We start from the raw sequence: 72,089 nt of genomic DNA, 5'->3' as shown, positions 1-72,089 counted from the left end.
GAATACGAATACGAGTACGATTACGAGTATGGGAATGCATCTGAACATGACACGGGCAACCCAAATAGCCACAGTCACAATTGAAATCTCAAACTCATGGCAATGACACACTAAAGTGACAACAACAATGCAAACAACAATAACAATAGAACCGCAATCGAATTGTATCGACATAAGCGCCACACAAAACAAACTTAATCTCGTCGAAAAAATCCAGTAAATAAACCATAAATTACAACGATTTTTCTATGCACTTTTTGTGCCACATATTTGTATTTATTAATCTTAAAACCAACCATTAATAATTCTTTCAATTAAAATAGTTTATTATAATATTGAAAAGATGAAATCTATGAATCATTCAATTTTTTAGTAGCTGAATACCATATGAGAACTTTCTCTGTTTTTTTTTATTTTTAGTATTTATTCAAATTCAGATGATTGAATCATTGCTTACATTTATTGTCATAGTTTACATTAATTAAATATTAATAATTATAAACAGGTTTCGTATGGAGACATCTATCCATAAACAGAATTGTAAGAACTACATTTTTAATTATTCAACAGATCTCATGTGGTACGATCTTAGAGAGATCTATTTCGCTGACATTTAAAAGTATAATAATAAATGAAGCTTTAATAATTAAGCGATTAAATTAAATATTACGCTACAAAAATTCAATATATGATATTTTCTTTCATTTTTGAACTTTAAGAGGTTTTTATTATCAGATTTGATTTTATATTTTGTATACCAAAAAAAAAGGATTTATTTTAAATATTCTTGACTTTTTTTTTAATATTAAGAAACAGCTCTTTACCTTGAAACTAAAGAAACTACCAAAACGATTGATAATTGTCTGCTCAAGAGTATCTCAAAGTGACTGCCCATTGAGTTTGCTACAGTTACCCAAAGCCCACATAAAACTCATACACACATAGAGTGAGCGAGAGAGAGAGAGAGAGAACGGGGGAAAAGTGAACAGAAAAGCACACCTACATATATGTACATCGTACTGGGCGCCCATAAGCAATAACTGCTCGACTATGAGACTGTGAGATAGCAGTTACAGATAGAGATACACGTACTCAGATACTCGTACTCGTACTCATGCACGGTGTACAGTGTACACACATGCCACAACAGCCGGGGCACATTTGCACTTTGTCCATAAATGGCAATGCCAATCGACGACGCCAACGCCAAAAACGCTTACTACGAAGCTGAAGCTTTCATTCATAAAATCGCAAAAGGAAGCAGCGACGCGACGCGACGCTGACAGCGACTGAGGCAGTGACTGTGACTGTGACTGCGGCAGCGACAGCGACATCGACTGCGACACATGCCCAAATTTGCGGCATCCGCTGAATGCCGACGATTCGTGAGCGGGCGATTAGACAGCGACAGCGACAGCGACAGCGACAGCGGCTGTGTGTCGACCTCATTCCCCGTCAAACACACACTCACACTCACACACACAGATACAGATACAAATGCTAATTAATATTTTGGTTTTGTTTGTTGCCGCTGTCTGTTTTGTGAATGAGACCAGACCGGCCCCGGGTCCATTCATCATCATCGCCAGCGTCGCGTCGAACCATTCACGAATTCGTTGACAGGTCCGGAGTCCGGAACTGGGCTCTTTGCTGCGGTTTACAGTGACTAGCGATGCGATCAGAGATCCGCTCCAAGCGGATTACATCAAAAGCAAAGGTCAGTATTCCATTGTTAGCCTCAGTTAACCAGATGTGACCTGCAGTTCTCAGCTCTCACTTAACTGCATACACAATAAAAGTGCAATGTCATTCGGATATAATCATCAATAATGTATTCATCATACCCTATAGTTCAGTTCAGTTAAGTTTGTATAATAATTACATGTTTTTAATGACATTTTAAGCGTTTTTTCAGTTCAAAGCCGTAGGCAAATTAGAGATTGCTTTAAATGAGCAAATTCTTGTCAAATTCCCTCTCGGTAACTGATCAACCAATTTGGATTATTTCGGTTATATATGCTCGCGAAAACCATTTGACTCATTAATGGGCTCGGGGACAGAGCGTTTACGAGTTTCCCCAAAGAGATTAATGGCCTGACTGTGAATGGCTTTTACATGGTTATCTCTCGCCGCAAATTGACGATCGATGGTCGTTTAGAGACACGTGTAATGAAATGACCCATTAAAAGTGAAATGACCAGAAATGACCAGGTAAAAGCTATTGATGTTACGACATGTTTGTACCTCTCTAGAGCTTGCTGATCAAATGATTATAATGATATATTATGGTATACGAATAGGGTAGACACTGCCTCATTTTTGTACAAATTTGAAAAAGTGTGGGAAATAGTATGCGATCGACTAAAAGACATTTCAACTTATAAGAATTACCCACAGCTGTAACTCTAATGATCTCGTGTTACTATAATAGTATTCGCATTACTCCAAATATGTATCCAAGAAACTGTCGATGTTCTAAAGTCAAGATTTTGGTCTCAAATCTAAGAGATTTGGTCTAACAGAGGCGTCGAGAACATAAAATTCTTAAATTATTTTAATATTTCAAATAAGATTAAAAAAAACTAGATGGACGGAACTACAGTCGAGCATTCTCGCCTGTCGGAGACCCCGTATTTACTATGGAAAAAGCTATGACTGCTAAGCATTTAAAAATATTCTGCTCACTTGACGCCCTTGCAGAGCGCTGTATCACTGCGGACGGCAGTTCGCGTTAGTGACGAAAGCGACGGAACTACAGTCGACCATTCTCTGCTGTCGGAGCTAAGTTGGAAAATTTGCTACGACTGTCCGATCAGATCAAGTTATATATTGATCGAAAGATTTAGTCCTAACTTACAAAATGGCATACTAAAACTTTTTCTAATTCACCTGGGTCACGGGGGTGTAAGTGGGAGGGGAAAAATTTGTATGATCGCAGCTTGTGGAGCCGTTGGGGCTTTTTGGTAAAACTATTTATTTTTTTTAAATTCTTATCAAAAATACGCGTCGATTGATACCTCGATGACCCAAATCCGTTAACTGGTTCAAAAGATAAATAAATTTGAAATTTTTAGTGGACTTCTCAAAATGAAATGAAAAGTTAGTCTCTTTGTTTGTCTGATTGTCTGTTTGTATCAAAGCGCTAAAAAAGCTAAGATGTAATGATGGGGATTTATTCCTCTTTGAAAATCTAGAAATGTTTGTTTTACGACTTTTTCAATTTCCCGCTAGTTTAGCGGGAAAACGCTAAGTCCCGCTAAAATAGGCATTCGGCACTTCGCAAAAAATTATTTTTATGTACAAAGAAGCTCACCCTTTTTGCTCACAGTGCACAATTTTCGCTTTTTTTATATTTATTTATATTTTTATTTGTAATTTTTAGATTAAACTGAATTTTGTTCGTCACAAAATTGGATATCAGAAATTTTGGGGCAAGAAATTGCTTTCGTCACTAGACTTTTACCTCGTGTAGAGGCTTTTTTTGTGGGATTACATATTCTACTACTTGTTTCAATGGCAGCTATATGATATAGTAAACAGATTTAAACTGGTAAGGATGTATAAAACTAACTTAAAAGCAAATTCTATCAGTTTGTTTACGATATCTCATTAAACAAATAAGTTTTTCATACTAAGACTTGATTTTCGCCCGATTGGTTCTGTGACAGCTATATGATATTTTTTCCGATTTGAACCAACTTCAGTAAGGATGTACAAGACTAACCTAAATTTTCTATAAGTTTGGTTATTATATCTCATAAAACAAAAAAGTTTTTCATAGTAAAACTTGATTTTCGATCGATTGTTCCTTCGGGCGCTATATGATATAGGGGTCCGATCAAAAAAAGAAACATGCTTTATCTGCCTGCAATATAGAGAAATCTACATACCAAGTTTGGTGTCACTAGCTCTTATAGTCTCTGAGATCTAGGTGTTCATACAGACGGACGGACAGACAGACAGACAGACAGACGACTGTCTATTGATGCTGATCAAGAATATATATATACTTTGTAGGGTCTGCCACGCCTCCTTCTGCCTGTTACGCACATATTCCTTAAAACAAACTTAATAGACCCCTGTACTTTTTTTAAGAACGGGGTCTAAAAATAATATAAAAATTAGGAAGATTTTTAAGTTTTTAATTGTTTTATTGTTGTTTATTTTTATATTTTGGTGTGGCTTGATAATTTTATAAATATTCCTTTGTGGGACTCAAGCCCGCGCTTTATTTCAACTGATGTGGCGACTCTAACCAGATCGTCGCGGGTCCAATATTAGCTTTTGAATAAAAAATGACATAATTATACTTTTCTAACAATTTAAGATTTTGATTCTTATATTAAGAACTAAGATTAATTTCGAATTAGTTATTTGGCCTTAAAATGGTCTCATGTTCAGAACGAAATATTTTAGATAATTGTTCTTGGTATTATAAGTTGGTTTTTCTTCGCAGTCTTCTTATATTATCTGGATTCTCTGTGTATGGTAAATTGCTTTGTATTCGCTATATCTCGCCACATTCCTTAAATTTTTTTACTTGGCATACGTGCTACGAAGTTTCGCATTTCTCATATATGCATATTATTAACAATTCTTAAACATTATTTAAATTTATTTTTAGACACACCCACACCAAAAATTTTGAAGCCGCAAATTCCGCGGCAACACTTTCAGTTGCCTTCCGACATGGAAAAGGTGCTGGCTGGCTTAAAAGAAAAGAAAAGAGGAGTTAAAAAATGGGTGTACGGCTATGGCAATAGAAAAAATTGAAAAAAAGCAAAAATTCTTGAAATTTTTACGCATCGACAAATAAGAAAAGAAATTTAATATAAAAATGTTGTAACGCGTTGTGTTTGGAGTAAGTATCTATAGGAAAATATGTGTAAATATGTACTATACAAGTTACTGTGGGTATTTTGTTTGTTTGCCTACGAGCAACAACAACAACAACAAATACAAACTTAAGAAAACTTGTTGCTGCCGGTGGTTGGCGGTTTGTTGTCGTCTTCATCGTCGCAAACCAAAACCGGCGCAAAGCAGAACGCGCCGGAAAATCCACTCAACTCTGGCCACAGTCTGAGTAGGAGATGAAGGAGACTGAGGGGCAGTCACTGGGCGGTGGTGTGTTGGCATCACCTTCATCTGCCAACTCCCGGCACACCATCTTCACAACTCCTCTCTCTCCTTGGTAGCTTGTTTGCATTGCTCATGCAATGTAATGGAATGAGATGCGATGCGATGCGGCGACAGCGACAATACTGGCAATATCAATTGGTTCTCTTTATATTTTGCGGCTCAGTTTTGGTTTTGCCAGTGGAACCGGTCCGCATTCGCATTTGCGTCCATTTCCCATTCCCTCTCCCTCTCCATGCGTCCGCATGCGACATTTGTATGCCATTCACATTCCACAACCGCTGACTCACGAGTGCCGGCGTCGGTGGCTGCCACTGTCTGACTTCGTCTCCGTCTCCGTCTCTGACTCCTCTACTCAACTCTGTCTCTCTTTCTCTCTCTCTTTATATCTCTCTCAGTCGGCAGTGCATCCAATTTGACGTCCGCCGGCCATATGCATATCCGCCACTCATTGCAGGTGGAGTCCGTTGTCCGCCTACCAACACCAGGCAAACGCTTGCCGCACACTGTCCAGAAATGCTCAAATTTTTCATTAATCAGAATATATATCGCGAATTGGTTTATATACTCCCTGAACCCAAGGTTTGGGTTTCATAAAAAAAAATATTTTTGTTGTTGTTATACATTTTTCTCTACATTTTGAAATAATTAAATTTTTTTTAAAAGAAATCAAATTTTGATGCTGATTTAAATTTATTTGATGACTTATTTTAATCCGAAGCCTCAAATAATTGCGTAATATTAGAAAACCATAAAACTTATGTAATTATTTTTTTTTCGAACCAAACCTTTTATTTTAGAGCGCGGTTCGGGTTAGGTTCGGGTTCGCAAAATAAATAATTTCAAGGGTTCGGCTCATGAACCAGTTCAGGCTGCTTAAGAACTCGAACCGAACCGGTTCCACGAGGCTCGGTTCAGAACCGGTTTGCAGCCTTGACTTTTATTATAATTGAATAACCTATAATATGACTTGAACTTCAACAATAATAAAACTAGATCGATTCTTCAGAAGGCTGTCCCTCACTTTTACTTAAGTTTCAATAGAACATTTTAGGGTTGGGATTTTATTGTAAATAAATAAATAGTGTTTCATATAAATAATGTTGCATCAAATATTATATCAAATATAATACTAAGCTATAGTTATTTTGTAACTATCGACTTAATTTGCACATAATATAAGCTATGTAATTTCCGTAGGGTTTTTATCATCTCAATTTCCCTCTTTTTACTATTTTATTTTTTTGAGATAGTTGAAATTTTTTATTTTTTTTTTAATTTGGTCAGCTCAAGTATTTTTTTTCGATTCATACATTTAATTAAATTCAGGGAATAATATCGGAGCCAGTTCCGGATCCGTTAACCAAAACTAACAGTTTCATTTTGAGTACTGGAACCGGAACCGTTAACGAATTAAATTATTTTTTAAGAACCGAGAACTGAAACGATTGTACTGGTACGCTTTCGGTACACTTTTTCAATATTTTTTTATTGCTTTCTGTATATACATCATTTTGCTTTCTATTAAAAAATAACTTAAATTTTAAGTTGGGACTATCTTGACGTAATACGCATCTACGTAAAATACGTTCTTCTGATGCTTATATCGGACCCGAGAGGTGAAAACCAAAATAAAACCTTTTAACGAAATAGGTGATTCGGGAAGTAAAGGAACATTAACCGGATCCGATATTTGTTTCGGTTTCGGTTGATTTACTGATCAAATCATTATTTATTTTATATTTGTGTTCCATGAAATGAGCTGTGAACCACTGTGCGGCGTTCGCTCGTTCGTTGTTCATTCGTTGCATTTTATTTGTTCCGTTTTCCGTGTCGCTGTTGCTGGTGTTTCTGTTGCTGGTGTTGTTGTTGTTGCTTTAGCTGTTGCTGGTTTGTTGTTGTCAATGTTGTTATTCTGCTCTCAACCGGATGTTGTGGGAATTTTTGCATTCAGTCGAGTTGCTAGTAGTAGAGTTGCTGTTGTCGTTTTCGTTGTTGTTATAGTTGTTTTTATTGTCTTGGCTGTTGCTGCTGCTGTTGTTGCTTGTGTTGCTGTTGCTGCTGTTTGCATTATTAACTGTCATACGCGTTCGCTTAAATGCTTATTTTGTAATAATAAAATGTCATGTGTGACAGCAGCGAGCGCCGCCCCCAGACAAACAGAAGTACAGAGAGAGCGGGATAGAGAAAGGGGGATAGAGTGAGACAACAACAGACAACTAACTTAGTTATCAGCTTTGTTGTTGGCATTTCCTCTCCTCCAAAGTGGTGGTTGTTGTTGTCGTTGTCGGCGCGAAATTTAATGACAGGCGTACGCCTTTTTTTTCGCACATGCCACAATTTCTATATGCAGGCAGTCGACCCTCTGCCAGTTGTTGTTGTTGTTGTTGTAACCGCTTGCTGCAACCGCTAAATGTTGTTGTTGTTGCTGTTGCCGCTTTTAGCATATGCCATAAGTAAAAAGTTGAACGCTATGCGTGCCCAAAGTCAATTTGCAAGATATTTTCCTGCCTCAAAAGCCTCAAAAACAAAGCAGCGAGAACGCAATGTAAACGCTACGTATACTTAATAATTTTTGGGGCTGGTTTGCTTTTCGCTTTGTTTACTCTTTCGCGTGTGTCCCTCGACGGTCTGTTTGCTTGTCCAAAGTCAAGGAGGGACAACTGAAGAAGGGATCCTTGTGTAGGACGGGTTCTGTTTGTTTTTCGTTCCGCTCGCTTGCCTGCCACAAAGTGGTCTCATTTTCAGTTGCATTTTCCTTATTTTGTAAAATATAATTTCTAGCACAAAAAGCGGTTCAAATTTTTGATCTGGCAAGGGGTAGGGGGAGGGAATTTATTTAAATTAACAGCTCGCTTGAGAGAGACGAGGGTGGCAAACCAGTGTCACTTTAAGGTGACTCAGTTGAGTGGAGAAATTACATTTTCAAAAGGTAGACTAAAATGCTAAAAACGTAATTGATCAAAAAATGAAATGAGGAAGTGAACTGTAGGAACAAATCAGCAAAATTACTTGAAAAGTTAACAAATGACAATCTGATTTCAGTTTAAGCAAATTTGACTCATAAAAATAAAGTACTATACTCAGAGTATAATCAAGCTACGATTAGTAAGGAATTAGTTATATAAAAAAGCTTAAAAACTTTACTGCTGTTCAAAAAATGTTAACACACCTTAAGCCAAATAAATATGTTACAGCAGCAAAAACAGCTACAAAAACTCATAAATTTATAGGAAACTATCTTAAATGAATGCTATGCAATTAGTGATATCATAACTCCATAATTTTCAAATTGGATGGCAATGTCAAGTTCAATTTTTCTGTTTCTGTATTTGTTATTGGATGCTGAACTTTGGCACAAGAAACAGAGAAAAACAACGACAAAAAACTGTCGAGAGTTGGCAATTGACTGAATATAAGATGTCCTGTAGGAAGTTGGACTTGGAGTAATTTGTTAGGATGATTGCTGAGGGATTTTTTAGAATATTTTAAGATTGTTTTGAAGCCAATAACCTATAATAGCTCTTTCTCTAATATCATAAGTAAAGGATATCTTGAGAACAATAGTAAAAGCTGTAGTTTTGAGCGATCGTCGGACTAAAAAAAAGTTGTTAATACCCCATTTCTATTACTGTATAAACAGAGGGTATCTGGAGAGCGCCTGTTGCCAAAGTTCTTATTGTCGGCGATAAAATGCCACAATTATAATTCATGGAACTAATAATTTCTGAAAACAAGCTATAAGACAGCATAAGGCATTTTAGGGACAGTGCAGGGGGGCGTGGCGAGGTGGAGATATCAACGCTGCTGCTCTGATAAGCAGCGAATTGAGAGGGAGAGGGAGAGGTAGAGGGAGAGAGAGAAGGAAAGGGAGAACAGCAAGAATAAAAACAATTCAGATCAACTCATTGTTTAAGGGTGAGCAACTGGGAGGGTTGCAGCTACAATATTTCGACAGTTTGCGAAAAAATTCCCCCAGCGCAAATGATTTGGTCACGCGAATAATTTATTATGCGACCTGTGCCGCCATCTCGTGACGACAACGACAACGACAACGACGATGTCGGCGGATGCGGCCAAGTGGATAGATACAGCGTAGACGGAGAGACACCCACAGCACACTCACACTCACACCCATAGTCATAGTCCCACTCACACCCATAAGCATACCCACAACCATACCCACAGCCTTACCCACTTTCCCAGTCCCAGTCATCCCCCGCCCAGCTGCTGTGTCATCCTCAACTTGTTGTCGTCGTTTTCATTCATACTATACGAGCTGCGTACTATGAGCTACAACTGGCGCAGGCAGCGCAGCGTACTATGAGATACAAGCACTATGGGATACAAATGCGACGCGTCGTGCAACTCTCCGTGCTGTGTGCATTCATTATCTGAACAGAGAGAGAGAGAGAGAGAGAGAGAGGGAATCGTGAGGTGGGGTCTCCGTGGGGGAGGCGATGTACCCTCCCACATTTTCTTAATGAATGAATTGAAGATAATTAATTCGCTGCCGCAGTCGACAGTCGACAGTCGACGACGACTGCACTTTGTGATAGCTGTGGATCATAAGGCATGAGGTGGGGCACTTATTGGCGGTGGTGCGGGGCGTGCAATCGTGTGCAGTTGGCGTGACCACTGTGAGCCACTGGATAACAAACGGATAGACAGGGACAGCGATAGAGTGGAAGTGGGAGTGGGAGTGGGAGTCCATTAGGGGTTGGGGTAGTTAAGCCATTGTGGTCATGCAATCATCGCCTTTCGCCTTTCGCTTTTTTCGCATTTCATGCAACAACTAACATACAAAAATTTGCTTACATTTTTCTATAAATTCCACATTTTTACGAGTTGCTCGTGTTGCCAATTAAGAAAGCCAAATGAATTCCACATTGATCATATGCTCAAGTGCTTAAGTGCTCAACTATTCTATGTAGTTTCTAGTACCCAGTATCTTTGTATCTTTGTACATATCGTTTGTATCTACACTGATAAAAAAAATGTTCTAAAATCAAGATATTAGTCTCAAAACTAAGAATAAGAAATAGGACCATGTTCTTATTTTAAGAATAAATGTTCTTAAATTAAATTTATAATTATTTTTTTTAATTTTTTTGCTTTATATACATTTTGTTCTGACTTGGTAATTTTCTATATGTTATTTTAATTTGTTACGAGTGGGATTCGAGCCGGTTTCTCTACTAAATAGTACATGCTTATACTTTCCTAACAATTTATGACTTTTATTCTTGTATTAAGAACTTTGATTTTAATATTCTTAGTATTAGTAATATGGATCTAAAATGTTCTTGTTTTAAGAACAAAATATTTAAGATAAATATTCTTGATTTTAGAAGTTGGTCTTTTTTTCAGTGTATGTATCTGTGTATCTACTGTTTGCATGATTCACTCGACGCGACAATTAATCTCTTTGGCTATTAAAATGTTATTACTCAAAGTCTTGTGCCAATGAGAATGAGTGTTCCAAATATTAAGCTAATAATATTTCCGTCACATTTTTGTTTGTTATTCATGTATTTCTTATCGAAACCTAATTTAATTGTCGCAAATTTGGCTTACAAATATTGACGCTCTCAGCTGGAGTTCCTATGAATAAGTGTACTTTAATCAGCTGCCGTCGTGTTTGGCACGTGTTTGCCTATGACTAACAATTAATACTGATGAGGGTTTCCCTTAACTGGCATTACCTAAGCAGGCCCTTTAAATGAACCTCTTAAAATAATCGACTCTGCGATACAGAAATTCAATTAGTCACAACATTCAATTCGCTGGAACTTTGTTGAAACTTGTCCGTAACGGGTAAAGCATACGCTCTTTTAATCATTCTTATAAAAATGAACCTTAATGATCAGAATTTATTATTTATTGATATGTGTTAGAAAAATTTTAATTAAATTTCTTTTAATAATAAGTAAAATAATATTTTTCTGCTTTAATTTTTTTAAAACCTTTGTATGCTTATGAGTTTAAAAAATATTAAAATTTAAAATAATAGTAATAATGTGATTTCTATTTAAAAATTAAAAACACATAATGTTCAAATTAAAAAAAAAAACTGTAACATTTATTATTCTTAAATATAAGTACAAGTTTGATTATAATTTTATAATTTCTGTATTGCGCCTAAAACAATTCTTATTTATGGTCAATTATAATTTAGTATAATTAATAATTATTAAATAAAACTGATATTTAAAACGTACATAACTACATACAAGAAACTTAGAATTTCTGTATTTAGCTTAAAATAATTCTGTTTTATGGTCAATCCTGATTTCTAATTAAATTAGATAAATTAATGTATTGGTAAAAATCAACTATATTTAGAATTAATAAATTTGGTGTGTCTGTCAACTTAAAGTTCAGGCGAAAAACAATATCCGGCTAAGAAAAATAGATTAGAGGAATTTACATAGGGCAGAAATTGGCAATGTGTTTATCGGCAGATTGCATAGTTTTGTTTTAAAGCGCTGACGCCAATTGCAATCTACTGTGTTGTGCTATAAATTAGAAATATTTGTGTAGAAATTGTGAGCGAATGAAGTCACCGACAAGTAAAGGTCAACAAATGTTGCAGCACAGATGATGACTCGACTCTCGGCTACAGAAATGGAATTGAAATTGAAATTGGAATGGAAATCGTAAAAGGAATAGGAATCAACAATAGTGTGCTAATGACGTCACGAGCATACGCATCATCGACATTAAAAATAGCTGTTGATAAAATGCGACAATTGCATTAAGTTTTGCCATGCAATTTCAATTTCAATCCCATATCGACATTTGTAATCCCTCTGGGAGGGTAATTAACTGACGGAATCAAGCGACATTCACATACGTAAGCACATCTCTGACGGGAGATGACCAATCTGGATGACGAATGTCCAAATGGGGTAATTAAATGAAACCCGCATACAAATACGGCAAATACTTTCTCGGAATCGAACGGTGGTGCGGGTTTGAAACCTATTACGTCAAGTCCTGTTCTTGAAATCTGCATAGCTTATCCATTTGATAGGGGGAGTAACCGGGGAAAGGGAGAAAGAGAGAGGGTTCTCTCGGAGGCCTCGACTGTGACGGCAATTGGAGTCTGGTCGCGATGTCTCCGTTTGTTTGTCGCAAATTCACAAATTGTTCTTTCATTCTTTGTCATTAAATAGTGAGTGAGACCCAGAGAATGACCGCATCTGTCCAGCTGGGAATTTATGGGTGTCGCTCTCTATCTACAAGCATATATTGTACAATGTACATACATCTCATTCTTTCTCAGCTTTGTCGCTTGCCGTTTATTTCTCCAGCGTTTTTATCTGCGCAAATATTTACGCTGAACTTTCGTGTCAATTGATGTCACATTCCTGCCCAAGATGTCTCCTTCCTTCTCACTCTACGTGTGTGTGTGTGTGTGAGTGTGTGTGAAATTGTAAAGAAAAGTATAGAATTTGTGTGCCAACTGACCCGACACTAAATCAGCTGATAATTCGACTGCCTTCCAACATGCGAGACACTTGTGGCGATAGAGAAAGAGAAAGAAAGTGAGAGAGAGAAAGAGAGACGGAGAGACAGAGAGAGGGAAAGACTGTGACGGAGTCTGTTACGGCAACAGCGTCATCATCTTCACCATCATCATGTGGGCGCCGTCGATTTGTGCTGAATGCTAAGTAAGATTCTATGAGCATGGCTTTTAGCTGCGTGTGTGTGTGTGTGTGTGTGTGTTTGTGTGTGGGTTGGGTCACTATCTGTGTCTTGTTTGAACTTGGCATCAAATTGGCTAAAACATATTGTGCATTTATATTTAGCCAATGTCATTACCAAGATTGCCCTACGACACGATTGAAATTGCGACAGCTGGAACTTTGAAAGAGTTTCAGACAAAGAGTTTGTTAAAGCATAAGAAATAGAAACATAGAAGATGAAATAATAGTACTAAAACTGGAGCACAAACAAAATGACCAGACATATATTGGAAATAGATTCTGTGGTGTACAAGATAAAGTAACTGGAAGTATGGAAAGAATCAAAGTATCCATCAGATATTCTGTTTATTATAAAATAACTATCATATTTTAATTTAAACGTAAAATAAATAATTGAAACCTAGTATCAAAAGAGTGTCAATTTTTCACCAAGAACTTAATTTTTAAGGTTAAACAAATAAATTCCAAAAGACAACTCTTCACGAGTTAAAAGTCTAGTGACAAACAATATTAAATTTATTATACAAATTAAATAAAAATTATAAATTATAAATAAAAATAGTTCGGCAATCGGCACTGCGCAAAAAAGATATTTTTGGGTAAAAAGAGTGTCGACTTTTTTGAGCAATGTGCCGTATGCCGAAATATTTTTAGTTCTAATTAATAATTTTCGATCGGTATATAACTCGATCTGATCGGACAGTCGTATTAAATTGTCCTTATTAGCTGTGTATATTGCTAGTCGCCTTTCGTGCTGCTTTCGTCACTAGCGCGAACTGTCGTATTTAGTGATAGAAGATACAGGTATAAAATAAGAAGAGCTGGAGTTAATATTCCACATAGAAATGTATTTAGTTCTGATAAGTCTTTATTACTTTTTCAAAATTACGATTTTGTATGTTACATTACTTTTATAGATTAAGTGTTATATTTATTTATTATATTATTTTTTATAATAAAATTTAAACATGAATGCATATATTAATTGAAATGCTCAACAATTAAATTTGATACAAAATATCAGATAACTTAATTGCTTTCACCAGCATTATTTTTATGAATATGACCGAAGTGTTGACAGGCGACAGCAGCAGTCATCATCATCACCATCTTTAACATCATTATGAGAGACAAACCCATCATGATAAAGTCCATTTAAACAATTATTAGTTAAATTTACCGTTAATTTCAATAACCGGGCTATAATACAAACAACCTCGCGTTGAAAGCGTCTGCGGGTCCTGTTTGGAAAGGGAAGATTGGAAAGGGAAGATTGGAAGGGGGATTGGAAAGATGGGAATTGCCTGTCGACTGGATAGATGGATGACTGTGAGGCGAAAGTCAAACGCTTTATTAATGCGATTATTGTACAATGCCAAAATGGAATTCTATTCAACGAGGCGTCACTGAAAATATGCCAGAAAAGCCGGGCAGGAAACTTCTCTTTCCCTCTCTCCATCTTCCTGAATTAATATTATAACCATATCCCGCATAAAACGACGATTGTGGTTGCATTTGGAACAAGAGGCGTGGTCGTTATCATCGCCATCATCATCACTATCAACATGGGGCAATGGGCATCGGAATCGATGTATAAAGTATTTTTGGTGTTTCCGAGGCAAATTGCAATGGAATACTAATTTACAGATACAAATTGACGGAGCTGTCGCGTCGTCCAACACAGCGGGCATTCTGGCCCATGGATCAGGGCAGTTTGTGGAGTTTAGACAGGGGTGAGGGAGGGTTTTATCTGGGGCTGGTGCTAGTGAAATTTCGGATGTCTGTGTGTGTGTGTTGAAAATTCGAAAATTACGTGACTGCATTCGCAAAGAAAGGCGCAAGAATTGTTGGAATGTAGAAATTGGGCTGCGACTGAGTTGAATTTTAAATGACGAACGATCCGAAGTGTGGAAAGGGGCAGTCAACTAACTCTTACAGAGGGAGGGAAGAGGGCATGCGGCTCTAATTCAGTCCGAGTGCCCAAAGGGGTGCTGGCACACGCAGCCCTTGACCAGCTCAGTCTCTGTCAGGGTCTGGCTCTGGCTCTGGCACGGAGTTCCTTAACGGATCCAAAGTCCTGCGTGTCTGACTGGCAGGGGAAGCGGGCCAAAAGGCCGACCGGAAGGCTCAAACAGTCCGGCAAACACACGAAAATAAATCAACAAAACCATTTGGGCAATAATGTTGTTAATTTTTTAAGTTTATAAGGTCAAAGGGTGTCAGCAGCAACAAAGCACTGAGAGAAATAGTAATAAATAAATTGTATTCATATTTTTTCCATTTATATTAAATAATTTATTAAACTACTAAATAATTCAATTAAAAACAAAAATGAATGAATAATGATACTTATTACTATTATTAATATTATTTTTAAGTAAATTTAACATTTATAATTTTTGTGAATTGGCATTATTTTAATTATTATTTAAAATTTGTATTTTTATTTATTTTGATTTTGACAAAATATTAAAAAGTTTATCAATTGCTCTTTCACACAATAGTATTTTTTTTGCAGTGTACGCTGCAATCAACTCAAGTAGAGTGCTTCTTTTTTGGATGCGCTGCTCGACAGGCCTTCAGTCTTTCTACGCCTTTTCACGTTTTCCCTTTGTATTTCCATTTCCATTTCCATTTCCATTTCTATTTCCATCTCCATTTCCATATCTATTCCCATTACTATTTTCTTTTCTAATGCTCTATAATGCTCGTCATTTGCGTACAAATTGTTGACACTTTCGTGGACAGTTGTTGGTAAGTTCAAACGTTCTCGTGCGTGCATTTGAAATGGGCCATGGTACTCGTATTTCTATTTTGCATTAGGGGCAGGGGATTGGAGGTGTGGAGCCTCCGTAGAGCAGGCAAATAAACTGGACAGCGACAGGCCAGCGAGCTTAATGGAGTTGTAATGAGTGTGAAAATTAATGTCGTCACATTACTCACGCACCCAACGCGACTCTCGACTCTCGACACTCGACAGCAGGACGAATAATAAATGGTGAGGGCTAAACGAATTTTCCTCCGTCATGAGTCGCGACAAGTCGTAGGGTTACTTCCGGGTTGGAGGTTGGAGGTTGGTAGTTGGGTTGACCTGTGTTAATATTTGCCCTCAACTGGAATTCAAGCACCCGTAATCAATTGGGAGCTCGTCAGCAGGGTGGCCCCAGTATTTACATAGTATTCCGTTTAATCATCTGACTCATAGAGTCGCAGTTACAGATTAGATAGAGTTTAGTAAACAATTATTATTATAGATTACGCTCGAGTATTATGTTTAGTCATAGTTAATGTTTATATTGCGCTTTACTTTGCAAAATAACTAGAATTTTATGATAAACTGTGGGATTTACAAATCGCTTGTTATTCGTTCGATCTTATTTTAAACAATATTAACATTGACGGAATCCCAAAGCGATAAAAATTAGATGAGAAGTAAACATGACATGTTGTACTTAACTTTTATATTCAATTAGAATACATGGGATTCCCAAAATGCATTTTATATTTCAAAGGTTGATAGTTTTTTGGAATAACGATTTGTGTGGATCACCGTATTTACAAAGAAAGTAAAAATAATCTAAACATCTGGAAGAACCCGTTTATTATTTTAAAATTCTAAACAGACTATAGACTTTATCAATAATTTCTATTTCTACATTTCTCATCGACGGAATCCACACAGGATAAAACTAAATCAGACATAAACATGATTTATATTAAATATTTAAATTTATTGTTTTTTAAAACAAATTATTGAAATTAGCAAAAAAAAAATCGGACAATATGGAATTCTCAAATTGCATTTTATTTTTCTAAGGTTGATAGTCTTCTAAAATGGAATTTTGTGAAGATCACCGTACTTGAAAAAGGAAACAAGTAAAAAATAGACTCAATATCTGGGATACCCCAACGAGATTATTAATTTGAAATTCGATACTATCGATAATTTGTATTTTCACATTTCACATCAATGAAATCCCCACTCTAAAAAACTAAATGGGAATAAATATGATTTATGTTATTTTTATTTATTTTTCTAAAAACAGAATATTGAAATTATTAAATAAAATTGGAATTTATGGGATTCCCAAATGGAGTTTTGTGTACATAACAGTTTATACAAAACAAGTAAGAAATTTACTTAACATCTGGAATGACCCAACGAGTTTATTACTTTGAAATTCCTTACAAACTATAGATAATATCGATAATTTGTATTTCAACTCGAGTACCTTAATGCTTTGCCCTGTTTTGGACTGTGGGAATGATTCTATTGCGATTCTGGTATCAGTCATGTGGGCAGATTTACGTCAGCTTCTAGTTGGCCCCGAAAAAAGAGTTTTGATTTATGTGGATGCGCAATTGCTGAACAGTTGAGAAGACAGCCGGCGCGACAGTAAAGATACATAAATATTTGTATATACACGTATGTATATACTTTTATTTTTTGGTGACTGTAAATCATCGGGGGCAGGCAGCTGTGCTGCGAGTGGTAGCCGGAGACAGTAGGAGATGCAGATGAAGATATGGATACGGCGATGGGAAGATGAGTTGGAGCGTTAACCTGCAGCACGTAAAGTATTCCGAGTTTGAGAACGAGTATCTGTGAGATACGTGATGGGACATGTTGCGGCTAGGCGCAGTTCACATTGTAATTGCTGGGGCAATCTCATCAACAACAACAACCACAACAACAGCAATGTTAACAACAACAATTCATTTTTGGTGTATAAATAATGAAACGATTTTCAAATATTTACTAAAGTCGCCAACGAGGGGCGACTGATTCATAATATTTTCTGCGAACTTCAAGGTGTTCGGTTGATTGTTTTGTTTTTGTCGGCGTCGTTGTTATTGTTATTGTTGTTTGCCTGTGGTAATTTTTCATGATTATTTGTCAGTCATTATTGTTGTTGCTGTTGTTTTGATACTTATAATGGAAGTGGAAACGAGCCGCGAACCACTTTATAAATAAACTGCATGCCGTGATAAAAATAGAATTGCTAGTGCGATTTTCAAAACGCAACATTAACAACAACAACAGCAACAGCAACAATAACAACAGAAGCAGCCGCAAAACTATGCCATTTGTTATTGTAGTTTTTATTGTTGTTGTATTTTTTTATTTTGCTATTTTTCGCCGTTTCGAGTAATGAGAATTTTGAAAATTTTCAACCCACACGCGACTCACTCAAAAGTCAACGACGTCAACAAAATCATCATGCCGATCATTATCGTCAACTTCAACATTAACATCTTCATTATCATCTTCATGATCATTATGATGAAACGTTTTTTTGAACCTGTACAGTGTACACGCTCGAGACGCTCTTAACTATTTTTATAACCGACCAACTGAATTGCCATTTTCGTAATTTGTTGTTGTTGTCATTGTTGTTTCTGTCATTGTCGTTGTTGTTGTTGCATTTTGTGTTCTGCATTCGAAAATAGCATCAAGTTCGAGGTATGGCTAAAAATAGTTAACACATTAAAAGTATAAGTATGTATATAATGAACGAACGTAATTGCACAACACCAAAATTAACTTTTGTATTAATGAATCAAGTTTTTGGTTCAGAGATGTCAGTATATTGAACATGGCTGGAGTTCTTTTAACAATTAGTTAAAGTCAACGAACATTTGAATTTCTAATTGACTGAACATGCATCTCATGAATTTTTTTAAGTGAACTTTATTTAAGTAACACTCGAGTCAATATTCAAGTCATTAAGTGAATCGCTTAAGAGCTTTATTTGATTTTAAAACTTTTTTATTTCCAAATAGTTGCAAAAGTTCGTTATAGTTTTTACTTTACTTTGGATTTATTTAATTAGTTTTGAGAAACCACTTTCAATTATAGTCATCTCAGAGCGATTAAAAACTTATTATAGTTTGTAGTCATAAAATAAAATCGTCTGTATTTTCTTTATTTGTTATACTCGTAATCAATAAATATTTGAATTCAGGAGGTTAAAGCAAGCGTATCAGACAGAAAACATATACATAATATCTGGATATATCTGAAAACTATCGGATCGTGGCGCTATTATCTATCAGTATTTGCTTATTTTGCCATAATTCATATATTCTTTTTGGCTTTGATCATTCAAATGATTTGCATTTTGAGAATTAATGGAGAAATGAAATCTCAACGCACAGCTAGTTTGTTTATTGCGTATTTGTACAATTTGTTATCGACAAACAGACGGACAGCTATACAAAACTACTTATATTCATATTTGTGAATGTGTTTGTATAGATACATCTATCTATCTACCTATCTGTTATTTAATTTTGGTGATGATGCGAAAACAACAAAACAAATTTGTTAAAACTAAAAATACATTTATTAAAAATAAATAGATACATAGCCTGCAGCTATACAAAGATACACAGATACACACGCACACATACACATGAGCGAGTAGTTCGAGATACATTTAAAGATAGATAATTTTGCCTATACCAATTGTTGCATAAACAACTTTTGGCTTCAAGTTTTACTCTGTCTTACCTTGAGTGTGTGAAAGAGACAAAGTGACAGAGAGCGAGAGAGAGAGAGAATAGCCAAAATGTAAACAAATGTTGACAAACCAAATATTGAACGGGACTACGGCAAATCATGACCAGAATCCGCAGAAACCCCTCCCTCTTCATCCCCCTTCATCACCTATTTATCCACCCCCATTATGGGGCACTTGTATATTTGCAACGCATATCTTTCCGGCACTTAGTTTCGCTTACCAAAATGACCAAAAGCCGCAGCAGGAGGAGTCACAAAATATCGGCAGCAATTCGAGCCCAAAACCCAAAACGGAAGTGCCTCTAATTTCAATATGGCCGCCTCCCTCCTGGCGCTTAACACAATTGCTGACACAATTTCCGAGATTTATTGCCAACACGCACACACACACACACACACACACAGACAGAACACAACACAACCACAGTGCGACACCCACATAACACACAACACGGTGGCATTTGGTGGTTGTCAAAGGAATTGGATACCGCACAGTTCCCGGAAAGCAAAGAAAAAAGGCCAATGGACCTCGCAAAATAAATCAAATCAAATCGATGATTTTCCCTTTACCGTTATATTATGTCATGTTCTTCCGTCCGTTCCGGCCAGCATGAGTTGTGTCAACAAGGGTTACCTCCATTTGTGGCAAATAGAATGGCATTCGGTTTCGATAGGATTGCGGCGCGATTCAATTGGATTGGCTTTAGTTTAGTTTTATTTCTTATTTCTACACATAAGTCTGCGGTCTTGCCACTTGTAAACTTCTTGATATCAGCTCGGCCCTAGGCCAAATGAAAAGCTGAAAAGCTCATCTGCATTTTGACTCAGTTGCAGAACTTCATAAATGATGCGGAAGTGAAACCGAAAATAAGAAAATCGCAAAACGAAAACGAAAACGAAAACAAACTTGGAGGTGGCGGAAGAAAAAACAAGCAAAGCTCACAAAGCGAATTTGCACAAAATGTTGCCTTGGATTCAGAGTGGCTGACACGCCCCTCCCCCCTCCCCCCTTCCCACGACATCCCACAAACGTAGTTGGAAATTTTCATTTGCCTGTCACAAAATGACAAATGAATTTTGAAATAAGCGTTCGTATCCGCTTGATTGTTTGTTTTCGGGTTTCAGTCGCAGTCGCAGTCACAGTTGAAGTCGCAGTCGCAGTCACTAATCCCCCCTTCCGCCACCCTCTGCTCTCCTCTCTGACAACTTTAATAGACGGAACTGCTGTTGCAGCTGTGGGTTCCTCTAAAGTGTGTGTGTGTGTGTTGGTGTGTGTGTTGGTGTGTGTGTGGGTTGGTTGACGGTGTCAATGATTGACATTGAGCAGAAAGTTAAATTGATTTCAATGCAGCGCAATTGAAATTGAAAAACGCAGCGTTTTATGAATGCGTCTGACATTTGCATATCGAACGGCACTTTACCGTTCCACTAGACAGCCGCAAAGCAACGGAGTTTTGAATAGATATGGCAACACTCGCACTATGGCCAGATAAGTCATATATTTGGGATAATTTTTTTACAAGTCTCAGCTCTATTTCATATTATATTATTTAAACCAAGGCTGCAAGCCGGTTCTGAACCGAACCTTACAGAACCGGTTAAGTCCGGGTTATTAAGCAGCCTGAGCCGTATAATGAACCGATCCCTGAAAATTTATATTACAACAATTGTTTCTTTTCTAATAATACTCAAATATTAAAGCTATCAAATAAATTTAGATTATTATACAAATTTGAACTTTTCTACTTCAAAAATTAAATTGATTTAATTGAGTCAAGAAAAATAAAATTTTTTTATTAAATTTAATCAAGGTTCGAACCCAAACCTTGCTTAGGGGTTAAAATTATTATTATTGATTTAGCATGTGTGTTTCTTAGAATAGAATCGATTTAAATGCCAAATTACGACTGAAAAATCTCTTCACTTGGAAATCGGTTCAGTTTTTTCACAGTTATGATATTAGAAAATCTTATCGAAAAACTTGATGGTCTAATTTCGATGTCCATATATCTTTGTTCTTGCTCACTTTGCAACTAATGATATACCATATTAATATAACGATTTACAATATTGTAAAACTATTTCATGGAATTAGTTTCTACTGTTTTTTAAGTGCTTAGTAATTTGTTTAAATTGAGTCCTGCATTTTGCAAGCACTTGCAATACAAATTTCTTTTTAAGCATGTTAAAATGTTGCGAGTTTCCATGCATGAGTTGTGTCAGGCAAAACGAATTCGATGTATTCCTGGAAAAGCAAAGCATATTTTTTGGATTTTCAGCCGCTTTTCAACAATGGTTTTGGTTCGCACGCAGGTCGAGTGGATTCCGTCTACTAAATTGTTATGTGTGGGACGGTTGGACATTTCCTGGTAATCGTTTCGATGTTGGAATTCGGAATTTGAGCAAATTATTGCAATTGACTTCATTTTCATAATTTTACACAAATAAGTTTTTTATGACCCAATTATGGCAACTTCCTTTAGCCGCCATAACAACACCCGCAACAACAGCAACAACAATCTGGGCAAGACTCAATCCATGGCTTTTATAGAAGCCTCTTTAATGACGTTGACGTCGATGAGGTTGTTATATAGGAGTGTTGCAGTAGTAAGAGGAGCACTTAATGCCTTTCATTTTTCTCACCTGCCCCTGCAATGTGCAAATTATTTGTGGCAAGCGCCTCACAACATTCATATAACCGTATCGGGAGGAGTAGGAGGTAGAGCCACAGGACTAAAGTCTATTCTGCCCACTTTCAGTTTGGTTAGACTTTTGCTAATAGCCAACAGTTTAGCTTTGGGACTGGTTCTTTGGCTGCTTGGTTGGTTGGTTGGTTGGTTGGTTGGTCGGTTGGTTGCCTGGCGCCAGGCGTGAATTTTCTCCATGGCAATTTTTCTTTGCTCGCCTTTTTTAAGTGGCCCGTGCGCGACGGCAATAACGAGCCGGCAACAACAACAGCAACAACGACAATTACAAGAACAACGTTGTTGGTAAATGAGAGTAAATGCAATAATTGCAATGTTTATAACATTAGCGGGCCACGTAAATTGCAGCCACCGACGCGACGAGACCAGTGACGATGCCGCCAAAGCGTCGTCCAACCAATCGACCGTCAACCCATTTCATTTTTCCACAATTCTCATTATCCATTTGCATACGAGTTGTATGCTGTTTCCATTCAATTGCGGGGCAGGGACCGGGACAGGGGAGGAGGGGCGCCAAGAAAACCATAATGGAGTGCAAACGGTTACCAACAGATATTTTTGTGGGCCAACTTGGCCATTGAGTACATGGCAATTAGACATTTAGCCATTCGACCACCCGTAATGCCTTTAAACTACCATTTAACAGAGCAGAAAAAACAACAGCCCAAACAAAATACAGAAATAGAGAAATTGTGGGTTTTAATTGTAATTGCAATTGCAATTGCTGCATGTTGAATTGCGTTTAACCAGTTGGGGAATGTATTTCATTCTATTCTCCTTCATTCCTTTATTGACTAGCATATAAAATTCATACCCTTAGACTTAATTGTTTTAAATTCACCAATGTTGTGAGCTGCTTTGTACTGTGCTCATTTTTTGATAGTTAATATTGTTTAAGGATACATAAAGTTCAAAAGACAAAAAACTGTAGGATTGTTTGAAAAGATGATTATAAAATTTTAGATATTGCTTCTCCACAGTTATAGAAATCCAAATAGTTGAATATCATTTGAAATGAAGAATTTGAGTGTATTTTAAGATGTTAATTAAAGTCGTTCAGAGTCTTATCGATAACAATGTTAAGCATTTAAAGTCTTATGTAATGATTGTGCTCATATTGCAAGATTATTTCTGAGGAAAGCTTTCCAAAAATATCAATGACTTACAAGTTAGAAAAAAAGGGATGCTTAATTCAAAACTTAAAAAAAAGTCTTTATAAAACCATGACTATCAACCAACCAAAAATCTTCCAAAACTCAACACCTTTTTTTATCAAGATTTTCGGATGGTTTCGCTTTCAGCGGCACCCTTGTATAACTCAAAAAAATAATGATGTAATTCGATTCATAGGCCCCGAAATAGGGAAAAACCGTTGAGTTCGATCTTTTCTATCACAGTGTAATTAAGGCGTCAAATCACCTTTATTAAACTTAAATTTATTTTCTTTTCAGTAATTAATTATTGCACCGTTGTAGTGATGACTATAGGAGAGTTTAAGTTGGCTATATAGGTTCCTACTAGGTTCCTATTAGGAACTTTCTAGATTGCAAACGCAGATCAAGTTTGTTTTTGTTTTATACGTTATGGTCAAATTATAGTTTAAATCGATCCACTCTATAGCTCCACTATATAGCTGTCATTGGAACAATGAGTCGAAATTTAACACAGCTTTCAGTAAGAGCCTCAAATCCTGAGCGTGTTAAGCGGCATCTAAGTGCCTAGACACAGGGAAACCTAATGTCGAGTGCGCTCGACTTATCCTTTTACAATTTTTATTTTATAATTGTTTTAAAACTTTAATTTAAAATTATTTGTTCTTTCTGTCGACTGCTTTTAATATACGTTAAATAAAAAGATAAATAAAATTTATTTATAAATTTGAATGAAAATTCATTGATTAACAGAATGTCTGAAAGACCTGTTTATAATACACTGAGGAAAAGTGTGATGAAACATATACAATAAAGGAGTAAGCAATTCACTAAAAGGAGTAATAATTCAATTTAATTAATTATAAATTCATTATTTATTATTTCAACTGAGCATTGTTTGATTAAAATCGTTGCTTCTTCAATTAATGTTAATGGCCTTTGACTTCAAAGTGTGTTACATTCAATTGATATCTTCTGGTCTTTTTTGGCAACATTCTGGCTAATACAAGTGCCTTAAGCTATGTATAATAATACTTACAATGAAATGAATTAAAGTGTTGCTTCTAATGGCATTTGGCAAAGACTTACTTATACTTAGGTAAATTCTGTATAAAGTTCTAACTCCCTCTTCCTCTGCAGCTGTCTCTTTCATTCGGCTTTAGCATCATAATTTGCATTAATTAATTTGTTGGCTCATTCATTCAGTCAAACATTTGTTCATTCATTAAGCGGCTTTACGCAGTTGCCACACAGTTTTTCATCTCAGATTCCAGCAGCGAGAGAAATGCAGAGAAAGAGAGAAATCGTTGTTGTTGCTGGTGTTGTTGTTGTTGGTGGTGTTGTTTCCGCTGTTGTTGTTGAGCGCAATCGTGTAGGAGGAAGCATTTCCCTTTCAAGCTTAATTAAGTTGGTCACTTGGCTGAGGCGCTGACGTTGAGTGGGTGACGATAACAAAGACGAGAACAACAACAACAGCAACAACAACTAGAACGATGATGGCGTTAGTAATGACGATAATGCCAATGCTCATCATCAAGTTGGCTGACTGCCTCTTTTGGCTTGGCTTTTAATGGCAATGGAACACAAATGTTGCCTGCCATCGCCATCGCCTTCGACTTCGACTTGGATTCGTGCGATGCGGGGGCAAGGTGGCAGGTGGCAGGTGGCACTTTGGTAGCTTCGAGAGGGGAGGGATGAAGGTAAGAGAGGCAGTGCGTCTCTGCTTCTTCTTCTTCTTCTGCATGGGCGAGGAAGTGAATTTCGCTTTGAACGTGACGGAAATTGAATTTCCGTTTCTTGGGATGACACTGCCGCCAACGTTGGAGCCCCGAGTCCCCGAGTCCGACTTTGGCTTTGCCAATTGTTGTTGTTGTTCCTCTTTATGTTGCTGTTGTTGTTGTTGATGTGCTGTTAAGTAGGCGAGTGACGCATGCGCAACGTCAACGTCGACGGCAACTGCGACGCCAACGCAGAAGCGGAACTGGCTGAGCAACTGTCGACTGGGTCATTTCAATATGTACATGGAATACCATTAAATAATTCCAATTATAATTATGAACTACCTACAACAGTTCCGTTCCGATAATAATTGCCACTTTAAGTGCTTTGTCAGAGCACAAAAAGGGAGTGCTCGATTAACCAACTATACGGGAATATGACGGGAATAAGTTCCTAAACTAGTTGTAGACATACAAATTATAAATTTAGATTAGCATAAAGTGATATAATTTATTGACAACTTTATAAATGAAGATAATGATATTTTTATTATATATTTTATTTTAAATTCTCAATTCATATTTTTATTGTTATTTAATTTATTGGATTAGTTTAGTATATTTTCAATTAAAATTATCAATTTTAAACTAAATGATTAATAAGACATGAACACAAAGCACTACAATTGATAAAGATGTATTAATAAGAATTAGAACTATGATTATATATTTTTCTTGATTTTTATAAGTAAATGTTTAAACTAAATTAAATTCTTACAATCACACGTTCCTTTAATTTTATAATCTTTGTATTGTTAAGTTAGGAATCATTTCATTTCATAAATAAATAGTAATAAATGATTTTTAATTAAATCAACATTTACTATTAAATTGAAAATTTAATTTGAAATATTTAACATAAAATATGAAAAAACGAAAAAATGAGGAAGCTATTTTTGTTAAAGATTTATGTATACTCAAAGATAGTTCCAGTTAAAACTTTGATTTATTCTTTGGATATGGGCTGATTAAGGTTTTGAAAAACTTCTGAGTTGAAATTTTATGATATTCATTAGCAAGGGCGTAGGCAGCTTTGAACGAAGGGGGGCCAGCAAAATTTTTTTTTTTTTGTAATATCAGCACAAAGCTCTTGAGATTTTTAAAAGAATTAATTTAGAAACAGCCGTTGAAAATTTCCGAGATATATAAATGTTTATTTAGGTTTGTTTTATATAATTAATAAATTAACTCAAAATAAATTTTATTCAGTTTAAAAAAATACTTTAAATTACTTCAATAAATTAACAATTTTGCTCCAAATCTCTCCAAAATAGTTTTGTTATTTGAAAGCATTGCTTGCATTGTTTCAGAATCACCAATTTTTGGGTTGCTTTTAGAGATTTGTAGAACATAAATTCCTATGAGCAATATAACTTCAAAGTTAAATTATTCTTTGTAGTCATTTCAAAGACATATAAGTTAAAATTCTTTCGGAGACTAGCCTTTCTTGCTCACTCAGCATACAAGATCCTTAAAAAAAATATAAGATGTACAGTAGAGTGGGTCATTATACTTTTTTCGACAAAACGGTTGTCAAAATCGTAATCTTCGACGAATTCTTCGAAGGTTTGCCTAATAAACCATCGGTCTAAAATCAAAATAGAGCTTTTGAAATAATATTAATTTTTTTACTCCATACAACTTGACTGACTCTATTATATGTTTCAGGACTGTTTTAAAAATTTTTTACTACATAAAATCACAAAAAACCGTTGCTGTTAAATGTAAAAATTATAAAATTAAATTAAATTGTTTTTTAAATTTAAAAAATGGGCTATAAATATATTTTAAATTAATTTTTTTGTACCAAATAAACCAATAATGAAGATAGCTCATCTTTGTGTACCCGCAAATAAATGTGAAAAATTAGAGCTCGGTCAATTCTGTATCTTTTTATATAATTTCATAAATAGTACCACTGTTGAAATTCATACTTGACAACTATGAAACTTCAAACAATGTAGGATCCAGAGTTTCAGTTTAATTTTGTTATGTTTTGTGATTCGATGCCAAACCGAATGGATATTGGAAGTTAAAATTTTGCTAACCAGAGTCATTAGTGTATCATTAGTGTATCTTAAGCCGAGTTTAATAAAATTTTCCTACAATAAAGCACTGCAAATTTATTGATACTCTATAATATCATTTCTCAGCTCTTTTACATAAACAGCAATTAAAAAAGTTATATTGTTTTTATTTTACGATAATTAATAAGATACGATCTCTTGTGAGAAATTACTGTTTTTTATAGCTCACTCATAAAGTGTGTAACAAACAAGTGAGAAACTGCACATAGACCAGATTAGCTGACTCACAGATTCAGTACGGATAGATGAATATTATGAGATAAGATATTACCCAACCTTGGCGAATTCGAAGATTTATTCAAAAATAATAGAAATAAATCGATGAAATGATTAGATATTACCTTAGGAATTAAGAAGTCCGATCTGTTGTATTCATAGCTGTATTCTAGTCCTTAGGACCACCCTGGATCTACGCAGGGTATTCGAGTTTAGAGTCTGTAAATATGAATACGTGTACACCTCTGGCGGACAACTAAAAGACATTCGCAGGCATTCACATTCCACCAAATTGTCGGCGGCCTTTTAAATTTTTGCGCAGTTTCACGAGACTTAACAACAACAGCAACAACAACAACAAAAGTAAGTATGTAAGTAAAAACAACTAAAGCGAAAGGCCATGGCAATGCCGTGGGGTCATCAACAATGGGGACTACAGACTAAAGCTGGGAACTGGGACTGGGACTGAGACCGAGATTGAGAGTGAGACTGAGACAAAGATTGGGATTGAAGCTGGAACGGGAGTTGGAGCGGGAAGAAAAGAGGATAATGCCTATGGCTCTTTCAGCAATTGCACTTGTCTGCAACAGCTATCACTGGTACATTGGTACAGTGCAATATGGTACGGACTCTTTATGGTACATTTTTAAGGTGCGAAAAAGATGTACGAAACTGAAGACACAGCTGAAAAAGAGAAACATTTCAAAGTGGAATTTAAAATTTGCACATTTTTATGTGTGTGAGTGAGTGTGTGGGAAGACGAAGCAGAAGCTGAAAAGCAGCGATAAAGACAACAGAAAGAAGAACTTACATAGCTGGCAATATGAACGTCCGTTTCTCTTAACTCATTTTTATTTTGTTTTGCTGGTGTTGTTGTTATTGTTGGTGTTGTGTTTGTTGTTGTTATTGTTGTTGTTGCTCTTGCACGTTTGCCTCCCCCCACTCCGACGAATAACTCCTCCAGCAGCGCTTCACCTTGGCTTGTTGCTCTTATGGTTGCTGTTGTTGTTGTTGTTTGTTGTTGTTGTTATGGCTGTGGTGGCTTTGCCACTTTCAGCAAAAATCCAACCGAAACAATAATAACAACAGCAACAACAACAACTGACAGCGTCGTGATGTTTTATGGACTTTGGACTCGCGTTTTTTTCTCCAAGCCCCAAAAAGGCAAAAATTAAACGACGATGGAGCTGCATGAAAAATGGAAACAAGAAACAGCCACAACAATAACAACAACAACAGCAATAACAATAACAAAATTACAAAAACAACAACAAAAACAAAAACCAGGCAAAGCATTCACATGCAACGTTGAAACAGAAACAGTTCCGTAAAGCTGAAAAACAAAAATGCAAACAAGTCAAAAAAAGAAACCAAAACAAAAACAATAACAAAACAAAAAAGCAGACTTTAGCTGTATGCATGTGTATGTGTGTGAAGATAGAGCAACAGCAAAACCGCAAAAATAACAACAACAACAATAACAACAATAACAACAGCAACAACCTCAAAGCGATTACATTCAAAGATAACGGAAATTTGTATGTTGGAAAATACCTCAACTGAATTTAACCACTTGAAAGAAAACGAAGACGGAGGGACAGAAGAAGCAGAAGGCAGGAGGAAGTATAAGAGGATAATATTTACATGCATAAATAAGTAGTGTAGTATTTTTATGGTTTTCATATAATAATAGATAAGCTGAAAATTCTTAAATAGCATTTAAATTATTTAAATCTAAATAATTCAATGTTTTAATTTTGAGAAATTATATATGTACATATATTCCAATTTTATTATAATTTAGAAGGGGAAATATTTTAAAATTTCTAAAAATTATTCATAAACAGATAATAAAATAAAAAAAATTTAGTCAGACAAAAATCTTTATTTTTGTACAATCTCTGCATTTCCGACAAGGCTTTTAAATTTATTATTTTTTACACTTTTCTTCAATGATAATCATTAGGTTTAAGTAATTTAAAAATCATAAAATTTTGTGAAAATATTCAAGATAACTACATAAACTTATTACTTTAATTAATATAAAACAATTTAATTAATTTTTCCTTAAAAAAAATTGAATTCTATATCCTCTATCCTGCACTCAACAACTTGACAACTCTATCAATGTAATTGCCTAGTGATGGCATTCAAACCTCTTACCTAGCAAATATTTACTGAACATTTTGATTTGTGATTTGTCGTTTGTCGATTGTCGATTGTCGCTTGTCGATGGACAAATGCCGTTTGGCTTTTACATTTGCCATTCACAAGCAATTACTAACATACAATTGCTTTGGTGACCTCCTATGTAATGTTTGATTACCTCATTTTCTGGGCCAAAGTCGGGCCACTCTTCATTCCACCCCAATTCGTGATGCGATATTGGCAGTAACATTACTGCAAGTGCAAAGTCAATCCCAGAATGTGCAGTCGACACATTGACTGCCGTCCCACAGTGCGTATGAGTAATAACAAGAGACAGCCGGTCAAAGGACTGAGGCAAGGGGTTGTCGAAGGGAAGAGGGGAAAGAAGGGTTGGGATATTGTCGCTGTCGCCAACGCCAACGTTCAACTTGGAGAATCGTCGTTATTGTAGTTTCGAGTCTCTGGCGTCATTTGTTTCTTTTGGAGAACACGCAAAGTAAATAGTAACATGTGCATTACTTGGCATTCATCTTTGGTCTGGTCTACCAACCCCCTCTCCTCCCCCTCCCCCTTGATCAGCCCAGCTGCTTGCTGCTCCACATTTAACGAGAATAATTGCAGCGACAGTGTGGCGCTGTTGCACTTAACCCCGTCCCCAATTCAGAGCAAGTCTTTGAATGTCTTTGATGAAATATTGAAATTGTTCAACTGATGCTGGGGTCCAGCCAAACGGACATGCACTGCATAAACTTCACACATATACACACACTCACATATAAATCTCAGTAAAGTTAAACTTATCACGTGATGTTGCTGAAACTAGAGTTGGAACTAGAACTTAGAACTGGCGATGGAGATGGAGATGGTCGCCTGTTGGCGTCAAGTGCCTCGTTATAAATTGCCCAATTTAAGAGCAAAGGAAATACATTTCTACTCTAAATAAATAATGACTCAAACAAGCTAGGAAAAGTGCTCTACTCGAATACGAATACGAGTACGAGTACGAGTACTCGTATTGGTTTGCCAATTGGCCGACAGTAATGCTGACAGACTGCAATAAATGTTCAGACAGGGGCCACAAGATTCAATCGAAGACCCTTTTTGCTTTGCTTTGATCTCAAATACAACAAAGTTACTTATCAGAAATATTGACAGTGACACTGGGAACTAATTTCTAATTTTATGCTCAAATTTAGAAAATGCTGTCTCTTTTTTCTAAATTTAAAAACTGTTTCTATGAAGAGAATTAAAATATATTGAAATTTTTTTTTTAATATTTCCAGAACCTATTTTATCAGGGAACATAATTCTTATAAGTTTTATTATTTCTCTTACGAAATACTGATTAACTTTGAGTTATACTATAAAACTAAAACAATGATCAACATTATTAAGAAAAACTAGGGGGCCCTGCCCCGTGCTCGCTTCGCTCGCGGTGCTACAGTCGAGCATATTTGACTGTCGCAGGCCCGGTACTTACTATGGAAAGAGCAAAGACTGCTAAAGTTTCACAATATTTTGCTCATATGACGTACTTGGAGAGCGCTATATTCCATTTTCGACTACTTGTTTCAATGGCAGCTATATGATACAGTAAACCGATTTGAGCTGTAAGGCTGTATAAAACCAACTTAATAGCATATTCTGTCAGTTTGGTTACGATATCTCATAAAACAAAAAATTTTTCATACAGACTTGATTTTCGCCCGATCGGTCCTATGACAGCTATGTGATTTAGTGGACCGATTTGAACCGATAAGGATGTATAAGACTAACTTAAAAGCATATTCCATCAGTTTGGTTAAGACTTGATTTTCTTCCGATCGGTCCTATGACAGCTATATGATATTTGAAACAATTTTGGTCAGTTTATATAAAACCAAGTTAAATGTATATTGTATCAGTTTGGTTGATCTCTCATAAAACAAAAAAGCTTTTCATACTAGAACTTAATTTTCGACCGATTGTTCCTATGACAGCTATATGATATAGTGGTCCGATTAAAAAAAGAAACAAACTTAATCTGCCTGCAATATAGAGGAACCTACTTACCAAGTTTAGTGTCTCTAGCTCTTATAGTCCCTGAGATCTAGGTGTTCATACAGACAAACAGACAGACAGACAAACAGACAGACAGACAGACTTACAGACGGACATTGCTATATCGACTCGGTCTGATCAAGAATATACATACTTTTTAGGGCCTACCACGCCTCCTTTTGAATACTTAACAAAACTTAATAAAAATAAAACTTAAGAAATAGTTATTATTTTATAAAGGTTATGATCATGGTAAAATTGCATGGGTGATTTAAATTTTTTATAAAAAATATTTACGCTCATTTAAAAAAGTTACTAAAAGTTTATAATTTTTTCAATATAATAAAGGAAAAAAAATCAATCAATATTTGCCGTCCCTGTATTTGATTTCATCCCCACTTCAACTTTAGTTTTAGTACTTAAGAAGCTTAGTAAGGAATTCGAAAATATACATACTGTAGATATCCTTATCCATATCCTTATCTAGATTCCTCTACATATATATGTACCAATAGGATGTGAAAAATTGTTCATTATCAATCCGATATTTACTAAATTGATTTTTAATTTTAAAACTGTTTCTACAATTAAAGTGAATTCAAAAATATTGAAAATGTTTTTTAAATTTCCAAAACCGATATGATATAATAGGTTATAATAGGTTAATTGTCAAAGGTTTCTGTACACATCTCTATTTGTATTTCTCCCTATTTAGATCCCTCTACCTATGTGGTTATTGGATCTTAAAAAAAGTCTATCATCATCTCATTATTTACTTAGCTTCCCAGCAAAATGGGTCAACTTTCGGTTGAATGCCTTGCATTCCGTTGACAATCATAGCAATTAAAGGCAGCCGGGGGACAGACAAGTCAAATGAGTGGACAAATCGAATGGATTTAAAGACAAAACGCATTTGAATTGCGGTTGTCCACGAATTATTTGATTTGTGGTCACTTTGGTCACTCACGAAAAAGCCGACAAATAGCGCCCACACCCTCCACCAACACACACACACACACACACACACATGCACAAAGAAATCCCCAACTGCGGCGGTCGCTGCCCCAAAGCTGTTGTTGTTGCTGCTGATTCATCACGCATCAAAAGAGAAACTCCAGCCAACAAGAATAATGAAATTAATTTGAGCTCTGGCCACAGAGCAGAGAAGAGAGACAGAGCAGAAAGCTCCCTCCCGGGCGGACGATGTGGTCGCATCTTGCGGAGGCATTCCACAGTTCCAGCGACGACTTGCATGGTCTGTTGCCTGCCTCTTGTTATTGCTGTTATTGCTGTTGTTGTTGTTGTGGCAGGTCGCAAATTTCAGACACAGCACATTGTCAGACAGTGACTACGTCTCCGTCTTTGTCTCAGTCTCCGTCTTTATCAGTGACTCCAACTCGAACTCCAATTGCGACTCCAACTTAGTCTAAGAATCAGACTTGGTTTATGTCTTGACTCTGCAGCTGGAGATCCCGGAGTGGCAGGTGCACCTCAGGCTTCCAACACTCCAACTGTGGCAAGGCATCCATCGCTGCCGGCGGCAAAACGCATCGCTGCACAAGTTGCTGGCAGCCGGTGGGGAAGGGGAATCGAATAGGATAGAAAGCGAGAGGGACGAAGATGAAATTTCTTGGTATTGTCGGTGTTGTTTCTGCTGCTGGGCGCACTTAATGCGCCGTTAGTTTCGTCTGCCTCAGGTCATACCGCACTTAGATTGGACTGCAGAAATGATAGCTTCACCACTTGAGAAAATACTTGATATTCCGCCAGTAAAAGTACGACAATGAGTATAATAAAACGAACTCTCCATTAACAGACAAAACCCATTTCTGAACAGGCAAATCGAACTCTTGAAATGAAGAAATAGTTGAAGTTGCAACAAGACACGAAAATAAAATCTGTGGTTGCATTGAACACGATACTTAATGAGAATACCAATGCGCTTCACACTATTCACTTCATTGAGTGGTTTTAACTGAGAATATTTAGCTAAAACTAAAGACTCGGCGTCTATTTAAATGTTTTCATTGATAAAAGGTAAATTGAACTTGAAGATCGTCTTTATACTCGTAACATGTTAATAATAACATGAAAATAATAAATTAGAAAATAACATATGAAACATTTTTTATTTATTTTTTGAACTACTTAAATTGTAAAATGGTGTAGATAGTATTTAAATAAATTTCATTACCAAGTTATTGCTAAAATAAAAATAATATTAATTTATATATTTGTAGAATAGTTATTTTTTTAAATTGCTTATGCCGGATTCTGAAAGTGGAATCATTTGCTGCTTAATTGAAGAAGAGATTTATACAAATGGTGTAAATAGTACGCCCAATAAAAATCAAGATTTCCGTACTTAAACAGGCAATATTCAAGTACAAATTATCTCAAAAGCTGACTAAGTTCGGCATTTCTAAAGTTGAGAACAAAAATCTTTTTTTAAGTTCGGTTTTCGCAAGTTCGGAAATCTTTAAAGGGGATTTTTCGGGGATACTTTAAGTACGTTTTGGGTTCAATTCAAGTCTGTACGAATTGAAAACATCTTGAAATCTAAAACTAAATCCAAAATGTACTTGTTTTTGGTATAAAGCATTGTCTTAATTAATTAATTTTAATCTTAAAGTATACACTAGTATGTATATATATAAATACCATTTAATAATGGTGTATTTTGTTGGTAAGCGAACGGTCGGAGTAGGTGCTGATTTTACCAGCGTTCCAAGCTTAACGTCATCATTGCGTCGCTAAAACCTGTTGAGAATTCTAAGATGAAACAATGAAAAAGAAGTACCCCAAAATGTTCTTGTTTTTAGTACGACACGTTCTTATTTTTAGCTTCCTTTCAATATTGAAAAAAAAACAATTTTAAGTACAAAACAATCTTTAACTAGTTTAGTACAAATAATTCAATTGTTTCTGGAGGTATCCTAACGAGAGTCCCGTACTATATATTTGCCATGGTCTTATATATTCCGAATAAGTTTGGTTAAATTCGGACTACTATTTCGCACAGCTATTATAGCAATGGGCAATCAGAATTCATAATTTAAAATCGATTCATACTTAATTCAAGATTTTTAGTACACAGCAATCTTAAAATTTTAAGAACGAAGCGGTATAAATTCAAGTACGGTCGTATCTAATTTTAGGATAGCATCTTTTTCTGAGTGTATTTATATGCAAGCTGATAACATATTTCAACAAAGCAATTTTAAGGGAATACTCTTGCCGAATCCTCAAAAAATTGTTGCGCTTACACATTTCAGCAGACGTTTCTTGAAATTTCTCAAGCTTGGTTATACTCAAAATTTCGAAAAAGAAATGCAACTCAAACTGTCTGCCCAAAACATATTGAACTTTTGTCTAAACAAGGTAAATATTAACAGACTAAAATTGCAATTGTAAAAGCTAAAGATTTGACATTTAGTTCCATAAAATATAACGCATACGCCACGTGTTTTACAACGAAAATTGCTCGTAAAATTTGTTTGCAATTTGTGAAATTTCAAATGCAGCTCGCGGCAATCAACGCATTTCAAATGCAACAGTCAAATGCAACAACGACAAAAACAACAACAACAAATAGAAGAAAAATATGCCTTCACATACAAGCACACTCTCTCACTTATACACACACACTCACACATTTACGAGGCTACACACAGCCAAAAAGCGGGTCAGTGTTGAGCGCCAAGGCCGAACCTTGCCAGCCAGCCAAAGTAGGGCGTCAGGGCGGCTGCTTGGCTCAAAGTAGGCGTGCCCACCCCCCTTCCATCCCTCCTTTCGGTCGAGAGCTGAGCAGCAGCAGTGGGCTGTCGACTAACCCAAAACCCCCAAACCCAAATCCTAAACTTAATTCGCGTCGGCTGCTCCGAGCCAAAGCCACAGTCAGAGCCGACGAGAGGTGGCGAACTGGTTACAGGTTGGGCAGCTCGATGGGTCGTCGCCTCGACTCTCGACTCTCGACGCTCGACGGTTCGTTTATAGGCACACGTTCGCTTCTCGTTCTTGTTGTTGTTGTAGTAGTTGTAGTAGTTGTTGTTGCTGTTGTTATTGTTGCTGCTGTTGCTGTTGCTGTTGCAGCTGTCACTACAACTCGTCGGGTTGCATTCGTAAAACGTAACTTAAATGAAAACGTGGCGCCAGACTGCCAAGAAGTCAAAGTACAATCACTTTGCCAATACGTTTGCAATGCAATAAGTCAACAAATTAATATGTTGAATATGTTTTAATAATAAAAAAGGGTATAATGTGTTTGTCAGAATGTATGTCATATACATTCTTGATCATAATCAACCGCCGAGTCGTTTGAACCATGTCCGTCTGTCTGTCCGTCTATCCTTCTGTCCGTCTGTCTGTCCGTCTGTTTGAACGCGTGGGTCTCATAGACAATAAGAGGTAGAGACTTCAAACTTGGTATGTAGGCTTTTGGATATCGTACGCAGATCAAGTTTGTTTTAATTTTTGGATCGGACCTCTACATCATATAGCTGCCATGTTAATGCTAGGTCGAAAATTAAGTTTTAGTTTGATATAGTTTTGATTTCTGAGATATCTTAACCAAAGAATAGAATATGCTTGTAACTTGGTTTTGAACATCCTGACCAAATTTGGTTAAAATCGGTCCACTGTATCATATAGCTGCCATATAAACAATCGGACGTAAATCAACATTTAGTACAGAGTACCTGGGCACAGGGTATCCTACTGTCGAGCGTGCTCACCGCGAGCGAAGCGAGCAGGAGGCGGAGTTCCCTTGTAATAATTAAAAATTGTGGCAGTATATTTATTGTTGTTTTGAATAGCTAAGAAGTCAGCTAAAAAATTCAATAACTCCTCTAGAGAATTTAACTTTCAATTAAGCTGAAATTTTATTAAGTTTTACTATCAAAAGACTATGCGCAAATATTTAAATAAGTTTTATATTTGAAATATTATTGATAGATCACATAATTTAAAATAAAATATTATAAACTACTATTAAATAAACAAATACCTCTAAGGCTATATCAACATTTGTATTAAGTGTTTTTCATGTTCATTTAAATACTGCCCTCAATTAATTACTTTATTTGTAATGCTTCCAACCGATTGCAATTCTCAATCAACATTAGTTTCCAGTCCTAACATTTTTTATTTTGAATTTTTGACCGAAAAATAAGAGTTATTTTTTAATTTAAACAAAAATTAATTTATAACAATTATTTTATAAATAGTTGTTACTTTTAAAATTATATTCGTTTCGATCTCTGCCTCCATGTTAAGGATTTCCAAAGCTGTTAAGAAAAAAAACAACTTTCTAAGAGTTTGAAAGGAAATTGTAAAGATGAAAAACACCATAATTACAAAATTTTTAATAAAAATAAAAATATTCTCCTAACATTGTGACATATTTTACTCTTAATTAACTGAAATAAAAGAATAAAGAATTATATTTAATTTTTTCCCTTACGTTGGGCATTAAATATTCGTTGTTTTTCCAGAGAAGCATATTGTTTTTGTTTTTGCATTGCAATTGAGACGACGACTTGAACGTAGTACGAGGAAGCGCGACGGAATCGACGTCGACTGCAACGCTCGCAGCGACAGCGACGACGACGACGACAACAACGACAACAACGACGACGACGACGACGACGATGTAGTGTGTGGATAGGAGCTGCAGTGGTGGTAGTAGATCATGGCCTGTCCGTTGTAACTGGGGCAGTTGGGGGCACATGCACCGAGGTGGCCCTGTGGACGATGGCTACTTGCAACTGCGACTTGTGGATGCCACTGGAAACTAGGACTCGGAATCATTTGATATTTATCGTTAACCCAGTTAGCTGGCATCTCTGAGGGCGCAGTCAGCCTGTCAGTGGCATGGGCGTGTCTGATGTGTCGCACCTTGCTTGGTCCTTGACTGTCCTGTAATGGCATAATTAGCATGCCACCCGGTTGTGGCAAGTAAATAGTCCCACATGCCAGCAGAGTGCCAAATATTCCGTCGAGTATTGCAGTCTCTGCACCTTATTAAGTCACTCCCTTCTAAGTGGCATTAATAATGAAAATGCATTTAAAAATCGATTTTACATCAACAGCAATTATAAACTTATTACAAAGCTAAAAAAAGAAAGCTTGAGCAGCTGCTCAACTTCCCAAAAACAAAAAATAAGGGAAGGAAAAAAGAGAAAACTTTATCCTTCAACATGACAATTGGAATATTTCAGGGACATTTAATTCTATGAAGGCGTTTCGTTTGTACAACAATGAAACCAGACCAAAATATTCTAACTGCACTTGAATTTCTATTTAGTTTTCCCAAAGCTTGGGGTTATTTTTTTCGCTCCAGTTCATAGAAATAAGTGTTGGAATTACTTTCATGTTGGCTGGACAAGAACTCCAAATTTCTGTTTCTAATTCAGTTGTGTTCTGTTTTTAAACTCCAACTTTCATTCCGTTTGCTTTGTTGTGGTTGTTATCATAAATGGAAAATGGCCGGCAGGGACTCGTTATTAACCCTTTCAGGCAAACAGCGAAAATACATTAATATTAAGTGAGACAAAATGCTTTTAAGAGTATGCGACTGAGAGATGCTCTATAAAAAAATAAAATATCTTAAGATATTATATATATAGGAGAACAAATCGCATTGTATTTTGTTTTTTATTTCCAAAATAATAAATAAAAATTGTTTAAATTTTAGTTATTTATTTATTTAAATAGTGTCAACTATGAACAGTTGACTTAAGTTAATCTGAAATTACTACCAATTATTAAAACTAAAAATGATAAAAAAATAAAAAAAAACAAAGTTATATTTAATTCTATACGATTTTAATAATTTAGACAATATCAGATCAAGTCGGTGAATGTGTAATAATAATTATACCCGTTACTTAAAAAATAAGTAAAAGGGTATATTGTGTTTGTTGGAATGTATGTCACAGGTAGAAGGAGGCATCTCCGACCCTCTAAAGTATATATATTCTTGATCAGCATCAACAGCCGAGTCGGTATAGTCATGTGTGTCTGTCTGTCTGTCTGTCTGTCCGTCTGTATGAACAAAAGGATCTAAGAGACTATAAGAGATAGAGATACCAAACTTTCACCCACAGACTTCTATATACCCCACGCAGATAAAATTTGTTTTAAATGAAATCCACGTCCCCCACCACCCCCGCAAAACGCGAATAACCACCGCATTAAGATCGAACAAGTAGAACGGCAGTTATGGCAAATTAAAGTTTTCAGAGCATAACAAGTATCTTCTTTAAAGTACTTTTATATATATTGAAGTAAGTAATGGGTATCCTATGGTCGGGATCTCGACTATAGCCTGTCCGACTAGTTTCCTATATAAACGTTCTTAATTATTCTCTTTATCATATTTAATATCTCTTCTATCATCTTAAAGTCTGCTTTAGTTAAATTTCATATGTGTTTTTAAATGTGATTCTAACATTTTTATAGCAACTGATAATATAAAACAGACAATATATTTATAGTTGTATTGGTTGGAAATACCCCTTTCTGCCACTCTACTTTCGCATACCCTTCTATTTTATAGCCATAGGGTTTAATTAGTACTTGCAGCTGTGTCTATTTAAGTGTTATTTCGTGGTGCAGTTCGCTCAAATACTTCGCATGGAATACAATACGAATCCAATTTTTTATTGGCCACACGTGATTGAATTCGCCGACTGTCTCAGACGCACTCTCTTTCGCTCTCCCTCTTTCTCTATGTGTTTCCAACTTCAAGTCTCTCTGTCAGATGTCTATGATTTAACAATTTGTTCCCATGCTCCGTCGCATCACGTAGGCGCTGTGTCATAAAACGTTAAATTAGTTGAATACTATGCTTTGGTGACTTGGTATTCCGAGGGGGAGGAGGAGGCCAGAGCGGGGTAGAGGCAGGGGGCAGGGGGATTCCCAAGGCATGAAATGTATTCGTCAGTGCGTCTTTTTCTTTTGGCTTGACAGTTGACTTTGCCTCATAAAATGCACATGTTGATGGCGCGTGTTTGGCATGGCCAATCCGAGGGTGAGTACGAAAGGGGGGCAATATATCGACGAAGGGGAGGGAGGGGGATGAGCTGCGATTCCGCTGCACTATTGTTATGCTCCTAAATATGCTGGGCGCGTGTGAGTTCTCACTCTCTCTGTCTCTTGGAGAGGCTATCAATAGCTGCAGCCGCCTTCATTTCAATCTAGTTTCCCTATTTGATTTGAATTAAAATACGTTACGTGTGTTGCGGCTGGCATTCTCCATGTTTTTCCTATTATCCATGTATCAGTAAGATGCAAACACACACACACACACAAACACACACACACATACGTTGCCTCTTTCCTCTTGGGAGGGGGGTACACGCCTCGGGGGGTGTTTAGCAAGCGATGGTGGCAAGGGGCAGGGTTGCAGGCAGTGCTGCGCGTGTTGACCTAAATTCATTTAAGTCGATCGATATTTCTGCTGCACTGTATTGCCGTCTCGCTTGCACGCTGCATGACCGAAAAAGGCGAATGTATATAGAGCATACTACGCTCCATATATACTACGAATACGATTCTACTCTATATGCCACGTGCAACAGCAACAACAGCAACAGCAACGTGAGTTGCAACAACTACAACTGCATTGCAATTATTGTGAAATTCTACTACAATGAAAATTGTACGACAGTCAGGCAGTTCCCTCTCTCTCACTCTCTCTCCTTCTCACTCTTCCTCTCTTCTCTTCATCGTTTCCGGACACGTTCGTCCATTGTCATACCAATATGTGTGTGTGTGTGTGTGTGTGTGTGTGTGTGTTTGTGTGTGTTTGTGTGGGCGTCAACTGACATCCCATTGTTGACTCTTGAGCCTGTTCGGTGGGCGTGGCACATACAACTTTGGTGGCCAAAAGGCAAATTTATTCTATTCTCTCTCGCTTGCTCTGGCAAACAGCCACCCAACATCCCTCCCTTCCCCCATTGAGATGCAGTCTCAAATGTGGCACAAACGACCAAATGACAAAGAGAGAGAAGAAGGAAGGAACAGAGAAAGGGAGAACAGATATCAGACCAGCAATATGTATATAAAGAATCTATACTATATTGTTATTCGACTGCTGCATTTTGAGGCCTTGATAAGCAATTCTTGAGTTGATTACAAGGCTACTTACACTTTTGCAACATTGGTAAGTCAAACAGCAGCTTATTTTGACCAATTAAATTAGCCCGAAAGCTATTGCCTTTTTTCTGGTGGGCCTTTCCAAAAGGACTGTATATATTTGAGTGTTTGTGTAGTTTAAACTCTATAATAATATATTTGCTATTCACATTTAACTTATCAAATAATTATTTTACGTAAGAAATTAAAGTAGGCAATTATTAGCCATTTACTTAGTACATCTTAATTCAAAATTCAACGACAATTAATACATGAAAAAGAATAACACCATAATGATAGTTTCTAACAAATCCATGCATTTTCGCAATTATTTTAAAATTATTAATTTTTAAGGATTTTTGCTAATGATTATTTTTTAAGTAGTTTTCAATTACATTTAATCATCACTTAACATTTTTTTTTTGTCAAATAATAATTGTTTTTCTTTGTTTTTCTTTTAAATTAAACCTCAGTATATTTCATTCACTTGTTCACTTTGCGATGAATAAGGAAAAATAAAAAGAAGATTATGAATAATTTTAAATAGATTTTAAGTTTCTTGTTTGTTATACATTTTTGCCGAGCCCCGTTCCGCTCCCGCAAAATGCGAAAAACCACTTCAATCACCGTCTATAAGGTATAGCTTTTTATTTGATTAGAAAAAAAAAACGTTATCTGTTATAATTGTCTATTTTACTTAATCGCATTAAGATCAGTTAAATAGAACCGCAGTAATGGTAGTTTTTATTTTTAAAGCAATAAATGCTCTTAAGTGTATGCAACCGATATTTCTAAGGTCGTGTTTTTGTTTTCTACTAGTTTTCAGCTTTATTTAAGTGAATAGAACTAATTGAATTGCAGTTTTAATTAAGAATTTTGAGATTAAGCTCAGTGTGAACTAAATAAATAACTGCTTAATTAGGACTAGGAAAAAGGAGTGCAACAACATATGCGCAACATATTTAATGATTTCATTTCAAGCAGCAAGTTTCAGTCTTGTGGCACATTGCACATACGCCTCGTGGTCGATAGCTGGTGGTGTAATGCGAAGTTTTCTATACTCGAAGTGGGTTGGGTGTGTGTGTGTGAATGAAGGGGTAAGAGGGTTATTGTGTGTGTGTGTGTGTGTGTGTTGGGCAACTCAATGTTGGCAAAACTCATTACGACGCCGCATGAGTGACATTTCTACGCTGTCAACATGACACATTTCATACATTCTCACACACACACACTCACACTCACTCACACTTACTCACACTTACTCACACACTTGTAAATACACTCATATACGTGTGTGCATCAGAGAGCTGCAACGGGTATGTTCGAGTATGATTGAGCACCAGAGCGACAAGTTCGATCAAATCAACTCAGAGACTCGGTCGCAACGGGTTCGATCGAGTCACGGGTCTCTTTGTTTACGATCAAGTCGCGGGTATGATTTTTTTGCTTTCGAACACCGGGTCGAGAAGCGTTCGAGTCATACGATCTGATTTTGATTGTGATTGTTTGTGAGCGTTCGTTTCGATCCGATCACGTTCGAGTAGCAGCGTTCGTCATGGATCGTGATCGTTTGTGAGCGTTCGTTTCGATCCAATCACGTTCGAGTAGCAAATGATCGAAATGATTTTTGAGCGTTTGTGAGCGTTCGTTTCGATCGAGTCACGAGTCATGATCGAACTTGCTGACTGATGTGATTTGATTGTGATTGTTCGAGTACGATCGAAAACGACACTGTTGATTTTGTATTTTTTTTCCTGCTTCTTCTTCTAAGTAAATGTGCGCATATATGTACATACATTTATATTTATGTAATTATATTATATTTATGTAAATGCATATTTATATGAACGCAATTATGTACACACATTTTATTAAAACTATTATTTGTAATTTATTTATTTATTATTAATTATTTATTTAGTTTTAAATATTTTTTTATTTATTTAATGTCAAAATGTCTGTTAAAAATTTAAATTTTAAATTAAAAGTAAAATGAAAAAATTAAATTAATTAATATTATAAAAGAACAATTTATTTTAAATAATTTAAAGTTTGATAGTTTTTCCAGTCTTTAAAAAAATTAAAATAGTATTATTTTATTATGGGCATGTGTAATTGCATGTATGTATGTATACGCATATGTATGTACGTATGTTTACGCAGCCCGTAATAAATTTTACAATAAACGTCTTAAGCATAAATACTATTGCATTTATATATGTACATACATATGTATTTACGCGCATAAATACATATCATTGCAAGCGCAAACGCTGCCACGTGCGCGCTCTGCCTCGCACATTTTCTGAACGAGTCAACTCGAGTATGACTCGATGATTGATCCGATCGTTTGAACAAAACGGGTATGAATCAAATCAAATCAACCAGCAAGTTCGATCATGACTCGTGACTCGATCGAAACGAACGCTCACAAACGCTCAAAAAATCATTTCGATCATTGCTACTCGAACGTGATTGATCGAAACGAACGCTCACAAACGATCAGCATGATTGCGGACGATTTGATCGAACTGACCGTTCGAATCAAACGCTCAGTTCGAACGATCCGCTCCGATCGCTTGAACAAAGTGAAAAAATCACAACGAGTTCGAGTCAATGTTCGAGTCTGATCGAACATCTCTTACCCGTTGCAGTTCTCTGGTGTGCATGTACTTTTGCAGCCACATTCTTGGCATGCAAGCCACTGTGTGTGGCTTAATGTGGCTGTTCTTCCACCTCTGCCACATTTCGTGGCATCTCCATTGCCAGTGCGCTCCATATGCTGCAATACTGTTGCTTGTTTCCATTTGACGGAGACGAACTTTGGAATTACAACGCATTTCTTCACTTTCGCATCGCTGGCTTCTAAGCAGATTATTATTGTTGTTATTATAGAGCCGACTTCGTTGTCGTCGTCGTTGTCGTTGGCGTTTTCGCTGCCTTTGTTTTATGCGAAAATTGAATTTGCCCAGCCAAACGGCCACGCCTCTCTTTTAGCCCACCTCCACATTGCGATTGCGACCAATCTTCATTCCCTATGCGTGCCACAATGCATCGCTTGGCTAATGGCAACGCATGTCAACATTTGCTGAGCTTTTGTGTTTAAATATTACTAATACGACATGTTGTGCCAGCTCGCGTGGCTCCAAGCGGCTTTGGCCGCAGGGGAAGCCTCAACTTTAAGGGTTGGGGCTGTTAGCTTGACTTTGAGTTTGATTTGACGTTCAAGTTGGAATGAGACTCCTTTTAACATGAAGCGTGTATTATGGCCATAATTGAATTATGCTTTGCTGCAAGTCCATTGTTGTTGCTGTTGTTGCTGTACGAGGCGAGCACTCACACTCACTTAGTTGTTGATTAGTTTGTAACATTGATGTCAGATAATGTTTTTAGATGGTGATAATGATAGCCTCAGCTCATAAGCTCGTATGACATTTTACGATGTGACCCTAGCTTGATTTATGCGGCTAAACAACTTCACAATGTATGAGATATTACTTTATTCACTTCAAAGAGTGAGAGAGATCAAAAAGAGTAATTTAAAAAATAGATGGTAAGCTTGATTAGTAAGTAATAGATAAAAACTAGTCGGCCGGTGCTACAGTCGAGCATACTCGACTGTCGGAGACCCCGTACTTACTATCCAAAATCAGTCAAAGATCTGTTAATTGCACACATACATACATATGTTGGCACGCTCCAAAACAAAAGAAGTTTCTAGCTAAGCATTCATATATATAAACATGCGTTTATGCATATTTGGCTATGTTAAGCATAAGTGAAACCTTAACAGAGAATAAATTAAAGCTGCATGTTAAACATGCTAAATGTTAAATCAAATAGTAAAATAATTGAAAACCAAAAAAAGACAAATTTACTAAAATCATAAATTTACACAGTAAATTTATAATAAACATGAAATTAACATAGAATTTTAACTTAACGTTTATATAAATACCAATGTAAAATTATTTAAATTAAATTTTTAAACATGTATTCAATATTAAATGTCAGTATAACATTCATAAATAACATTTTCAATAAATTGTAAAAATTAAAAAAAAAAAGCTTAAATTCAGCTGGAAAAAAGTTGTTCCGCCGGGAATCGAACCCGCGACAAAATTGCAAAAATTTTCAAAAGACAAAGGCTCAAAGTGTTGAGCCACTCTCGCACTTATGACTTTATCCTCCTAAATGGCCATATTGCTTGTTTTAGTGCTCAATTAAAAAGTAAAAGAAATAATTTATATTTTAACATTTAATGTTAATATTACATTTTAAATAAGCACTGAGTTTGTTTTAATATAAAATGAAATTGAATTCGAACATAAATAAATTAAAAATCTTTCGCCCACGGCAGGACTCGAACCCACGAGCACTGTCCGACTCCGCGACTCAGTACACTGCGCCACCTAAGCTCACGTCTGAATGGACGCCAATTTGTTATATAATATGTTAATATAAATTTTTTGTTTTATCAAGATATTCAAGTTTTAATTACTGCCAACGCGCCATCAACGAATTTAACAGCAAAATTTATTATTTGAATATCTTCGCTATTTACTGTGCGATCAGAATGAAATTTTCAGCAAAAATTTAGGACAATTATATCTTCATCTGTGCAAAATCTGGAATTTCTGGCTTTCAAAATGCTCTTATAATTTGGATATGAAATTTTCAATGTCGATTTGCAGGCGGTTAAGGGGGCGTGGCTGATTTTTGAAACAAACTTGATCTGCCTGCAGTATAGAGGAACCTACATACCAAGTTTGGTGTCTCTAGCTCTTATAGTCTCCGAGATCTAGGTGTTCATACAGACAGACAGACAGACGGACAGACAGACAGACAGACAGACAGACAGACAGACAGACAGACAGACGGACATTGCTATATCGACTCGACTATTGATGCTGATCAAGAATATATATACTTTATAGGGTCTACCACGCCTCCTTCTACCTGTTACGCACATATTCGGTAAAACAAACCCAATAGACCCCTGTACTTTTTTTAAGTACGGGGTCTAAAAATATTTGTATTTGTCGAATTTCTGGATTTATTTACATTGCAAGCTTTTATTTATTTTGTTCCATTTTAATTTTCAATTCAACTACAAGTCTTATTTTTAAGTATAATCATTTAAGCTTAAATGTGTTGACGTTTTTCATTTCATTATTTGCTCTTTAATGCTTTTATCGAGTTCTGTGTATAAGTCGATAAAATAAAATTAGATGAATAAAATAAACTAAAACAAAACTTTGGAACTTATAAGTTAAAAAATATGTATGTCTTGTGATCTCTTTTCAGAACATATAAATAATATTAATAATGGAACTTGGCATAAATCCACTGTAAAATGCAATCAGAATTATTTATCTATTAAATTCTCATTAAATTACATAAAATTCCAATTTTCAGTGATATTTAAGCACAGGTTCTGATTGTGTGTGTTGTCTGTTCTCCTCAGCCGATTCTTTGATTTACAACTATCGTTGTCATAAGTCAAAAGCCGAGCCAAATTACCTGAGCAAAGGAAAGAAAGAAAGAAAGAAAGAAAGGAAAAACAACAACAACACATTTCTGAAGGACTTTCCGGTGACAAAAAGGCGGCAAGATTTTCCAGCGAATTGAAATGGAAAAGTTTAATTGAAACTGAGTTTTCAATTCGGAATTGAATTCGACTATAATATAAGGCAACTTGATAGGAGGTGGAACAGAGGGGGCGTGGCTGGCGTAACTACTTATATGGCCCCAACAGATGCTAGCTGAAGATAACGGTAAGACAAGGCTGAAACTTGGGAGTGAGGGGGTAAAGAAGTGAAGGGAGTAGAGGCAAAGAAAGAGAGAACAGAATAATAAAGAGCACAGAGCTCGGGCACAAAAGATGTTTGCAGTTAAATTAAATGAAAAAGTTTACAACTTTTTTAATGAAATCATTTTATGCTTTTTTCGTAGCATAAACAAAGCGCCCAGCGCAACAATAGCAAACAAAACAAAATGCGGCAGTTGCAATAGCTTAAAGGAAAGAACAATGGGAGGGGGGCAACGAGGACAGCAACTTGAAAGAAAAACTTGCATGCAACTTGCAGGCCAAAAAGAAAAGCGAAAAGATCCGTTTCTCCGCACACACAAGACAAAGCACATATGTATGTATATGTTTGTGTAAGAGAGTGAGTGTGTGTGTGTGTGTGTTTTGTATGTGTGTATTTGCACAGCTTGCAAATGAATTTTGGCTGAAGTTTTACGTTTGATTTTCATGTTAAAGTCTTAAAGGCGTTTAACTTGTCGTATACGTAATCTGCGAAAATCGAAAACGCATCGAGAGTCAGAGTGGTGAGAAGGGAAGGGGAAGGGGACGTGTGTCTTTGAGAGCTCTATTTAAGCTCCCTAAGGCTAATGATGCTGCTGTCAATAAGAACGCGATTTCCCTCTGCATCCCCTTAAGCCCGATAGAGTCCTTGGAAGGAACTGGGGTCATATTTGTGTCATGGCTGAATCGCTGAGAGTGCGTTTACTTGTGCTAATCCAACTGTCACTCTCAGGGACACAGCAAATGGCTGCGGGAAATATGCCAAAAAATTAGTTTCGCTCGCAATGCGGGAAAACTATCTCACAGTTGTGCAGAAGGAGAGAGAGAAAGGACATAAGCATGGCAGTTAAGTGGTTTTTAACATTATCAATCTACCAATCTCAGAGTCCTCCACACCCAGCTCTACTTCCATTTCCACTTTCCACATCCATTTCCACTTGTTAATGCGCGCATTTCCGTTTCCCTTTGCCAGCGTCAGGAATTTATGTTTTATTGCAGCTGTTGCGTCCCTACCCTCTACCCTCCACCCCCTACTCCCCTCCCACTCAATTTCCACTCTCTTTTTCGGTGGAAGCCTAACGCTTTTATTGGCTCTGTGATTTCAGCTGGATTACGCTCCAAGGCGCATAACTCTCGACTTTGGTGCGCATTAATCATAAAGCGGTTTTCATGACTACCCCCCGCACTATGATATCCACCCCTCCTAGATATATACCCCTCCCCCCACGCATTGCATTTAATTTGGCATTAAGTGCATTCGCCCGGAGCAACAGGGAGTTTGGGGGAAAGGGAAGTTTTAGCTCTCACATGGTGCTTAAACGCTTTATGTCCCGATAATAAAGGAATACTCGCCATACTTTCCTTACCTGTGAGCAAGAACTTACATTTGCCATTACCCATTTCCCAGCTAACGATTCCAAGGGCTTTAGCTTTAGCTTTGGATTCAGATTGACGACTCTACGACAGAGTCGGATTTTTATGTCTGTAGACATTATGGCGGTGACACACACACACACACACATATGTAACATGAGTGTTTGTATATTTATGAAGCGTCATCAAGACACACAGGTTGACGTCTCCAGCAAGGCGTTCAGGCATTCCGACATTGAGATATTCAGGAGTGGAGGCATTCAAGCGTGAGCTGCATGAAAAGTAACCAAAATGTAGACACAATGTAAGAAGACGCAAATACCCAACGAAAACTGAAGGCACACGACATTAGCTCATCAAGAAAGGATTCTAATGGAAATAACGCAATTATTTGTAGCAGAAAAAGAAACGATCATTCAAGTATTAATCTTCGTATAATTCCATCATTAAAAACCAGAATTCATTTCATGATTAGACTAAAAGGATTATAATTAAAAGTCCTTAAACCCTGCTTTCTAGAGTGACATCTCAAGAAGAAATACGATTTATTGAAAATTCAGGATTATATTGAATTCAAATAAGTTGAATTTTATTGAAGTTTACATATATATACCAACAGATCTATTTTAATATTTTTATATATCTTTCACTATCTAATCTGCCTATCATTTATTTCTCTATCAAAAAATTTCTTAATGTTTTTTAATATTTTAAATATCATTTGGCAATCTAATTTAATTTTATTCGGGCTTAATGGCAGATGCTGGAGATGAAGCTGCTCCTGAGGCGGACGACACTGAAGAGACCCAGCAAGCAACTGAAGATAAAGAAGAAGATGAGGCACTCCAGGCACTAGAAGAAAATGAAGAAGAAGCATTGGAAGAAGCTGTAGTCGATCCTTTTGAGCTGCTAGATGAAGATACTGAGGACAACGAAGAGCAAGAACGAATGTATCGCGAATATCTAGATTTAACCCAACAGATCGACTGCCAGAATGCGATCATAAGGGATATGAAAGATCGAAGAAATGAACTGAGTGATCAACAATGTCCAACCCGAAAGGATAGAGCCGAAATCAAGCGATTACGTATTTGTATTGATCAAGAATCCATCAAACTTCACACCATGACAAATCGGGCTGTCCAACTGCAAAATTTTGGGTCACAACGTTTATATGGCGACATAGAACTACCGACCACTGAAATTGAGGAAACCTGTTTCGTAACTCCTCCGAATAATAGAACTACATGTCCCTCATCATCAAAATCATCATCGAAACGTCCTCAAACTGCACAAGATATCTGTGATTCGTGTGATCCTTGTAATACTTGTGATCCGTCTAATTCTTGTAATGATTCCAATACAGATTCGGATGATACCTGTTGTCCCTGAAGGAATCCTGATGATACCTGTTGTCCCTGTAGGAAAACGTGTAAGGAATATTCTGTAGGAGCATTCCAGAGGATGGAACTACAAAAACTTATTGTAGGATATGTGTCTAGTATAAAGCTTATTTAAATACTATCAATACTTCTGTCGTCAATGCCTTATCTTATCGGAACTTTCACTAAATTATTCATATATTGTGCAAATTGAGCTAATGTCTAAAATTTTGTTCATATTCATAATAATAAAAATTAGTAGTACTTTTGAAATAGATTATTAGAAAAGAGCAATAATAGCAAATACTAAGGGTAAAAAAAGAGAACGATTTGTAATAGCATCATAAAAATATCAATCATAATCAATCTCGAGTTTAACGCTACCACATAAAGTCCCAGAGAATTTCTATTTGGTGGTATGAAGTAATCTTCTTTATAGCTCCCATGCACATCGTCTATCAATATCCTAGGGTAGATTTTCCTCGGGAATCCCCACAATTTGAAGCTTACGCGGAGTGTGCACTCATTGAGCAATTCATTCAATCGGCGAATTCAATAAAGTACAACTAATAAAAATGAAGCAAATGGCAATGAGAATGAGAATGGAAATGGGAATGGGAATGAGAATGCGAATTGGTAAATGCCAGAGACTTGGGGAGAAGAAAACGAGCAGTGAGCTAGAGAATTACAATTTTCTCGCCATTTGTTTTTGTGCCACGCAACACGTTTTGCTGTCATAATTCGCCAAAGATTGAAAAGGGAGGGCAGAGAAGAAAAGACCCCAACAGAAAAGACAACAAGAAAATCGCGCGCATTCAGTGATGGTGGATGGTAAAGAGGTGTGCGGAGAGAGGGGAAGCGAGGGACAAAAACGAGGGGAGCTCAAATGCGGCGTTAGTGGTCCATCAAATGCTTGTAAACAAAGCCAGAAAACGACAACGACAATGACTATGAAGATAAAGCGGTGGGATGGAAGAGAGGAGCAATACGAATGTGACTACAACAAGAAGAGCAACAACAACATACATAGCTCAGTCTGTGGCGGGCGAAGTGCATGCAATGGCAATGGGCACAAAAACAAAGCAAAATGCGAATTCGAATGCGAATGAGAATGAGAATGAAAATGCGAATACCAGTCAGGCAGCCAGACAGAATAAGGGGATCAAAGCAAAACTCGCAAGACAAACAGCAAAAGGAGCGGCAGAGTTGATGATGACAGAGAGAACGAGAGAGTATGAGTGCTCTGGGGGAGGGGAGGGGAGAGGCAAGGGGCGCTTATTCGTCGATGCGAAGCAGAAGCAGAAGCAAGTGGTAATGGGAGTAAATGGGAAATGGGAAATGGCGTCTGGGGCTGCGCTCCTGTTTCGTTTTGCCGCTTCGTGCCTAGCCCTGCCCTGCCTTGCCCTGCCACGCCCATGCTAAGCCCCTTTTGGCATCCACGTTTCACATCCACTGCGTTTCACTCTCTATCTCTCTCGCTCTTTCGCTCTCTCTTGTGCTCCGGTCAGCGTCGCCAAAACAAAGTCAACTCCTGAAAAGGGGAACGCTTTTGGCGCGCAAATCCAGCAAAAGAAGCCAACAGTCGAACTGACGATGACGTTGACGCTGACTGCAGCAGCGACTGCAACGCCGACTGCGACTGCGGTACGGCGTCACCTTGCGTCCATTCACCTCGCCAGCAATGAGAATGGGAACAGGAGTGGAAGTGGAGTGGAAGTGGAACGGGTTAGGGGAATGCCAAATGGGGAATAGAGTCACTCGATTCGATACCATTTTCCATTTCGTTCTACTCACTTTACTTTAGTTTTGTTGTGTTATTGTCTGCGGCCTTCCCACTCTCAATCTCTCTATGTATCTCTAACCATTTTTCTCTTTGCGAATTCTTTGACTGCGATCCACAAGTAACATAGCTAAGGCGTAATTATTGTCGATACATGAGCACAAGATATTTTGCAGCGTAGAATTCTCAATCGGAGTTCGATGCACCGACAGCGGAATATACATCACCCAGAGGCAACAGCATACAAAAGATACAGATACAGATACATTTGCAGATACAGATACAGTCGATGGCATCGTGTTGATGTTTTTATGTCTATCAGATGCCGATGCCCCATTGCCATTTGTTGATGTCGTCGTTGCGTCTTTGCGCATTGCGAGTTGCAAGTTGCAAGTTGCAAGTGCAAGTTGTGTGGCAAGTGTTGGCAAATTGTGGCCACCGAATGGGTCATTTGAGCTGTCAGTAGGGACACTTCTTGGCTTGGGGGCATTTCCGTTGTCTGACTGTGCCATTAAGCAACTTGAACATGAATTCCCCATTCGTATTTAGGATTTCGCATCTAAGCGCTCTTTAAACAAGTAATATCAAAATGCTGGAGAATCTTGAGATACTTAATTTATAAGATTTATATTTGCTGACTGTAAAGCTTCAAGCAATTTTGTGCATTTAGTAATACAAAAAATCGTGTAGAAACGTAAAAAAATAGTGTAAAAAACTAACGACATTATTATTATAGTAAATATTTAACTAGAGTTTTACAACCTTTTGAGATGTTGAAATTCCACGAAAAAGAGGAAATCATTATTCCTTGCCAATCTGTCACTTTATATGTCCTGAGATAAAATCATCTATCTTTATTGCAGTTTTGAAATCAGTTATTTTGAAAACTTTTTCTATAAAAACAGGTTTTTTACATTGTTAATAAAATATATCTTATTTTTTTCAGCATCTACTTGTCTCTCTCTTCTCATTAGTTTTTCCAGCCTTTTATAAAACCAACTTATCTCTGGCCCGTTTTTTGGTTGTGAGAAGTTTGAAAGTGACAGACTCACTTGCTGAATATGTGTGTAAACTTGAAACTTGGACCTTTATGGCTTTGCTAAGCCGCATTAACTGTACACACTTACTTATCTAGGCACAACACAAACGCTGTCAAAACTAGCCAAAAAATGTAACATCTTGGAAACCCCTTCCCTGTCCACTTGTCATCCTACTTGCCCCGATGCCCCCCCTTACAGCTTGACTACCCTAGAAGAGTCTACACGTGAATAGCGCACATTTTTTGTATTCCAAGAAAAAGTTTTCTAAATTAATTTCGCATAAAAAAGTGTCAAACAAAGACAGCAGCAACAACAACAACATGAAGAGAGGCAAAGCAACAGCATCCATAAAATTTGATGTGGCAAAAGCAACACAGACGCGTCAACGCACGCACAAAGGTCACAGGCGGCGTTGTGCGAGGGTCAAAGTTCAGAGACGCGTAAATTTGCCGTTACGTGCGTAGCACTCACGTCTGCCACAAAAGGCGTGGGGCAGAACGAGGCACGAGGAACATCCAATTTTAAAACATTGCAAAATAAGGAAAGAAAATAGAAAACATCTTTTTTATAAAATTGAGAATTGATCTCTTCAAGTATAAATAGTGCGAATAGATCGCTTATAAATTGACAGTGCCTGTTCCCCTATCTGCTGTTTAGCTGGATCTACGCCCCTGTTTCCCCTGCACCATCGTTCAAGCAGCCGTCGACGATGTCTCGAGAAGTTCTTTGGTCTCTCTGGATACACTTGGACGACAAATCACTTGAAGTGGAATATTGTCGTCTGCGTTGTCTACGCACAAATTCGGCAGCAGGCCTGACAGCTGTCCCCCTCTTCCCCACGCTCTCTCTCTCTTCCTCTCCCACACTCTCCCTAATCTCCTTATTCCCTTCGCAGTTGTCGAGCAAAGGCTGCGTCTCTTCTGCTTCTTCATCTTCTTCTGCATCTTCAAGTCTCACGTGCGCCACGTAAACTTTTATTCTCTTCTTATTTCGTTTAGCGATTTTTGAAGCATTTTTTGGCTGCGGATTTTGGCCGTCTGGCAGAGAGGGAGAGGGAGAGAGAGAGAGTCCTTTGTCTGTCCCTAGGTCTTTGTTTGTTTTGTCTGCTGCTGATTTGGCGCGCATATGTCCCCCTTGCCCCTCTGCATTCCCCTCTTAGACAAAGACGACGTTTGGGATTTCTTTTGCGATTTTTATTTATCTAAAAATGAAAAGGCACACGCAGAACACACACAGAACTGAAGGAGCCTTTGCTAGGGTAAACAGGCAGAGAGGCAGAGAGTGTGGTGAAGGAGTGGCGGGAAACAGGGGTTAAAGGGGGACTTAATGTCGCTTTGATTTGTGGCAATCGCGCGCTAAACGTCGCAATTTTTGAAGTGAAATTGCTCGAATTGTTCGAGGAACAGCGTCTGGAACTCCTCCTGGCAATGACAACAATAACAATCTGGCAGGATGAGTATTCCCCACTCCCCGCCAACCCCATCCAACCATCCTTTCTACAACTGGTACTGGTACTGGTACTGGTACTGGTTCTGGTTCCGGTTCCTTTTTCGCGAGCTGTTGTCCTTGTTCCTTTAGCTGTAAATAAACATGTTCGGCAATATGTCGCCCAGAGTCCTTTGGCAATCGAAATCGCAGTTCCTTGACTTGAAGATGTCGATGTTGCCCCTGCGGCTGCTAGCTTGCCACACAATCAGACTGACAAACAGACAGACAGACAGACAGACAGACAAACAGACAGACAGACTGGCATTGTCATTGCAGAACATTACTATCTCCCTCTCTGTCTCCTTCCCTGGTTACTTTTGTTGTTGTTGCTGTTGTCGTTGCAGTTGGCGGCATTTGAAATGCAAACTTTTGCATACAAATTGAAATAAATTAATGCCCCGCTCATTTGCTGGTTTTGTCTGCAGACCAATCGAATTTGACAGTTTGACGGCGCAATTTTGTTTGGTACAATCTAAAAGAAAAAGGATCTTTTTCCGAATACATCTCTCAAAAGCATCCATTGAATGCCAATACAATTTTTGTAAAGATAGATTTAAACAGAGTACACAATCGCAGGCAATTGTTGACTTTTCGAGTTCAATTGAAAGTTAAGAAAGTTATTATAGAGATAAATGAAATGTTAAACAATTAGAGATCCCTTGTGATGACTTTTAGCAATTGGCATTAAATTAAAGTATATAATAGCCAAAGATTTAATCACCCACAGAGACTAACAGGGAACAGGTCCATTAATTAAAAAAATGGCAAAAACTTTGCAATTGCTTTTCAAGAATTTCGTAATCATCAAATCACATAAATTTCACGTTTCTATAGAAAATCACTTCTATATCTCCTATCTTTTAAATTATTTTCGTTTTTAATAATGTTGCGAAACTACACTAATAAAAATTTTTTTCTAAAATCAAGATTTTGGTCTCAAAATTAAGAAATTAGGTTTAAAAAATGCGTCGAGAACATAACATTTTTAAAGTTAAAAATCAACTCTTGGTTATTATATTATTATATTATATAAGCGATTATCGAGTAAATTAACTCGATGATTTTTTTGACGATCTATCGAGTTAAATAAATCGATTTCCATGAAAAATCGATAACTCACAGAGAATGGTTTACCGTAGTTAATATGTAGAATTGAGTTGGTCGTTCAATAACCTATCAAATTGACATAGTTTGAATAAAACAAGAAAACGAAGCAATAAAAATAATATTTCTAATAAAAGTACGCGTGTATTTTGTGATAACAATTGCGTTTTCAAATTAAAAAAATGTTTTTATTTAAAAAACTTGATATTTGCAACTCGATCTACTATTTTCCGATATATCGACAACTCGATACTTATTTTTGGCGATTTTCTATTTCGATATAAAATTCGATCTAAAGTTTGGATTTACATCACTAGCTTAGGTGTTTTGTTTTACCTTGTAAAGAGTGGGACTCGAACCCGCGCTTGCTTTCAACTGAAGGGACGACTCTAACAGCTGCAATTTTGTAGATTTATATTCTCAGTATTAGTAAAATGGTCTTCAAGCGGTCTTATTCTAAGAAAAAAATTGAATGAATGTTCCTGATTGTTGCTATTTTTTAGTGTAGAGTCATCGTTGAATGTTCTCAAATTAAACTAGATTATTACACTCGGAACTTGATAAATAATTTTGAAACTATTATTACTAACTATTATTTTGCGAAACTATTATTATTAATTTCCATTGGAATTTTAAAAGAGTTCTCTTTGTAAACTTGGCTCATCCTTAAAGTACGAGTTAATTGTTGCCAGTCAAGATCGACAAATCATTCAATTGACATCTCATTTTATAGTTTGAAAACAGTATTTGAAAGCAGTAAATGTTCTCCAATCTCATTAATATCCAATGGCGAAAGTCCAATCCCAATTGTGCGACTGAGGGGACATTGAACTGGAAACAAACACGAAAATCAACAGCAACAACAACAACAAGAAGCAAAGCAGAATGCTTTGAGCTCACCGTGGACAGGTGCAAACATCAGGGACAGGTGCAATTTTCGGCGACAGGCAGCACAAACAACAACAACAACAACAACGAGGATGAGGATGAGGATGAGAAGAGGCGCTAACTGGTCCAAAAAGAGACGTCGGCAAACAAAATATTCAATAAACAACGGCAACAAGGATTGAGGATTGAGGATTGCGAAGTGGATTGTACTGAGGGGTTGATTGGCGGGGGTTCTTAGGGGGATGCAGTCGCATTTAAATGGCGAGTGGTAAACAAAAAGGGTTTGGAGACAGAGAGAGAGAGAGAGAGAGAGAGAGACATTCGCTAAATATTTAATAACGAAATGCATCAGCTGCCAGGACAATGACGCCAGCACATGGATATGAACATGGACATGGACATGGCTGAGGATGAGGACATGGACATTGATGAGGTCGCGGAGTCAAGCTGCAAATCTGTTGACTGACTGTTGTTCATGTTGCTCACTTTGGACGTCTCCCGGCCACGTGGCAAGTTTGGGTTTGAGCAAAGTCTGCGTCTGGATTTGCAGTCAGCATCCATCAGGTTGTTCTTTGGTTGCGGGCGGAAGAGGAGCGAGGGCAGTTTAACGATTTGTTTTGTTTCGCCGTCTGCCGCTCGTGAATTTGCAATGTCAATGACGCCGCCGACGTCGCTGTCGCCGTCGCTGTCGACGTTGTCTGCGCTCATAAAAATCAACCCTCGACAGAAGTAAATCGCAATACAAGCAAATAAGAGGGCCAAGCGGGTGGGCGTGGCACAGGCACGGGCGGATGGGTAATCGGACTCTCACTCGAATTTGGATTTGGACTCGGACTCGGACTCGGTCCCGGCGTGTAGATCATTGTCCTTGACGGAAAGTTCATTCACACTGCCTGCCAGCTTGCCGGCATTTCTCGCTGATGATTTTCGTTTGCCCAACGATTCGAATTGTCGATTTTAATATTGGGTGAGTGAGTAACCCGCTGCCGACGCCAGCAGCAACAGCGACTGCGACTGCGACAGCGACTGCGACGCATCTGTCTGTCTGTCTGGTGGTGTAACCGACCTAGGACTTGCCATGTGGTATTGTCTGCTGTTCCCTGTTGCTGTTGCTGTTGCTGTCGTTGTTATTGTTGTTGTTTCGTCTGCATTTGGCGGGAAAAGTTGAACGGCGTTGGGTCTCGTCATCGGATGGTGGGCAACAACAACAACCACAACCACAACAACAACAACAACGACAACAGAACAGAATTTATATAGCCAAAACAGAACATAAAATACGCCCAGACAGCGCAGCATACAGTGGGTACATTTGTTGATCCAAAGTTACAATATTTAAAAAAAATTCCTTTTCTTCAAGAAAATTTTGTTTTCATTAAGACAACATTTTTGTAACTAATGGACTAGTGCAAAAGAAAGTTAATGACCTTAAAATATTTATTTTTTATAAATAAGGCTTAAAAAATTTTCTGAGTCACTACACAGTCTAAATCAAATTTATTAAATGGGTATATTTCTTCATATTTCACACCACACGACACAATATTAATTCAAATAACATAAATTTGACAAAATTTCGTCAAATAGCTCTAGTTTTCGTATTATTAGAAGTAACACACAATCTTGGGATGAAATACAATAGCGGACCACAGTAACATTTGCTTTTAATTTTTACCTATAACTTTAATTAAAATATATAAATTAATTTTGTAAGCAATTGCAGCAGGTTACCATCGCAACTGTTGCAACATTTGATATTTTAAAATGAAAAGTATCAATAGCTTTTCTGGAATATGCGTTATCGAGTGGATACAAAACAATAATAAGTGAATATTTACCTTCTGAAATTTTAATTAATTTTCACTAAATTGACCATGTCTCCCACTGTGCAGCAGTGGGAGCTCAACTCAATTCAACTCAACTGAGCTGAGCCAAACTGTGGTGAGGTGAGGTGAGGTGAGGTGTGGTATGGTGGATTGTCTGACGCTCTAACCAAGCGCAGCCCCCGAGGCGCAAAATGCAAAAAACCAGAACGTTGCTGAACAGGGGAACAGCAAATGGAGACAGGAACCTGGAACCTTTAAACCGAATCCAAAACCAAAACTCGAACCGACGACACACTCTAAATGAGTGTAAGAGTGTATGTGTGTGTGTGTGTTTAAGAGTGTGCGTAAAGTTTATACAATAAGCGATACGAAACGAGCGACGATTCTAAACTGTGGCAACATCATTACGTACAATAATGAGGGGGAATATTTCATGTCTGTCTGCGCAAAAAGAGTTGCAAGGTTGAATGGGGAAAGGGATGCGGCAGGGGGGGTTGACTTACCTATGCCTATGGCATAAACTGACGCTCGGACTGCTCGTAAACTGATATTGAGGTCGACGACTGCTAATTTGTGGAGATGCGACGTCGAATGTGCAAGAAAGAATGGACAAAAGGGGTCAGAGAAGAGAAAAATAGCAGGCAGAAGAATGTGTGAGGAGAAGCCACAACAACGTCAACGTATCATGAGGTACAGTTCAGAGGCGTGGCAGCTAACCATATTATATATCATAATAATAAAGCAATTATAGTGTTAAATAAATGCTGAAATGAGTCAAGAAATTAATAGATTAAATTGCATAAATTATGTAAAGATCACCTAAAATATATAATTTACTAATGTATTTATAATGTGCCAATGCAAACTGCAGATAATTATCCAATTTCAATATTTTATCCAAGAACTTGAAGTATATTTATTTTAATTTCTATAATACTTAAAAGTAAAACAGTTTTATGAAAATGTAATTTTTGAATTAGCAAAGATCGTATGTTACAAAATTATAACTTTAATATTTAATAGACATACAAATTCTTGGAAGTTAAGCAGTTTCAATGTATTTATGATATATTTAAATTTTGCATTCATATTACGCTTCTAACAAATGACGTATTCAGGGACTTTGACAACAATAAAAACTCTTTCGATTGTCGCTTTTTAAAATAATATTTTGTTACCAGTTTGTTTGTAATTATATTTTAATTAAAATTTGTTAATGTCATATAGCAAGCCGTGGACTCAGCATAAAGGATCAGCTACAGGATATGACACCAACCGTGGCACAGCAACAATAGGAACAGAAGCGCACACAAAACAAAAAAACAATAACAAAAGTAAATTTCCATATTAATATCAAATTTCCAGAGTGGTGAGCACTTCGTTGAGTCAACGCGACTGTCCGTAATTTATGGGGTCCTTTCTCAAGACCCAGCCCTGCACTCCTCCCTTTCACCCGCTCCCTTTCTCCAGTCACCCCAGTCGGCTCTCCGCTTCTCTCCCTCCGGCTGTGTGCTCATCACGGGCCAGGCAATTAAAAGCGCTTCGCAAGAAATGCGAATTGAATGAACTGCGACTTACGCACCAGGAAGTCCTAGCGCCATGCCAAGGCTCTAGCAGCTCTAGCAGCGAGTCCTTAAGCATAGGCATAGACCAGGACAGACGCCAGACGCCACAGACAAGGGGCCGCAAAAGCCCGCACATTCCCTGTGCTTTGGCTTTGGGTTCGGGTTCGGGTTCGAGTTTGAGTATTAGGTATGAGTTTGGGTTTGTGCTTGGGTTCGTTCTGGTGGTGGTTGCTCCAGGCACTGCGCCCCTTCTCCATACCCAGTTCCCGGCTCGTCGCGCCGCCAGACGATACCCACAAGCTGGTAAAAAAAGGCGGCCAACGCACCAAATACGAGCACAAAATGCGAAATGCGAGGACTTGAAAAGTGCGTTGATATTTTGTGCGTGGCCAGGAAGCGTAAGCGACAGCAGCGTGTCGAGCTCCTGAAGCTAAAGCTGAAGCTGAGACGCAATAAGGTCGAAGGGTGGCAAGCCACTCCAAGGCAGCTAGTCAGCCAGGCAGTAAGACAGTGAGACAGTGAGACAGTGAGACAGTCAGCTAGTCAGCCAGACAGCAGCGAGTCCTGGCTACACACAGAGAATAGATGAAGCAAGTCAAGGGATGAAACTTTCTTTGAAATAATTATAAACTTTTCAAGAAATTGAATTACGCATATTATAATAAGAACTTACCAACTAAATTACACTGTTACAAAAGATAAACAGACATAAGAAATTATTGAATATTTTTAAAAATTAAAAACTAAAAACTAACAAAAAATATATATGCTAAATATAAATATATAAATACATATGCTACAAAAATTACACAAAGCGAAAACGGAAATCTATAAGAGAAACTTTCATAACAATAGTTGAAAGCACAAACAGCATTTATAATTCCTCATCATTTAGTATTAATTTGTTCATAATAATTTTAAGCTTAAGTTATATTTGAAATTAATTTAATTCAAACAAGTTATTTATTAATGTTTAATAAATAAATATTCAATATGTTGCGCAGTAAATTAATTGAGATTATATTTAAAATTTATTCTTAAAATGCCAAGTCAATAAGTAAGAAGAGTTTGTATAGTAAATAATGATATTAAAATTAGAAAAGATTTAAGTACTATTGTAGCAAACAGATTTCTCTGAGTGCAATGCAACAATGGGCGTTGTGAGTTTAACGAACTTTAAGCATTTCCTGCCGACTGTTAAAGGACCTCTCCCTCACCCCTGGTCAGCTTTCATTTCACAGTGTTTTCTGGCGATTCAGCCTCATGAGCAATTTGCCAGGGTCCAGTTTCGGTTTCATTTCGACTTGGACACGTAACGAGCACATCCTGAGCAGAGGAAGAGGCACAGGCACAGGCACAAGCACCGTTATTGGCCACAGTCGCTGCCACAGTTGCTGCCCCTTCCTCTGCCACAATTCCTGTTGCTGGCACTGTACTTGTTGTTGCTGTTGTTGTTGTTCTTTTTTATGCTGTCTGCCTTACGTGATGTAACAATGCGGTAGGTTGGGAATTGCGGCTGCTCCTGTGTGCTGTGTTGTGTTGTGTTGTGGTGTGTGTTTGTGTTTGTGTTGTTGTCAGCTAAATAAATTTGCAAATAATTTACTTTTGCCTCCGTCCGTCCGTCTGTCTGTCCATCTTTCACACTGTTTCTCTGTCTGTCTGAGCAACGTTCTAGTTCTCGTTCTCGTTCCCGTTCCCGTTCCCGTTCCTGCTGCTGCTCCTGTTTCCCGTTTCAGTTGCTTTAACGTCTCCAGACGCTCGAGCTGCGATCAAGGTCAATGTGCGTGCTGTGTCAGTAACCTTTGCCATTGTCGCCTCCGCTTCAACTCCCCAGACTTGGCACACCCCTCGATCCGCACTCATAACCTCCCGCTCACCCTTGTCGCCTTTTATTATATTTGGGTTTGTACTTATACATCTTTATTTTTTTCATTTTTCTTCCTTTCTTGCACTGCGTCGTCTGGACAACCAAAACATACAAAAAATAAAAAAGGAAAAAAATTCTATATATTATTCGAACAGATGTGCAAAATGTTGGAAAGTCGTCTGCGCCTTCGTCTTGGTAACCCCCAACACCTCGTCCATTCCCCATCTCGTACATCGGCTGCTGCCTTGGTCCCAGCCTGGTCGTTGACGTTCTTATTGTGTTGTACATCTTGTTGTTGTTGTTGTTGTTGTTGTTGTTGTTGCTGTTACGGCTGTTGTTGACTCTCGAGCCAAAAGGCATTTGATTTGCCATAATCGCATATTAGTCGTTTGGCCAACGTTATGTATTTACTTTATGTGTCTGTTCTGGCCCACGTAATGGCCATCCAAGTGTTGCATGTTGTTGTTGTTGCTTCCTGCGCACACACATTTAAGCCAAAATTGAAAGCTGGCTTATCACAAATCTGTTATCAACTCGCTCGCTCATATGCCAGCTGAACGCTTGACTGCCAGCTCAAGCTTCGTTTCTGTTTCGGCTTCGCATGATGAAATGGCCCATCAATTCCACAATTTGTTCAACTTTTTCCCCAAAAAATTAGACTCATTTCTTCGAGTCTGCAAAGAGATACAGAGAGAGAGAGAGAGAGAAGAATAATTTAAGAACAGTGCTAATGTGTCTCATTTATTATCAGAACTCTAATTTTTCCTTAAACGAGATATTTTTCCACTTCTTTTATCTCCAATATAAGGAAACGAAAGGAGAATATTCTTGCTGAAGATTAGATACTCTTGCACACATATTAGATACTCAATACACGAAAAAAACAAACCGCTATTACTGCGCACAGCAGTTCCCGCTAGTGACGAAATCAGCACAAAGGGTGCGAAAGGCGACTGTCATCAATATATACAGCTAATATACGTATGGATCTGTCCAATCAGATCGAACATTGCGCAAAAAAGTCGACATTCCTTTTACCCATAAATAGTTTTTTTTGCACAGTGCCAATTGCCGAAGTATTTTTATTTATAATTATAATTATAATAATAATATACTTTATATATTAAATGGAATGACTTTTGTAACTAGACTTTTACCTCGTGAAGAGGTTTTTTTTTTGGAAGATATCAGAAATTTTTGAATTTCATATGCGTCTGACATTAATACTTTGAAAGAAGGTTTTTAATATTCTTACTCCAGTTTTAAAAATCAATTCACAATAGTAGCAGATTCCATACTATGTTCTCAGTCATTTAGTCGCCTTTTGGCACGCTAAACCTTGAGGCGTTAAATTTTCGACTGATTGTTTCAATGATATAGTCAGCCGATTCGTATGAAGACTAACTTTAATGCATATTCTGTCAGATTTAGATATTTCAAAATATAAAAAAGGTTTTTCATTTCGTGCTGCTTTTGTCACTAGCGTGATAGCTTTGATGAAACATTTCTTCCAATACTACTAGACTCATTAGAGGCGAAGGGCATTCAACCGGATCGGCCATTGAATCTTATTTTGGTACTAAGTCTGAATACATTGAGAAATTCAGAGATCAAGTTAATAATCTAACATATGTCAAATATAAGTTATTTGTATTTATACTTATTTATTTGTTTCATTTCAGCTTGCAAATACTTCGAATTAAAATCTATTAAACATTGATCTAGATGATACATTTAATTAGGCTAAACTAAGTTTCAAAGGTAATCAACTAGTATACCCAAACTTTATTACTGATACTGATAGAAAATAGAAAACTACAGCATTATATAAAACTTATTTATTTATGTAACTTAATATAACGAATTTTAATATTTTTTCTTCTATTACTTAATTATATTATCTAATCTTTCTTTACATACATGGAAATCTAAAATTATACCTTGAATCGTTTCTAGAAATGCAGTTTAATACAAATTGTACATTCCAATTAACTGGCACTGAAAATGTAGTGAAGCAAGTTGTAGTAATAATTAAAAATTAATTTAATCAAAAATTAGTCATTTGGCTTTAAATTAATATATTAAAAACTTAATTTAACGAGAATTTTTTTTTAGTTTCATACTTAATTATTTTTTAAATAGCTTAGAAATGCTTAAAATATTTTTAAAAATTTACTAAATTTCAATTATATAAAAATTGATAATCCCAATAAATTCAATATTTTAGGCTATGTTCTAAAAGAGAAATAATTAATTACAAAATTATATTGTACTATCATGTAATAACAAAGAGTGAAGAAAAAAAAATAAATTAACCCAAGTTAAAAGATGTTAGTAGTTATTGTTAAAAAATGTTATAAAAATGTGTCAAAAATATATAAATTCGGCTGATTTCTAAATCCGACTCAGAGGCGTTTCACCTCATCCATCTCGTATGGAACAGAGAAACTTTTGACAGGCATGAGCAAAAGCTTATGCCTTAAATTTCAATTAATTTCGGAATGCTGCGAAGAAATAATTTTCTTCTGAGTAGAGATCAGAAAGAAAGACATTTTCCCACGGAATGTTAATAATGATAATTTTGGTTTTTACTTGAATTGAAAGAAATATTCACTTAGAGTATATTTTAAAGAGCGTGATATATAAAATTTTTCTTCATTTATTAAAATTATAACAAATAAATGCTTTTTATTAATTTATTCACGAAGTAATTACTCATTTGAGTTAAAGCTTAAACAATGCTCAAGTATCAAGTATCTAATATATTAAAACTTAAACCTCTCAAAAACAAAATATATAATTTCTATATAACAGTAGTTTTATTTTTTTTTTAAACTGTGTAACATTTTAAAACTTGATTTTGAGAATTTAATTAAAATATATATAACTAGAAAATAAAGACTGCATAAAACAACTGCTGGACATAGTATCACTGTTAATTAATAAATCATATACTCAAAGTAGTTCTCAAACCGATTAGATTCGTCATATAAGCATGTAAAATTAATCTAAAATTGTTATTGGCTAATAGACCCATTAGAGATTCAAATGTATCTAGAAGTTGAATGCAGAGAATCATTACAATGAGCTTAAAGTAGCATTTTAGAGTCGTATAATTTGTAATTGCTGGTCCCTTTATCGTCAATCTATCACATCATGAATTGAAAGTAAACTTTTGGCTAATTACCAGGCTGACTGCTGCAAACTTCACACTTGTTCCGCCTGTTGGCCATGCCATGTTGTCTTTGCCTGCCCCCCATCCCCCCTTCTACAATCCCCTCACTTCGTCTGACAAATAGTTTGAATAATTACACTGCCAACTAGCTCAGTCAGCCAGCTGGCACACAGTGCCCACTTTCCTCCCTCCTCCACCACTTTGCCCCTGGGTGGGGCAACAGTTGCGAGCATATTACACTCAATATATCATTCATTATCCGCCATGAAAAATTAGCAATCGCATTTTGTCTGCCACGCTCGTTTAAATGCAAAAAAAACCAAAAAAAAAAAAATAATTTTGAAGAAAGTTTTATCAGTTTGCTGGCAGCCAAGAGGAACCAACCAAGTAACTGGCATTGCAGCCACCAGTTGGCCAAGAAATGCCGCTGCTGCTCCTGGCCCAGAAGTAGCTGAGAATGTGCAACAAGACAGGACCAAGTTTTAAGGAGTAGTTTTATTGACGGCGACGGTTGGGCGCATAAAAATTAGCTAATAATGATGGCCATAAAATATGATTTGGACAGCCCAGCAGAGAGTTAGCTGGGAGAGGAAGGGGAGAGGGTACCACAAAAGTTTTCCAATAAAATCAGACACACCGAGAGGTCAAGTCGATGGCAACATCGATCATCTGACATGGACACGAAAAAAAAAGAAATGTGTGCCAAACTTGGCAAATGAATTAAAAAAGTTGATGGCGTTGTTGGTAATTAACTGAGTATGCTTCAACTTCCAACAGCCAACTTCCAACAGCCAACTGCCAACTTCCAACAACCAATCAAGCAACTCAGCGGCTGTCCAGCTTCTGACCATCATCATCCATTACCATAACCAACTGCTGACTGCGTGTTGCAGGAGTCATTCTTGAAAATGATCCATAATTATTGCAATGCGGCAAAGCGGTAGAGCCTTTCGTCCTGTTGCCACCATAAAATTGACAAATGTGTCTGTAAACTTGGCTAATAAAGGACATGACCTGCTCTCTGTTCTCTCTGCCTCCGGTCAGTTGACGTTGTCGCCTGTCGCCTGTCGCCTGTCGATGTGGATGAATGTTGTGATAAAGCTGGCGCTGATTGTCGCACTTCATCTCTTCTCACTCTCGCTCTCTCTCTCTGTTTCCTTGTACTCACCTCGTAGGCAATTAGAAATTTTATAGCTCCGCCTCCCACAGCATTTGACATATTTATGGCGTCCAGTCAAAGGCTAAAGGCCAAGGTCCAACGAGTCAATGAGTAATGTATGTCTATCTGGCTCCGAAACGCATTTTGGCCAAAGTTCGAGTACCTGCCAAACAAGGATGATTTATTGTATTCGCCAGTAACAAGTTAATGAAATTTTGATGATGGCATTTGATAAACACAATCGCGCCATATATCAACGGACGCAACTCAATTCTGGCTTCAACTGGCGGTCATTGCCATTGTCATTGATTATTAGAAAGCTTTGAGCCAAGTTCCAGCTACCAGCTTTGAGTTACCATCGTGGAGTGGGGACACATTCAGATTTTAATGGGTTTTGCGTTGGGCAGCCTAAGAATTATGACAATGCGGCGAGATATTATCGCTAATCGAGACTACTTGAGAGTTCAGTTAACTGAGACAATGGAGATGTATTATATGTCTCCCCACTACCGCCCTCTCTAACTCACTTATGTATTGCACAGGCCTTATATCGGGCAGCAGTAACTACCAAGTAATTTATGGTTACTATAAGTGCAGGCAAATGACGAGCACAAGGATGAGAATTAATATAAAGCAGCTGTGTGTGTGTGTGTGTGTGTGTAGTCAACGAGTATATAATAGCATCAAGTTTAGGATAATGCATTTGACCATAAATTATATTTGATATCAAGTTAAGTATTATTGGCAAAAAACACCATTCATTGAAGAGCAAAGATGTTGTCATATCTCTTTCATAAAACGTATTTGTTTCTTTAAGAACAGCTGAGTTTTGAAAGACACTTTTAACGACTATTTAAGCTTAACAGAAATACATTCAAAACGTTTCCGTTGCAGTTTTTTTCTGTAATTAAAAATATTTCAAAACGATACCAAATATTTTCCATAAAAATCTACGTAACTGCATAGAATCTTTCATTCATGTGGAGTTTCTTGAAATGCCGCTGCAGTAATCTGCCACTGATTAATTTAGGGAATTGTCCTCTCATTTGCTCAGCTGAGTGCAAGGATTTTCAAGGAAATTCTGTGAAAATGCTGCTGATCATTGATAAATTGTGTGATATTGATTAAAGAGTGAACTCAGAGCATTTATTTCTTGAAGATTAAGAAGGGAAGAGGAGTCCAAGAGGGCACACTTTTGAAATGACCGACGTAGTTCCAGGAATGGCCGCAGACTGCCCAGAGATTCCCACACACACACACACACACACAGAGAAAGATAGAAAGAAATGAAGAGAGAGAGAGAGAGAGGAAGAGGGAGATGGTCGATAAAAAGGACTCTCGCCAGGGGACAAGATTCTGGGCCAGGGCGTTAATGTGCGAAGTGCGTCTGAATGAATTTCAGCAGAAATGTGATGCGTTCTTGTTGATGTGTTGTTGCTGTTGTTGCTGTATCTGTATCTGCATTTGAACTTGTATCTGCAGCCATAGCTCGCATCTATTGAATGCTGGGTCCGTAGGTGAGACAGAAGGCAGCATAACCTGTTCTTGCAAGGCGCATAGAAAGGATAAAGGTAAATCACCTTTTGTTTGTTGCCCTGAAATGACTACTGGAGTTCATTGTTTGTCTTCAGGTATCGTCTGTCCATGTGTGAGTATCAGTGTGTGTGTGTGAGTCTGTGAATTTGTTGCGCTTTTAGCGTCAATTTGCAGAGTTACTCAACAGCAAGTTGGTACTTGTAACCCGCAACCCAATCCATTGAAGGCAACTGAAGTGGTCATGTCTGCGGCTTTTTTTATTTCTGTTTCACAACGGTTCAGCTTGGTTTTGTTTTGGTTTGTCTGACTCTCAAACACTAAACCCAACTCTGTTTCATTCTGGTTGAGATCTGGAGTCGGACGAATCAGTTGAGGTCTAAAAAGGGATGCTCCATAAAACAAAAAAGCTATGCGAAAAGTGACATTTATGTGTTTTAATTCCTTCACTGTGTGTGTGTTTTAGCTTTGTTATGCCTTCTGAGGACTTAGTGAGGAATTCTGCTAGCGAATTTTCCTTTGTCTGAACTTACCTTGCAACAGCGCATTGACCTGCAACCGATTCGAATCAAGAGGCAAAGTGAGGCAAGACGTGTTGTGGCTCCAAAACAAATAACAAATAACAAACGACAATAGTGCATAGTTTTCTCCTTTGAATTTGCCACAAAAAAATCTTCTGGTAGTCATCACATTTGGCATTCAATAAAAAGGAACTCGAACTTGATAATACACGGGATATGAGTTGAGTTGTTGACTTTTGAGTGGGGTTATTACAATTCTGAGTGCTTGTTGTCACTCAGCTTCAAGAGACAGGCATTGCCATTGATATATTCAATTTGAGTTATATAAATGTCAGGGACCGTAAATAATTTAAGTTTTAAAAATAAAAATCGTACTTAACAATTATTTGCTAAATCAGGGGTTTTGATTTTTAGTAAAAAAGTAAAATATAATAATTAAATAAAACTTTTTATTCAAAAGTGAAAAAATAACACTAATTCTTGATTTTTTCAATAAAATTTTAAACTAAGTGTTTTTTTTTTATTTTTATTTTATATGTCACAAATAAAAGTTATTCAATAACTTTCAAGTATAAATATAAAAAAAAGTTCAGTTGAATGTCTTTTAAACCAATTGGTGTTTTAAAAAAATTTAAAGAAATTCTTTTTCTATTTATTTACCTAAGCTTAAATCATAATTTAAAATTTTTTTTTTTTTTAAATAACTAAAAAGTGATAATCATAATTGATTTTTATTTTGTCGCTCAAAATAAAACTCAACCGTAATTTGTGTTAGGCTTTTCACCAATATTATTGCATATTCTTTTGAAGGGACCCGCAAAACATTTAAATCTTATTTTGAGCGGAAAAAATGGAATATATAAAAAAACCATTGAAGAAAAACGTAAAAAATCAGAAATTTAAAAATTCATGACGAAATCGCAGAGATTGTAAAATAATAAAGATTTTGGTGTAAACCATTTTCTTCTAGGCCCATTAAAACTTGGTGTTTATTTTATCAAAACAAAATAATCATTATTAATGGTCTCAGGTTACGGCTTATTCAAAATTCTATAAATATTAATAAAGAGTTTTCTTTATTATAGGGGAATCAAAAACTTTTAAATTAATAGACAGTAATTCTTTTTTTTTGTAATAATGAGTAAAGAGACATTTTTAAAATGTTTACGTAATACCATTGAACAAGGTTTGTAACTCTTTGGATTCTTAAAAAAACCATTTCAATATGATTTGAAAATTTATTTGAAAAATAAACTTAATTTTCTTAGTTTACATCTTAATTACTCGAAAGCACACATGTCTTTAAAGCTAATGAATATTCTCTTACAATGTAATCAATTCTCAGTCGTTACAAAGTGACTGTCCATATAGAATAGCTGCATTACTCTCGTATTTATGTATCAATATTTGATTGAACTTCCTCTTAACCGATTCCCATTGATCTTCAGATTCTTCTTCTTCATTATCAGCCTTATGAATGCGCCGGCATCTTAATCTGCACAAACCGATCATAAACAAGTTGGGCGAGTTTTGGCTGACGCCACTTAAACGCCACTGAAATAGCCAAAAACGTGAAATTCCTTTCAGCCAAAACATTCGCTTGGTCCTCTTCCCTTTCCCTCCCCTCTCCACGCTGGGTCTTCAGATGGGGGCCTCTCAAGTGTCTGGGCTACCTGGGAGGGTCATTGAATGCAACGCTTATCAAGTCTGGCCCCGAAATGCGAGTCCCTCTGCACGTCCACATTGATTACAAACTGTTGAATGAATTCCGTCGTTCCATTTGCCATTCCCCATGCCCCAAAAACTCCCGACTCTCGACTCCCGACTCCATGCTCCTCACTCCCCACTTCACACTCTCCGTACTCTCCATATTCCTCATTCGCACTGAGAATTTGCTGGGCTGCGTTTGAGTTAAGCCGCCAAACCAACGAGTCCAGAGACCAGAGACCTAAGACCTGGCCAGAATTCCAAGAAGGACATCTCTCTTTTTTATTGTTTGGCTTTTTATGCTGTTTTCATTTAAAGCATTTTATGGCATTTTGCTTTAGTCGCCGCTTCATTATGATTTTTATGGCCACTTTGACGCTCCACTCCGCTCCACTCAATTCGGTTGAGCTGAGTTCGGCAACGGTTAGGATTCAGTTCTCAGCTCTCAGGTGGAGTGTTGCTGCAATTTAGTGAGTGAGGAGAAAGAGGAGGAGTTCCAATGGGAAGTAACAATGCGCCGCGCGGTTGTTGTTCGAACACCGAAAACCGTTTTTAATGCTCGTTATAATTTCGGTGTTGCTCTTTTTACTTTATGCCTTGTGGAGATCAGACATCGAACATCGCCATCGTCATAGCCATCGCCATCGTCATCGTCATCGCCATCGGGATCTTTTAGGGTCTCTGTCTGCTCAATACGGGTGATTGGCCTTTAAAGCATGCCCCATGTGATTTTCGCTTAATATCCTTGGGGGCAAACGAAACTGTTCTTCGTCTCCCGTATTCTTCTTCATTCTTTTTTCTCCTTTTCTCGCTTTCTCACCATCGATCTGTGTCTGCGTCTTGTTTTCTTTGTGTTTAGTCACCGCCGTAAAATGAAGTTGCTCGACTTTAATTGGGATCATTAATACGGGCTATCTCTGATGCTTGGCGGGGATTTACACAGCAACCAAATGCAACTTGTCGATTCTCAATGGGATGCTCCAATATTTATACCTTAAATGATTCCCAAACATTACTTAAAGTCGTTAAAAACACTTTGTAATATGATGTGATAAAATTGTCAGCAAGTTAATTGAAATGAAGATTGTTATAAATAGAAAATGTAGAAAATGCTGTTGAGTAACGAAGAATTAAATTAAAATGCTTAGGAATTCAGTAAAGAATAAGCATGGAGTAAAAGAATATTACGAGTTTATCTCTCCATCCTGAAAATTTCATAACATTACCATGAAAATCATAAAAATTTTAAACATCATTATAGCAGCTGTTTGTAGATCTTGAAAGACGGATTAAAAGTGAAAACCAAGTTTAGGTTATCTTCTTTCGTTGCAACTCATTTTTTTCACATTTTATTACAAATAAAATAGACACAGCTTGCAATTAAGCAGATCTCATTAAATTAAAAGTACTTACAGTGCCAGCAAATGACATTTGACATGGGACCTCTGTCATCTGACGTCAGCAACTGTCAGGGTAAAAAACGACAAAAAAATATTAATTAAACCTGATAAAACACTCTAATTAATTTGTAACCTTCAGTATACGTATGTTGTTATTATATTTTTTTGGGGCAGCTCGTGTTTTGTTTGTTTTATGACTGACCATAAATTGAAGTTCGGCCAGTCTTTCATTCATTAATAAAAGATGAGAGTGAAGAAAGGCAGTACGCAACATTGATGACAACTTAAGGCGGGTGGAAGACACGCCCACACAAGGCATAACGGCAATCCGGTAGGGCTTGTAATTTACTTTTATGACCAATAAAATGCGACACACTAAAAGGGTGCCATTAAAAAGACCACAAGTCGCATTTAATTTGAAATTATGAATTGAAATTGGAATTGGGAATGAGAATTTGAATGAGAAGGAATTTCAAGGCAACCGTTTGCTTAATTGAAAGCGCGACGAGGCGGTGGGCGTGGCCACAGTGGGCAGTATTGTCTGTTTAAAAATACATTAAAGAAAGAGGCATCGAGTGAGTAGAGGAGAATAAGAGAGGCAAGTGCAACTGTTGCTCCAGCTGTGGTCCGCAATAAGGAAGCAAAGATTCAATAAACCTCAGCCCCATACAACGTATCATCAGACAGCTAGCTGGTCCGTCTAGGCCCGACTAACACTGGACTGGGACTGGGACTGGGGATGGGGATGGGGCTGGGCCAAGTTAAGTCCATGGCGCCCGCCGACTCACTCAACTGTTTAGCGGAGCCACACGCAAATGCAAATATTACCATAATTATCGCACATGGCCCGCAGACCATGACTAAAACAATCGCTCGTCCATCGCCAGAGACTTCGACTCCAACTCCGTCTCTAGTCTCCGACTCTAGTCTCGAGACTCTCAGCTACCCACACCCCAGAGTCTTGGGCCTTCTAGTGGTATTCCTCTTTAAGCTCTTCCCCTGAGTTCCAGGCACGCGGCATGCAATCGAAATCTATTACCATGCATTTGGCCGACCGGTGAAGAAAGCGGCTCATTACATGTTTATTATTGTAGCTGTGGAGATACCCTATATTGAGTGAGGTATACTGTCTCCAAAGTCTCCTTGACTTTTGCATTATTTTATTTTTATTTATTTAACAACATACTAATAACTAGCATTCTAGATATAAGCAATTACAACACAATCTAATACAGAATAAAAATAAGAATAAAATTAAATACATAAACATTAAAAAAATATAAAAATACTCATAATAATATTTTAGATTAAGAAATTTAAATAAAAAAATTTTTAAATATTGTTCAAGTGATATCAGATTATTTCATTTAATTTGATTTGATTTATTTATTTATCCTAGCGCTACAAGTATAAAACTTTTACGTTATTGCGCTAATCATTATGTATCAAATAAACATTAAAAATATAAAGGTTACATTATGTAATATATTTAGCTATGAGTTTAACTCATTTTACTTACCCTAATTCCGATTTGAGGCTTAAAAGCAATAAGATCTGTCCGAAATCCTTCTCTTATTGTAGGATTAATTGACGTTCTTTTATTTACATTTTAAAAGGTACTTTTGTTTTTATGCCTGCAGTTCTTGATATCCTTGTAACATACTGCTTCCACTTTTGTAAAGGGTATCTTCGATGCGACTAACTGCTGTTCTTGAATATTGTTGCTGATATTGTTTGTTGCTGTTGTTGTCATAAGCGTAGATAGGGGCTGCAAGGCGCAGCTGCCCCCCCTAGATTACTAACGTCCTAAAATATTTTGCACGAATTTTTCGTACCG

The 72,089-nt window shown here is 37.0% G+C and overlaps 1 protein-coding gene across 1 annotated transcript; it reads left to right on the top strand.

The window, feature by feature from the left end:
• The first annotated feature begins 48,523 nt into the window (after positions 1-48,523).
• Positions 48,524-49,343, top strand: LOC117787530. The gene has a single exon (XM_034626076.1). It carries the CDS (start codon positions 48,571-48,573, stop codon positions 49,207-49,209), a length of 639 nt encoding a protein of 212 aa, XP_034481967.1. The 5' UTR covers positions 48,524-48,570; the 3' UTR covers positions 49,210-49,343.
• Positions 49,344-72,089: the final 22,746 nt, after the last annotated feature.

The sequence above is a fragment of the Drosophila innubila genome (genome assembly GCF_004354385.1).
Source record: "Drosophila innubila isolate TH190305 chromosome 3L unlocalized genomic scaffold, UK_Dinn_1.0 0_D_3L, whole genome shotgun sequence".
Classification (NCBI taxonomy): Eukaryota; Metazoa; Arthropoda; class Insecta; order Diptera; family Drosophilidae; genus Drosophila; species Drosophila innubila.
Note: the sequence above shows the minus strand (reverse complement) of the source record. Positions and strands in the feature narration are given on the sequence as shown.

What these genes read in the sequence shown, in the direction of transcription:
- LOC117787530 (XM_034626076.1), top strand. Translation starts at nt 48,571, where the DNA reads ATGGCAGATGCTGGAGATGAAGCTGCTCCTGAGGCGGACGACACTGAA.